The sequence below is a fragment of the Primulina eburnea genome, chromosome 10, assembly GCF_022965805.1.
Source record: "Primulina eburnea isolate SZY01 chromosome 10, ASM2296580v1, whole genome shotgun sequence".
NCBI lineage: Eukaryota > Viridiplantae > Streptophyta > Magnoliopsida > Lamiales > Gesneriaceae > Primulina > Primulina eburnea.
The window spans coordinates 32,817,240-32,881,789 of record NC_133110.1 but is presented as its reverse complement, the minus strand read 5'-3'; the positions used below and the strand labels follow the sequence as shown (position 1 = coordinate 32,881,789).

The following is a 64,550-nucleotide window of genomic DNA, read 5'->3' as shown; positions in this document are numbered from 1 at the left end:
AAAAAAAATTGATTTTCTTCACACTTGGTGACCTAACAACTTTCTAATCACAGAAGTGGTAGCTCCCACACTAGAAGAACGGTCTTCTTTAGGACTCTTCTAGGTAGCTTTTTCCAATTTCTTCTATTTTCCTTTCTGTATTAAACTCAGAAGAGGTAGCTCTCACACTAAAAGGACATTCTTCATTGAACTCTTTTAGGTAGCTTTTTTCCATCTTTTCTTCTGATATACAGAGTATTCATAATTGATTTTTTTTGTTTTTTTATTTAATCTTTTCAGTCACCTTTCGTATGGGTCATTTTCATGGAGTACATGATCATCCCTCAACTACTTTGTGATTTAATCAGATTGTTAATCATATCCAAGTGTGTTAAGTTTAAATAGAACAAGAAATTGTAAGTGTACCAGAAGATTATGCATCATTGTGATAACAAATCATATAACAGTATGCATGCAGATGTAGTACGTCTAAGTCCTAGAAATGCACATGTATTTTAGGTGTTGTCCGAGATGTTGTAACATCTGAGACAACATCTATGTATGTTTATACATAACATATGCTGAGGGATTCCTAAGGTTAGAGAATCTCTCAAAATCTAATGCTTTTGTGAATATGTCAGTCAGTTGTTTATTTGTACCAAAAAAATCAATTCGAATCAATCCTTTTTCTACTAAATCTCGAATAAAGTGATGTCTAATGTCAATGTGTTTTGTTCGAGAGTGTTTTACTGGATTTTTTTTTTAAATATCAATTGTACTAGAATTATCATAGTACACAACTAAAGTTTCACTTTTAATTCCATAGTCTTCTATCGTTTGATTCATCCACAAAAGTTAAGTGCAACCATTTCTTGCTGCCTCATATTCGGATTCAACCGTTGAAAGTGACACAAAAAGATGCCATCATGCATTTGTTTTTTTGTAAACCAAGAAAGAAACTTAACTCACCAATCATGCTCATTTCAAAAGTAGATGACATGCACTCAACAAAATCATTAGCATGATTTGAGATGAAGAACCAAAGATTATATCATCAACATAGACTTGAAAAATAAGAATCTCACCTTTGGACTTTTGAATAAAAATATTTTACCTACCTCACCTCGTTTGAAGCCAATTTCAAGTAGATATTCTGTTGATCTTCCATACCATGCACGTGGTGCTTGCTTCAAACCATAGAGTGTCTTCTTCAGTTTTTAGACATGATCCAAATGGTGTGAATCCTCAAAACCATTAGGTTGTCTAACATACACTTCTTCACTCAAAAACCCATTTAAAAACGCACTTTTGACATCCATTTGAAAAAGTTTGATTTTCATATAGCATGCAATAGCTAGTAATAGTCTGACTAACTCAATGCGGGCAACAGGAGCAAAGGTCTCATCAAAATCAACCCCATCAACCTGTGTGTACCCTTGAGCAACCAACCTTGCTTTGTTTCGAATGATGTTTCCCGACTCATCAGCTTTATTCTTGAAAATCCACTTTGTTCCAACTATATTGCCATGGTCAGAAGGTGGAAATAAATACCAAACATCATTCCGAACGAACTCTTCAAGCTCATCATGCATAGCATTAATCCAAAATTCATCTTTTAAGGCTTCCTCAACATTTTTAGGTTCAATTTCAAATACAAAACATGAAAATCTAACCTGTGAGTACATGGTACTCATGCATACTAGTCCAACCATCTTTCGGTAGTCAAATTTCTATTTCTTTCGAGTTTAAACTTCTCCTTGCACGCTTCCAATTATTTGAGATGATAGATGATTTTTCTGGATCTTGGTAGGTATATTCAGTCCATCATCTACTGTGTCATCCTCACTGTTTGCTCCGTCCTCAGCTTCAGACTTCAGGGTCACGTGTTGTAAGGACCGTGTATCGTATTATCGTAAATCCTGTGTGATTATCGATAATTTATGAAATTGTCATGTTATTATGCATTTGATGTATATTATGACAGTGAAATTGAGAAAATGAATATTGAATATGAATTGATGTTGTAAGAGCTCGAGTGGAAAATTCGGACGCCAATAAGTACAAAAATTAATATTTTGTACAGAAGGTGTGGCGCCCGGGCGGTAGAAAATGACCGCCCGAGCGCCAGGGTTGAAATTGTGAGTGTTCGGGCAGAACGTTCCGCGCCCGAGCGGTAACTTTTGACCGCCCAAGCGCGGCACAAATAATTCTCGGAGACAGAATGTCTCGAGCTCGGGCGCGAGAATTCTACCGCCCGAGCGCTGAAACGGTGAGGATAAAGATTATATTTTCTTCTTTCTTTCTTCATTTATCCTTTCATAACTTTTAGAGACACGAGAGAAATCCGAATTCTTTCGTCCGAATCGACTTTGAAACGCTGTCTAAACGCGAAACAAATTATATATTTGTGATCTTCGGGTCGAGGGCTTTTGACTGAGATAATTTTCTTCTGGTTCCAGCAGCTCTAAATATCAAAGTGCTAGAATATCATGTATTTGAAGTTGAATTTCTGATATGTAGTAGAATAACCGACAAGAAACTCATATTCAAAGTCGGAATTGAATTATGATCTGATTTTGATTTGATATGAATTTTTGAAGTTTCAAATGATATTTGAAACTCATATTAATGATTTTGGGTTATGTTATTGATTGGAATGAGTATGTTATTGATGTAGATAAAGTGTAATATCAATATCTTCAGGCTACATCAACTGGAAACGAAGAATTGAGGTATGTTGCGATCGGGTAACATACGACAGGTATCTGTATTATATGATATATGTTGGATTGATTTAATTGATTGGATTGAGAATATGTGTCTATATGCCTATTTGTTGATTTATGTGGCATACATGATATTGAGATTGAGATATCGATGTATAAAATAAATGTTTTGTTAACACACATCGTTTGATGCATAAATCGATACATGACATGCACGTTGAGCTTTGATCCTTGGATACCATGATATGATTTGATTGGATTCTGGGGTTTGTGAACACAATTTCTATGTTGGTATTATATGACCTGTAAAGCATAGACAATTGTGGCCCCGATGATTGGATATGAGATTTGGGATTTGATGGCGCTTCGTCGACGCTATCATACGAGTATCCCTTATTGAGGTCGGTGTGCCAGCTCGAGCATTGATTTGATAGCGATTCGTTTGATTCTGACATGTGGTCAGTGGATGGGCATTTGACCTGATACCTCCACGACATACATGCATTGCATACCATATATCATTGTTTAGATATCTGAGGTATATATGATTGGTTGTTCCATACGGAGCTTTGCTCACCCCCAAGGGGGGCTATTGTTGTCTTTGTGTGTGGAAAATAGCAGGTACTCCAGCATATCAGGAGACCGGAGATGGTACTTCTGGAGGAAGCCACAGCTTGGGCTGAGGTTTTATTTTTATGTCTTGTTCCCAGTATATATGTATATGTATCTATATACTAGGGCATGTCCCGAGGATATGAGATGTTTGTATGTGATTGGTTTTGATTACGTGTGGGCATGTTTATGACGTGAGATGAGATACTATTTTTAGTATGCAACTAAAAAGATTTGGGCTCGTCGTAAAGAAATTTTAAACTCGTTTTTCGCTGTAATTAGTTAACCCTGATCAAAGTGCATTGTAATAACGATTAGGAGCTAAGTGCCCCACACAGAGTGGTATCAGAGCATAGCTGGGAATGCTCGATTGAGTCTTGTGTACACTTGAATAGGCACAAATGAATTGTGCGTATGTGTTTGACTTATTTGTATTACTTGTTCTTATGTGAGTTGATTTGAGTAAGTATCTGATGAGATTGATGCTATGAGATGATGATATTATGAATTGATATGAAATTGTGAGTAGCAGTACTGAGAGAATAGTTGGACAATTTGAAGGGTTGTCCATGGATGTTGTGATGGCTCGATTCCAGGATCTGAAACCACCGAGGTTATTTGGCATTGAGAGTGCGGAAAGAGCTGAAGCTTGGTTGAAGGATATCGAGCACTTGTTTAATATTGTTGAGTATTCCAAGGCTCAGAGACTGAAACTTGCTCTGTATCAGCTGAAAGACCGAGCTAAATCTTGGTGGGAAGCCGCTGAGATTGGATTGAAAGAGGCCGGGATTGAAGTCACTTGGGATGTCTTCAAGGCCCAGTTTTTGGAGCAATATTCCCCTCCTTCCTATTATACTGCTCAGGAGAATGAATTCAATAATCTGCAGCAGAGAACGATGTCTGTTGCAGAGTATGCTTCGAAGATTTCTACTTTGCCGAAGTATGCACCTCACGTAGCTGGAAATGCGAGGGCAAAATATAACAGGTTTGTAAATGGTTTACATCATGTTTTGTATACATATGTTGTTTCTGGATTGCCTACCAGCTACGCAGAGGCAGTGGAACAAGCTAAGGCAGCTGAGGCTGTGTGAGAACCCGAATTTCCAGCATTTCAGCAGCTATGCTGTAGTAGCCCGAATTCCAAATTGGGTAATTAACGGAGTAATGGTGATTAAGAAGGTTTAAGGTGTAATTTTGACCGAGTCATGATCGGACGGACCGAAGATGGTTCAGAAGCACCGAAGAGTTCGGAAGGTCCGAAGTGAGTTCGGTGGATCCGATCATTAGGTGTCAAGAGTAGCTGGACACGTGCATGTTCGGACGGTCCGAAGTGTATGATCGGAGGATCCGATCATGAGCTGTCAAGAGCCAATGGACACGTAGCGTTCGGACGTTCCGAAGTGGTGTTCGGAGGATCCGAACATGGCCTATAAATAGTGCTCGGATTTCTCATTTGTGACTTGCCATTCCTTGAGTTAAGTCTCCTCTTTGAGAGTTTTGGAAGGATTCTAGGGTTAGTTGTTGTTCGAGCGATAGCCAAGAGCTGCCGGGATTGGTAGCATAGCAGCGCCGGAGTTTCGAGGCAATCGACATCAAAGGGCTGTCGACGGACGAAGGTAAACCCTAAACCTTTGGTAGTAATAGGGAGTACTGGTTTTGCTAGCCGAGCATGGTAGTATTGTTCATTGGGTATGCTCTTGATGAATAGGCTTGGATTAGACCTGTTGTCTGGTTGTTCCAGTGGATTAGGATTGCTGTGATAGAGGTACGAAAGTACTATCCGAGATATCCTGGTTGAGTATACATTCTTATATGTGTTGCATGATTATGTGGTGCATTGATATATGTCATTTGATGCATGCTATTATGTCACGTTTATTACTGCACGTTGCATTTCATGTTGAGCCGTATTCTCCTTCGAGATAGCCTTTGCTGTTGAGCTGTATCTCTTTCGAGATAAGCTATATCTTGGGGCCGCTCAGCCCTGTCTTGTGGACGCATGGACACCGAGAGTACACAGTGGCCGACGGGTCGGGAGGGCTTCGGTGGTCCGGGACATTTTAGGTCCACGTCTGTCTTGTAGTGGATGCAGTGACCCAGAGGTTGGACCGCGCGGCACTATCCACTTGGCGCCTCTAGACTGAGCATTGTTGAGATCCTTTTGTGATTCCTGTTTCTTGACTACCCCGGTATCATGATCATAGCATGTGCATTTCATATAGGTCTGTATACTCATACTTTTGTACTGGGCGTTCTTATCGCTCACGTCCTCGGTTTTGTTTATTCTTGGACACCCCATTCCCTCGGGGCAGGTCTCAGGTTGGATGGTTCCGGAGGAGCAGGTGGAGGACGTTGAGTAGCCGGTTGGTTTAGTTTCGGTATCATTTGATTCGATATGGTTGTACCAGATATTCTTTACCTTATTTTGAGTTGTTCTAGAGTTCGTTTGGGTTGTATAACTATCATTTGTTAGTTGTTTCCGCTATTATCTCTGATTAGTAATTATTAAGTTAATTGCATGCTTAGTTTTCAATTAGTAGGTGATCCTGGAACGGGTCACTACATATGCAAAACTCCAGCAGAAGTTAATATTTCCAGCAGCTAGAAAAATTCAGTAGCAAGAGAAAATTCCAGCAGAAGCTAAAAATTCCAGAAGCTGATACTTTTCCAGCAGATTAGAATCCAGCAGCAGCAGCACAAAATTCCAGCAGACAGTTACCAATTCAGCCATGACTTGTAACTGAAGCATTTAACACGGAATAAAGATTGTTAATGGCAGATTATGGTCACTAATTGGGAGGCTAACAGTCAGAATTTTGACTATATATAACACTCTCAAATCTCTGAAATGGGTTACACAAATCTTGAGATTATCACTTGAATATTTGAGCTAAGAGAGTGCTGATTTTCGAGCAGCAGAAACCAGTAGCAAGAACAAGCAGATTTCAGACGTCAACCGAAACACTTTTAGCAAATTACGGTAAGTGGGCTTATGTATAAATATCTTGAAACTCGTTTGATGATTTCTGATTTAAAGCAAAGTACTCTTGATTTCTGATATCTGATTTTGAAGCACTGAAACTTAGTGAACTAATGGTAGGAATATATATTCTGAACATTACTGATTACTGATTACTGATTTCTGGCCACACCCCTTAGAGGAGAGAACATATAGGGGACTGATATCAGTTTAGCCATGAAATTCACGAACGTGCTCAGTGCTTATTTGATAAACTTCTGATTTCCGATTACTGAATACTGATTACTGATTTCTGAACACTGAACACTGATTTCTGTTATGAAAACAAGAGTTTCTGTATATTTTCGTATTACTGTTCTGTACGAAAATGATTTCGAAAACTGGGAGTTATTCCCGCCCCCGCTTACTGAGTGACAACCATATCACTCACCCACCAAAACATCTCAGATAAGAACGATGAAGAAAGGCTAGAAGAAGAGGAGTAGATCCAGTTCTGGGGCTGGTGAAGAAGATTGTTAATTCTCAATTTTATTTATATTGTTTTCCGCTGCGTCTGTAAGACATTGTGATGTCTGGTTTGTTTTACATTTCCGCTGTAAAACATTAATTATTCGAATTTGTATCAGACATTGAAATATTCAGTATTTATGAATAAAAGACTGGTTTCTGAATTTCGTACTTCTGAGGCTTGTTGTTTTCGAATGAAAATTTGAGAGCAACGTCGGTGTCAACCAACCCCCGTCCCGGTGCGTGACAGGCTGGACTCAGGCGGGGAGCTCCACAGTATACTCCTCTACCACCAGTGTCAGCTCAGCAGCCTACTTTGAGGCCGAGAGGTAAGAAGTTTAAGAAGATTGGTTCTGTTTCTTCGTCTTCTTCGAGTTCCAGTGGATCCCAGAGAGGGAGTCCTGTGATTGCCCCTTACTGTAGCCATTGTGGGGATAAACATATTCTCGAGCAGTGTCGAGGTATGTTTGGTACTTGTTATCAGTGTGGGCAGGAAGGCCATTTCTCTCGAGTATGTCCGAATAGGGGTACGACTTCTGCTCAACCCCAGCCAGGATTTAGAGGTGGCATTGGTATGATGAGACCTGATGTCCCTGTTCCTTCTTTTCAGCAGTCAAGTATCCCACGATATCGAGGATCGGTGGTCAGGGTGCTCAAGTTCCTCCTCAAGTGAGAATATACGCCATGACTGAGGATCAAGCGAGAGAAGCTCCTGGTGGCGTGATTGCAGGTATTTGCACGCTTTGCGATTATCCTGCACGTGTTTTATTTGATACAGGAGCATCTTATTTATTCATATCTCATGCATTTGTTGCATCTCACGATATTGAGTGTACCCCGTTGTATGATACTTTGTCAATAGCTACGCCAGCAGGGAAGATTATTTTGTCCGAGAAAGTTGTGCATAATTGTGTATTGATATATGAGGATAATGTGGTATTTCTGAATTTGATTGTCCTCCCAATGCACGACTTTGATTGTATTGTTGGCATGGATATCTTGATGACAAATCGAGCTACTGTGGATTGTTGTCATGGAGTGGTTCGATTTCGACCGATTGATGGACCCAAGTGGAATTTTTATGGCAAGGGTTCCCAACCCAAATTTCCATTGGTATCTTCCTTGGAAATGTCCCGATTGTTGACTAACAGAGATGAAGGTTATCTTATCTACACTATTGATATTTCGAATAAGGAGCCTTCTTTATCTGAGATTCCTGTTGCGAAAGAATTCCCATATGTATTTCCCGATGAGATTCCTGATTTTCCTCCTCATCGAGAAGTTGAGTTTAGTATTGATCTTGTGCCGGGGACTGCACCTATTTCGAAAGCTCCCTATCGCATGGCACCATTGGAATTGAAAGAATTGAAAGAACAATTACAGGATCTTCTCGATAAGGGATATATTCGACCGAGTGTATCACCTTGGGGAGCTCCAGTTTTATTTGTTCGGAAGAAAGATGGTACTATGCGAATGTGTATCGATTATAGGCAATTGAATCGGGCTACTATGAAAAATAAGTATTCACTTCTTCGTATTGATGATTTATTTGATCAGCTTCAGGGTACTTCTGTATACTCAAAGATTGATCTTCGTTCTGGGTATCATCAAGTACGTGTTTGAGACGAAGATGTGCCCAAAACTGCTTTTCGTACGAGGTATGGCCACTATGAATAATTGGTTATGCCTTTTGGTCTTACGAATGCTCCTGCTATCTTTATGGATCTAATGAATCGTGTCTTCCGAGATTATCTAGACCGATTCGTTATTATTTTTATTGATGATATTCTTGTGTATTCGAAATCGAAGAAGGAGCATGCTGAACATCTGAGACTGGTACTTCAAACTCTTCGTACTAGTCCTTTATATGCTAAATTGTCCAAATGTGAATTCTGGATGGACAAAGTGATATTTTTGGGCCACGTCATTTCGAGACATGGCATATCTGTTGATCCTGTGAAGGTCGAAGCTGTATTGAATTGGCCAAGACCTGCGAATGTTCCTGAGATCCGTAGCTTCATGGGTTTAGCTGGCTATTATCGTCGTTTTATTGAAGGATTTTTGAAAATAGCTAAACCTATTACTCAACTGACACAGAAGAATCAGCGATTCATTTGGTCAGACGAATGTGAAGCTAGTTTTCTTGAATTGAAGACGAGATTGACCACAGCACTTGTGCTTACTATTCCCTCAGGTATCGGAGGATTTGTGGTATGTACAGATGCGTCTGGTAAAGGCTTGAGCTGTGTTCTGATGCAACATGGCAAAGTGGTTGCTTATGCGTCTCGTCAATTGAAATCTCATGAAACACGTATCATGTTCATGATCTTGAATTGGCCGCCATTGTGTTTGCTTTGAAGATTTGGCGCCATTATTTGTACGGAGAAAAGTTTGTTATTTATTTGGACCATAAAAGTCTGAAATATCTCTTTTCTCAATCTGATTTGAATATGAGGCAACGCAGGTGGATGGATCTCCTGAAGGACTTTGATTGTGAGATTCAATATCACCCTGGATCGGTGAATGTTACTGCGGATGCCCTGAGCCGTAAAGTTCATGATTCTGTGTTAGCTTCTGTTTGTGTCGCCAAAGTACACGATGATATATGTACTTCTGGTTGGACTTTTCACTCAAATTGGAATTCTGTCACTGTCTCAGCATTGCAAATTGAGCCGAACTTGATATCGAAAATACGAAAGGCCCAACGAAGCGATGCTCAGATCCAAAAGTCGAAAGAACTTGTATTTGCTGGACATCAGTCTGGATTCCAGATTTCTTCTGATGGTTCTTTACGACTTAATGGTTGGCTGGTAGTTCCTGACGACTCTGATTTGAAATCTGCCCTTCTTCGAGAAGCACATTGTAGCAAATACAGTATTCACCCTGAGGTCGGAAGATGTATTTGACATTGAGACCTCAATTCTGGTGGAAACGTATGAAGAAGGACATTGCTGAGTTTATTTCGAAATGTCTTGTCTACCAGCAAGTGAAAGCCGAGAGAATGAAATCGGGAGGATTACTCCATAGTCTCGAAATCCCAAAATGGAATTGGGAACATATTGCTATAGATTTTGTGACTCATTTACCTCGTTCGCCCAAGGGATGTGATGCTATTTGGGTCATTATTGATCGGCTTTCGAAATCTGCACATTTTATTCCGTATGAACGGACTTATCCTTATAAGAAAATGACCCGTTTATACATTGAGAATGTTGTGAGACTGCATGGTGTGTCAGTCTCAATTGTATCTTATCGTGATCCCAGGTTTGCTTCTAAATTCTGGGGTAGTTTTCAGGAAGCGATGGGTACGCGTTTGGCTATGAGTAGTACATATCATCCTCAAACTGATGGCCAGACTGAGCGTACGATTCAAACGTTAGAGGATATGTTACGTGCGATTGTGATGGACTTCAGAATGGGATGGCAAGATTCCTTACCATTAGTTGAATTTTCTTATAATAATAGCTTTCAGACGAGTATCGGTATGGCACCTTTTGAAGCTCTTTATGGGAGAAGATGTAGATCACCGTTATTCTGGGATGAAATTGGTGAGAGACAATTGACTGGACCTGAAATGATACAGGAAATGAACAATAAGTTTCAGTTGATTCGGCAGCGGATGAAAGCTGCTCAGGATCGTCAAACAAGTTATGCGAACAAACGAAGACGACCTTTGGAATTCCAGAAAGGTGACAGAGTGTTTTTGAAAATATCTCTCTTTAGAGGCACTGTTCGCTTTGGCATGCGGGGGAAATTGTCTCCTCGTTATGTTGGGCCATACGAGATTCTTGATCGAGTTGGTGATCTTGTGTATCGATTGGCATTGCCACCAGCTCTATCTGCCATTCACGATGTGTTTCATGTTTCTATGCTGAGGAAATATGAACAGGATGCATCACATGTACTTGCACCTGATGAGGTAGAACTTGATCCTTCTCTTTCCTATGTCGAACAACATGTTCGTATTATGGATCGAAAGGAAAATATATTGCGAAACAAATCGATTCCTCTAGTTCGAGTGCAATGGACACGACATGGTGTTGAAGAATCAACGTGAGAATTGGAAAGCAAAATGCGAGATTCGTATCCGCATTTATTTGATGCTAGTCTGTTCCATTGTATTCAATGTATTCTCATCCCTTTACTGTAGTTTTGATATGTATTATAACTGATGACATATATATGTTTGCCAATGTTATGTATATAGAGATGTTTGAGATTTCGAGGACGAAATCTTTTAAGAGGGGGAGAAATGTAAGGAACATGTATCGTATTATCGTAAATCCTGTGTGATTATCGATAATTTATGAAATTGTCATGTGATTATGTATTTGATGTATATTATGACAGTGAAATTGAGAAAATGAATATTGAATATGAATTGACGTTGTTAGAGCTCGAGTGGAAAAGCCGGACGCCAATAAGTACAAAAATTAATATTTTGTACAGAAGGTGTGGCGCCCGGGCGGTAGAAAATGACCGCCCGAGCGCCAGGGTTGAAATTGTGAGTGTTCGGGCAGAACGTTCCGCACCCGAGCGGTAACTTTTGACCGCCCGAGCGCGGCACAAATAATTCTCGGGGACAGAATGTCTCGCGCTCGGGCGCGAGAATTCTACCGCCCGAGCACTGAAACAGTGAGGATAAATATTAGATTTTATTCTTTCTTTCTTCATTTATCCTTTCATAACTTTTAGAGACACGAGAGAAATCCGAATTCTTTCGTCCGAATCGACTTTGAAACGCTGTCTAAACGCGAAACAAATTATATATTTGTGATCTTCGCGTCGAGGGCTTCTGACTGAGGTAATTTCTTCTGGTTCCAGCAGCTCTAAATATCAAAGTGCTGGAATTAGCATGTATTTGAAGTTGAATTTCTGATATGTAGTAGAATAACCGACAAGAAACTCATATTCGAAGTCGGAAATGAATTATGATCTGATTTTGATTTGATATGAATTTTTGAATTTTCAAATAATATTTGAAACTCATATTAATGATTTTGGGTTATGTTATTGATTGGAATGAGTATGTTATTGATGTAGATAAAGTGTAATATCAATATCTTCAGGCTATATCAACTGGAAACAAAGAATTGAGGTATATTCCGACCGGGTAACATAGGACAGGTATCTGTATTATATGATATATGTTGGATTGATTTGATTGATTGGGTTGAGAATATGTGTCTATATGCCTATTTGTTGATTTATGTGGCATACATGACTAGGGGTGTAAACGAACCGAACACGTTCACGAACTTTTCGAGCCGGTTCGAATAATATTGGTTCGAATTCGAAATTATCGAATTCGAGCCGAACTCGAACATGTTCGAATATTTTTCGAATCGAATTCGAGCTAAAATTATATTGTTCGATTGTTCGTGAACTGTTCGCGAACTTTAGCATTATATTTAAAAAATAAATAAAATATTATTAAATATATATATAATATTATAACGTATATATATATATATATATATATATTTATATATATAATATTATAACGTATATATATATATTATATATAATATATATAATATTATTCGAGTTCGAATTCGATTCGAACTCGAGCTTCAGTTCGAATCGAGTTCGAATCGAAAATAATAAAAGTTCGAGTTTCGAATCGAGCTTCGAATATGTTTATTTGAATTCGAGCTCGAACTCGAATACTGAAAATTTCATAAAATTCGATTCGATTCGATTCGTTTACAGGCCTATACATGACATTGAGATTGAGATATCGATGTATAAAATAAATGTTTTGTTAACACACATCGTTTGATGCATACATCGATACTTGACATGCACGTTGAGCTATGATCCTTGGATACCCTGATATGATTTGATTGGATTCTGGGGTTTGTGAACACAATTGCTATGTTGGTATTATATGACTCGTAAAGCATAGACAATTGTGGCCCCGATGATTGGATATGAGATTTGGATTTGATGGCGCTTCGTCGACGCTATCATACGAGTATCCCTTATTGAGGGCGGTGTGCCAGCTCGAGAATTGATTTGATAGCGATTCGTTTGATTCTGACATGTGTTCAGTGGATGGGCATTTGACCTGATACCTCCACGAAATACATGCATTGCATACCATATATCATTGTTTAGATATCTGTGGTATATATGATTGGTTGTTCCATACGGAGCTTTGCTCACCCCCAAGGGGGGATGTTGTTGTCTTTGTGTGTGGACAATGGCAAGTACTCCAAGATATCAGGAGACCGGAGAGGGTACTTCTAAAAGGAGCCACAGATTTGGCTGAGGTTTTATGTTTATGTCTTGTTCCCAGTATATATGTATATGCATCTATATACCGGGACATGTCCCGAGGATATGAGATGTTTGTATGTGATTGGTTTTGATTACATGTGGGCATGTTTATGACGTTAGATTAGATACTATTTTTAGTATGCAACTAAAAAGATTTGGGCTCGTCGTAAAGAAATTTTAAACTCGTTTTCCGCTGTAATTAGTTAACCCTAATCACAGTGCATTGTAATAATGATTAGGAGCTAAGGGCCCCACACGTGTTGTGCGAGATGTTGAAACATCTGGGGCAACACCTTCATTTTCCAGTATGCTTGGGTTTTCCAAAAGATCATCAACGTCATCTTCAGCAGTTTTCTTTTTGAAATCTGCACAATCATCAAAGACAACATTAATAGACTCCATAATAGTCTTCGTTCTTATATTAAACATACGATAGGCTCGACTATTAGTAGCATATCCTAAAAACAGACACTTATCACTCTTTGAATCAAATTTAGCAAGCGGATCCCTGTCATTTAAAGTATAACAAATACATCCAAAAATATGAAAGTATTTGAGATTAGGCTTCTTTCCCATGATTATCTCATAAGATGTCATGGTTGAGCCGCTTCTCAAATATACTCTATTTGAGATACGACAAGTCGTATTTAAGGCCTTTGCCCAAAATCGCTTTGAGATATTCTTTGAGGTCAGCATCACCCTTGCCATTTCTTGAAGTGTTCTGTTTTTGCGTTCGGATATTCCATTCTGTTGTGGAGTTTTTGGTGCCGAAAACTCGTGTGAGATACCTTTCATCTCACAAAATGATGATAATGAAGAATTCTCAAATTCCTTACCATGGTCAGTCCTGATTCTTCTTACCTTCAAACCATGAAAGTTTGTGATTCTCGTGACCAATTGTTTAAACACACTAAAGGTATCTGATTTCTCCTTAATAAAACTAAATCATGAAAACCGTGAGAAATCATCAACACATACGAAATAATATTTTTTACCTCCAAAGCTTTCGACTTCCATAGAACCCATAAGATCCATGTGAAGTAACTCCAGACAGCGTGTTGTCCCAGATGTTGGCAACACTGGGTGCGACACGCGAGTCTGTTTCCCTTTTTGACAATCTCCGCACACAAATGGTATTCCAGATGAAAGATTAGACATACCTCTTACTGCATTGTACTTACTCAAGTTCTTCAAGGAATTTGCATGTATGAGTTTTTAATGCCAAAGGTCAAGTTCGGTGATTTGCACATGCTTGCATGAAATTTCTTTACCTATTTGATAGCAATTATCTGAAGACCTTGTACCTGTCATAATGCACATGTTAGTTTCATCAAAAACTTCACAAGTACGTTTATCAAACTTAACAAGCAAATTATCATCACACAATTGGCTTGTGCTTATAAGATTCGAATTTAATCCTTCAACATGAAGCACATTGTGGAGCTTTGGTAGTCCTTCAACATTCAAAGTAGCCTTTCCAACCATTTTTCCTTTAGCTCCCCCTCCATAGGTGACTCTACCAAAATTTTGTTCAACATAATCGATGAGATGTTCTCTTGAACCTGTCATGTGGCGTGAGCTTCCACTATCGAAGTACCAATGACCTGCAGTGTTAGTTCTCAATGAAGTATAGACAACATTACAGTGAGTTTTTACCTTTGGTACCCAAATTTGTTTTACTGTACGTCGATGGTGAGAGGTGTTGCAGGAAATGTTGGACAACATTCAGGGCAACATCCGACTCGACCTTTGGTTTATGCAGTCATCCTTGAGTTTAAAACAGTAGGGCCTGATATGACCAGACTTAAAGCAGTAATGACATACGTACCTTCATTTTCTTCTCTTAGGGACATGTGTCGTATGTTGTCTTTTGGTGGAGAGATTTTGATCGGCGGTTTGGATTGTGGTTGTGTGGATGTATCATCCTTTCCTTTCACAAAGATAGTCGACTTGGAAGATTCACCAATCTCAAACACACTGTCTTTGAAGCCTAAGCCTTTCTTGTCATCTCTTCTCATTAAAAGTATGTAATCAAGCTTGGATGTGCTTGAATTAAACTTGGACAAAGTTTCAGTTGTCTTTTGAAGTTCTTCTTTGGTTTTACCAAGTTCCAAATCCTTTTTGCTCAAAATTACCTCAATTTTGGCAACTACGGCTTTTAGATCAATGTTCTCCTTCATAAGACTTGAGTTCAACTTGTTTTTTTTGGTCCAATCTTCAAAGAACTCTTCATAAAGCTTTTGCACACTCTCAAGAGTGATTTCTTCATCATCAGCTTCTGATTCATCATCAGCTTCTGATTCATCATCTCCACTCAAATTTCCAGAAGTTGTGGATTTCAAACACACTGTCTTTTTGCAGATGTTGCGGCTAGGTGTGGCAACACCTAAAGGATTCACCTGCAACCGGCGATTTTCTATTAATAGTGCAGTCAGGGAGGTTTGATTATCTTCATCAGTAGATTTCTTTTCAAGATCAGATTTTTCATCAATTAAACACATTATAGCCTTTATTTTTTCGCAATCTGTTAGCACATTTGTTTTCAAGTGATGTGTATTAGATATTTCTGTCAAACAAAACAAAAACTAGAATCAGCACTTAGTTTATCAAGAGTAGGCTCTGATACCACTTGTTAGAACTCGTGTTGTTCGACAGATATTAGTAAATATATGAACATCAATAAAAATAGTGAATTTGTGTTTTATCAGAATTAAATTTTGTGCCAAATGTTACAACATCTCAGACAACATGCAACGGAAAATTAAAGTTTGTAACACAAATTCGCTTAAAATATATGTGATAGACAAGATTAAATACTTGTGCGGTGCCTTATGACAAAAAATTAATCACTAGAAAACTTAACCGTTTACAAAAACGAATGACTAGTGATTTTCACAAAAATCAATTTCCTCAACATGTTGAGAAAATAAACGGCTTTCTAAAACAACCAATAAATTAAAACTTAAACAAGAAAGCAAAAACTAAATGCCAAAAGTTTGGAGCAACAAAACCCGATCTTCAGCCAACACTTGCACGCGTGTTGTCTGAAATGTCTCCAACAATTACGGCAACACTTGATATCAGCAATCTTCAATGCAGTACGTCCTTTATAGAAATACTTATCTGAAATTCCAGGGAGTGCGAAATTGAGCGTATGATTGATCCAAGAGTCCCCACGAACATCACCTCACGTAAATCACCTAGCCGTAAATCACCTCCACAAAAACTCTTCACGAAAAATACTTTCACGAAAAACTCTCCTACGAAAACTTCACTGAAAATCTCCATGAAAAATTCCTCATGTAAGAAAACTCCTCATCAAGACAGCAACAACTTTTTAAGTCTTTCTCTGAAATTTGTGTTGCGTCAAAAACCCCCTCTTCGTGACTTAAAGCCTTTAATTTATAAACGTAGGGTTTATCAATAAAGAATCTTGCACAATAAGGAAACAAGGATTCTATCAGGAATAAGATATCATAAATATCATAATAAAATAGAGCTTATCATATTTATCACTTTACTTAGAAAGACAAAATCTTATTAAATATTATACACAATCAAATCAACAAAGAAAGATAATATTAGGGAAATTATTTAAGATAAGAAATTATATCAATTAAATAAAGAAAATATATTTCTCTTCATGCTCTAATTAGTTCTGTTCAAGTTCGATACAATATTTAAAACTTTTGGCTCGAATTAAAGTTCGACTTCAGCTCAAAAGCTTCAAACATGTTCATGAACTATTTGAATTAGTACTCGAAAATAAGTACTCGAAAGACTCGAAATTTATTTAATAGATAATTATATTATATTAATAAGATTGTAAATCTCTTGAGCGGCTCGTGAACTATCAAAAAAAATAATTTGGGTTCGAGTTCGACTCGAAAAAGAATTCGAATATGTTTGAGTTCGGTTCGAATTTGATAATCTCGAATACGAATAAAATATTTTTCTAGCCAGCTCAAAAATTTCACGAACCGGTTCGTTTTTTTTACACCTCTGGTGGTGATCAACTGAGTTGGTGAAAAATCCGGTGGTGTGTTTTAATACTCCTATATTAAAAATGTGAGTAGCTTTATTTTATTATCAGAAGTACTAAAACACAGTACTACAAGGCTTTAGACCAATTTAGCTGCCGCCCAAAGATACCTTGTGCGCTAGTGTGCATGGTCAACAGAATTATTAACATATATATAATGATATAGTTGGATATTGTATTTTTTTTTGTTTGAGAATTAATTTGAAAATTATTATTATATTTGAATTATTAAATTTGTGGATATTGATCAAGAGGAAAAATTTTAATTTTTAAATTTAGTGTGAAATATAACATGTTAGTCATGTCTGCTACTATTATTAAAGTTAAACCCCTTGAGACATGATCGATATGAATCAATAGAATAGAGTAGGTCTCTTGACGATCTCACAAATCTTTATCTGTGAGACGGATCAACTCTACAGATATTCACAATAAAAAGTAATAATTTTTCATGGATGACCCAAATAAGATATATGTCTCACCAAATACGACTCGTGAGACCGTCTCACACAAGTTTTTGCCAACAAAACACTACGTCTTTTGTGAGACAGTCTCACGAATTTTTATCTGTGAGACGGGTCAAACCTACCGATATTCACAATAAAAAGTAATATTCTTAGCATAAAAAGTAATAAATTTTCATGGATGACTCAAATAAGATATTTGTCTCACAAAATACGACCTGTGAGACCGTCTCACACATGTTTTTCCCAATAAAAGAGTAGGTCTCTCTTGTGACACGGTGTCACGAATCTCTATCTTTGAGACGGGTCAACCCTAGCGATATTCACAATAAAAAGTAGAGTAGGTCTCTTGCGAGACGGGCTCACGATCTTTATCTAGTGAGACGGCCTCACGAATCTATATCCGTGAGAATGGTTAACTCTAACGATATTCACAATAAAAAGTAATACTCTGAGCATAAAAAGTAATAATTTTTCATGGATGACCCAAATAAGATATATATCTCACAAAATATGACGCATGAGACCGTCTCACACAAGTTTTTGCCAATAAAATAACACATAAATGGAATTTATCTAAGAATGAAGATGGAAATGAAATGATAGTTATATTTCATTCCAATTATTGACATCGAAATAAATGAAAAAATGTAATGAAATATTATTAATAATTAAATATTTTTTAACTAAAAATTTAAAATAATAGTTGCAAGAAAGATTATTATAATGTTATTATTATTGCTAAAATAATAATAAAATAATTATTGATGCTCAATTAATTATTTTAAAATTAAAGTTATCACATAACTATAAAAATATTGTTTTGTTTGATAAAATAAATATCATTCAATAAAATAAAATGATAATTAGTTAAAATAAATAAGGTAAAAAATTTATTAAATAAATAAGAATTAGAGTGAGAATAAGTATGAATATGGGAATAACCATTTGATAGAATAGGTTAAGGGTGAACGAGTGTTTAGAAAAGGGTTGAATAAACGCTCACAATTTTCAAAACATTTTCGATAGATGAGTCGGTTTAGTGATAAAGATACTCGGGAATCTTGTAAGTCATTATCAATCAGTTAACAAATAGTTTTGTGAAAATAAACTGACTGATAGAAAAAAAATGAAATAATAGGACACATGATTTTATGGATGTTTGGATATTTCAAATACTCCTACGTCACCCCTTCTATCTCAATGATAGGCTATACAATAAACGACTTTGATCGATACAAACACTTGTACAAACTCATTTCAGTTTTGAACTTAACAATGTCAAACTGAAACTCTTATTTACAAACTATTTTTCAGAACAAAATAGAACTGAATAAATCTAACACAACCGATCTCTTCTAGATCGAGTAATACAGTTTGTGTTGAAAGATCGAATTATAGCCTAGCAGCTATGAATGTATACAATAAGCGTGAGCTTTTCTGTTTACAAAAATTTCAGCAGAGTAACTGAATAGATTTCTGGTGCTCAAGAATTCAGATGTTCAATGATTCAGTAGTTCGAGAGTTTCAAAAGTTCAAGAGCGTTTCTTCAGTTGCTCTTCTCTGCTATTTATAGGCTTCCCTTCAACGGTAATATTAAATACAATTTGAACATTTCTATCTGTTACATGCCATGTCAACATTCTTCTGACAGTCGTACACTGCAGCTTTTCTGTAATGCGGCGATCTGACTACTTGTTGCAGTCAGCTTTTTTCGGTTGAATCTCTTAACTGATGACGTGTATAGTTGAGGGATCAGCAGATAAAATGTAGTTGAAAAGCTCACAACTGTTTGTAGTAACTGATCAGTCAGTTGTCTGCGTTGTTCAGTTGCCTTCGAAAGTCTGCGAGTTTTTCTTCAGTTAATGACAACATGTTTTAGATCAGTTATCATTCTTTTTAGATCAGTTAGACGCTCAGTTTGTCAAACATTCGAAATTTAGTTTCCAACACCATTCACATTGGAATGTACATTGTCTTACCAAACATGAGCAGATCCGATGGTCAACTATATTTATATTTATAATAAAAAGTAGTATTTTTATTATAAAAAATAATATTTTTTCATGGGTGCACCAAATAAAAGATATGTGTCACAAAGTTGACTCATTAAACCGTTTCACAAGAGTTTTTGTAGCATGACTATAAAAAATAAGATGAGAATGCTCATTTTATTCATGTCTCATTCACTCATACCAAACACGCCATTAGTTGTATGTTACTGAAGTTTTTTAAAAACTCCACAAATATCCATTTAGCTTTTTCTACTTTACACTCTCTTTAATTTTAGACATGTCAATTCGGGTCGGGCCGGTCCACCCCCACCATAGGTCGTGGCCTACAGGTTAGGTGGGTCAATCTGCCAAAAAATAAAAAAATTCAAATTAAAAAAAAAAAAAATTAAAACAAAAGAAGCACACATAAACAATTATAAATGATTTACTTGTTTAAAAATTCTATAACCAAACATAAACCATTATAAGTAATATTATTTTCAAAATTAATAAATTGTTGTAAATCATATAAATATTTTAAATCTTATCAATCGTACATAAATCATTCAAAATTTATCGATCATATATAAACTATTAAAAATCATAATTATAATATAATTTAAAATAATATAAAAAATAGTTGTCCAGCCCGTGACCCAAACGGATCTATCGGCCCGCGACCCAAACAGACCGTCAAAAGCACAACCCAACCTACACTTTGAGTGACGGGCAAACCCGAATTGATAAATCTAATTAATTTTCTCTTACCTTACATTTGATTCTCTAATTGTTTCAACAATTATTGAAATAATATAAACTATTTAATAATTAAAATAGTTACACATATTACTAAGTTTATGTTATTTTATTCAAATTAAAGTCATTTTATATTGTTAAAAATATAAAATGTTCATCGGTCGGTTCATTTCGGTTTTCGGTTTTACAAATATATAATCCGATATCCGAACCATTTTTCTTCGGGTCGGTTCGGTTTCTACCGAAATGGTTCGGTTATTTCGGTTTTGATACAATTATTTAAATTAACAATATAAAGATATTATAAAATATAATATGTTATCTTTTTAAATGATTTCTTAGTAAAATATTTAAATATAAAGTACAAATGAATTACATAAACAATAATCAACTAAGTATTATTCAAAATAATTCTTCATTCACTAATATCATCTCAATAAATAATATAAAATAAAAATAACATTATTAATTTAATTAAATTTCGGTTTTTTCGGTCGGTTCGGTTTTGACATTTATAATCCGAAACCGAACCAAATTAATTTCGGTTTTAACATTTATATCCGAATTATAAAATTCGGTTTTCGATTCGGTTTAGTGTTCGGTTTTTTCGGTTTGGATTTTCGGTTTTTTCGATTTTATCCGAAGTTTGAACACCCCTACTTTGAGTGACGGACCAAACCCGAGTTGATAAATCTAATTAATTTTCTCTTACCTTACATTTGATTCTCTAATTGTTTCAACAATTACTGAAATAATATAAACTATTTAATAATTAAAATAGTTACACATAATTACTAAGTTTATGTTATTTTATTCAAATTAAAGTAATTTTATATTGTTAAAAATATAAAAATATTCAAATTAAAGTAATTATATATTGTTAAAAATATAAAAATAATATATATATACACACACATTATGCTTACGCTAAGCGTGAACATTGACGGTTAATTAATGTTAAAATATGAAATAAGAATCAGTGACATGAGTCACATGATGCAGATTTTGAAAATGTATAAATAATAAAAAAGAACCATCTATTACTTGAAATCGAATATACTGTTAAAATATTGAGTATGCAAAATTATTAGGAATAAAATATTTCGATAGTGCACAAAAAAAAAAAAAGAATTTGATGGTTGAGAAAAAAAACGTATATAAATAATAAAAAAATATGGTTCTTTTTGTTACATTTGAATAAGAACGTCATATTGACATTGTTTTATATCAAGTAAAATTTATTATTAAATAGTTTCTTTTAGAAATGTACAACAAATATGTCGTACATCGATATTTATAAAAATTATATTGCATTAAATTTATCGCAAGCTTTTGATAAGTGAAATTTTTTATTGAATTTTTTGAGTTGTAAGATTTTTTTGTACGAATCTCGTTATACCTACAGCACCACTCCTTTTTATCAAATATTATATATTTTTTTCAATATATTTTATAATATGCTAATACTATAATATTTCATCTGTCTCGTATGCATAAACTTATACTTCATTCGTTCTATATGTTTAAGGCCGTGTTTGTTTTTACATAGATTATATGTTTAAGGCCGAGTTTGTTTTGACATAGATTAATCAGAAATTTATTGAAAAAGTAAAATTTACAAAAAAAAAAAGTCTCATTTTAACTTGATTTATGAATGTTTAATAGGATAAAAATTTTGTTGGATCGAGTTAGAGATGAGAAAGAGTGAATAAACTCTTTTATTATTTTATTGATTACGAATCATTCTTGATATTTTTCATGTTGTAAAAAGTATTTTTGAATGACTAGACTTGTTGGATCACTAAAAAATATAAGTGCAGAAACAGTTTGACTTGAGTAGTAATAAATTATACTTGGTAATTTAACAATAAACAATTTGAAATGGACTTTGCAGCAATTTAAATGTGTATTGCAATGACATAAATATTTTTACGGATGTTCGGAGATAAAACTCATATGTCACATCTTCTTTCACTTAGGAAGATTTTCACTAAAACACTTTAGTTTTACAATGTCTTATAATAACTCACTTAAGTTAAGACTTATCACTGTTTAATTGAAACTTTTCGTAAACACTTTACAATTCTGGATATTTAAGAATCTTTAATTTACCAGACAACGAACACAAAATCCAATGCTCAGACTTGACGAGTTGAGTTGTTGGTGTAGCACAAATTTATCTTTGATGATCTGATATAATTCTGATAAGTGTGTGCTTGAATGAGAAGCTAGAAATCGAAAGATTAAGTTTGCCTGAGATCTTTGAAATATGTAGGCTTAAGAATAATTGTAGTTGATCGAGAGAATTTTTCGTGTTTGAAATCTGCATATTTATAGTTGAAAAACTTCAACGGTCATATATTTTTTTCAACGATCATATGTATTGTTTTCCGACAGAATGGAGATGTTATTTTCATATCATTAAATGCTTATTAATGATACTTGTGCTTTACGATTTCAAGACCTTTACTTTTCATAAAACTGACACAACATGTCCGAATTAGGTAACTTTCTGTCATTCGGGAGTTGGTAAGATACTGTGTAATCTTTCTAAATGAGGCAACCGATTGAACGGCTTGACTCTAGTACCCTTTTAAATTAAACTCTTTTATGATCGGTGACAGTGCGACTTTGTTTTCAACAATTTGAACACTTTAGACTGTCGTTTTTTTATTAGATGAGAAATTTGCAACTTCAGTTCACATACTTCTGTGTCTTGACTTCTTAGTCTGAACGACTTGATCTTCTTAAGCACCGTGTGAATGGCTTGATCTGGTCCAGCTATCCAAAACATGAAATGTATTTAAAAGCGACTGGACCTAAAAAAGCTCGATGTTGTTATTTTTCAATCATCAAACTTAAGGGTACTTAAAATATTCTAACATTTTTTTGTTTTTTTTGTGATGACAAAATCAAGCTGCAAGGCTATACAAGAAGTTACATATAGCAAAATTTACAAGATGAATTTTATTAAGGAGATGAAATGTCATTTTACAAGTGCATAAATTAAAAACCTTTCATATTACACATACACAAAAAAAAATATCTTCTATGACTTGAACTGTGATCCTGCAACACTTGCTGTAAGGTCCAAAATACGATAACGCAATTCAACTGCATGCAAATATAAGAAAAGTGAAAAACACCTAATTAAATTATTTTAATTGCATTAATTAAATGTGTAGACATTTTTTACGTGTTTAAAATATGAATTTATGCTAAAATGCATATATCAGTATTTCTAGGTTTATTCGAGACGCGATCGAGGAACGGAGATCAGGGAATATAAAAGAAAAATATTTTTTTAAATGATTATTTTTAATTATTTAACATATGGTATATTTAATGCATAAATTTAAAAATAGGATCTTTTGAGATGTTTTTACACGTCGAGTCCTATTTTAAACCGAGGTATCGATTTTTGACAAAAACAAGGACTTTTTGGAGACTCGGTAATATTTTCGAAAACTTTCCTAAACGAGATAATTTTCCTAAGTTATAATGGGCCTAATAAGCCTATCATACTAAGGTTATTGGGCCTAGTTTCCTATCCAATTATTTATATCCGAAGTTTGGCTCCCAAGCCCTAAATATCCACACAACACTAAAGAAACCTAGGGTTCTCCTCCCTAGCAACACGCACACATGCTTGTACATGTAGGGTTTTGAAGGAAAAATCACAGCAAAGGTCTTCCTCGTCGCTTTGGCAACGTTCCTTTTGTCTAGACTTGAATTTTCGTGCGTGAATCACGCAAATGCACGCCTTATTCCTTCGTTTCTCATTGTTCATACCATATTATGTGTGAATGTATTTATTTGCATGAAAAAATATGATATCCTTTTTATTATTTTCGTTTTTGTGATGGATACATGGAAAAACTTGAATTTCTTGACATGAAACTCATGATATTGATGTTGTACAAGGGGCTGTCAGGTTAGGGATGGTATGGCATGATTTAGGGACTGTGTAGGAGTACTAGATGGGGCTGTACAGGGCTGGAAAGGGAGGGCCAAGGGGCTGAACGAAAGTGGGTTATAAAGGAACTACGGTTTCTTTGGTTCTTGAAGGGAGCAGGTGTGAACGAGGGTTGGGCTGCATCCAGAGGACATATGAGGGGTGTGGAGTTGTCCTAGATGGGTTGAATAGTGGCTGGTGCAAGGGCAAAGTTGGGAGTCGCACGGTTGGGAAGCGCGACCTTGGTGCATGCGCGATCAAGAAGAATCATGCACGTCCTCATGCATGGCTCTCTAGGGCTGGTCCAGAATGGTGCTAGGGGGTTTGTTCATGGTCCTAGGATGGTTGGTGAGGGTCAAATCTCGTTGGTTAGGGGCTAGGATAGAAGGAACGTGTGGCCTGTAGGGCCTATGGTTTTGTTCGATCAAGTGCAGAAAGTCCAGCAGGTTCCTAGGCGTCCCTATGGTTCTAAATGGCCCGATTTAGATTGTAAAGAGGCTGGTTAGGTGTTAGTAAGCCATGGATAAAGTTTGACAAAGTTTGGTTAAGTTTCGGGATGATCCAGGTTAAAACCGAGACTTTGGTCCAAGCTTTAAAACGAATTATGAAATCTAATCAAGGGGCTTAAGTTACATCCGAGAAATGTTTGTGGATGTGTTTCAAGGTGTAATGGTAAATTTGGATGGATTCAGGTCGAAGTGTTAAGGTCCAGGGGTAAAATGGAAAAGTTAGTGTTGCAGAGGCAAAACGGTCATTTTACACCTAAAAAATGTTAAGGGCCCTTGCAATATCTCAATAAATATAATGAATGTTAAAATGTTTATTTTGGAAATTTAAGGAATTTTATGATGGAAAATGATAAATGCTAAAAGACGTGTTGCATGCTTGGTTTAAAAGAAAATGATATTTACGCATGTATTTTTATAAAATGATGGAAATGCTGAAAATATTTTGAATGAAGTGACTTGATTGTGACGGTAAGAAAATGGGGATTCATGAGGGACAAAGCCCCAGTGGAACCCGCTTATGGGACAAAGCCTGTGGGAACCCAACACCGAATTTCCATAGGCCAAGGCCCAGTAACGGAAAAGTGGTTGCTGCTGTCTCCGTCAACTGTAGGCCAAGGCACAAAACGGAAAAGTGGTTACTGTTGACTCACAACCTGATACCATGTTTACAGTTGAGATTGATCAATCGGTCGAAGGATTAAAAGATGGTCACATTTAATGGACCGAGTTCATCTCAAAGTTAATGTATATGTATATGATGAAAGGAAAAATATATGATGACAGAAAAGGATTTAAGTTTATGCATGTTCATGCTAAAGCTATTTTATTACAAGTAATTTTCACTGTTGCGTGTGGATGCATACGTATTACTTGTTACCGTGGTTAAGACTTGTTGAGTCATTACATTCGCTAGGTGTGAATGATTCAGGTAAGAATATTTCTGTTGAGACAAGTGGGTTGGATGATTGAACTGGCTGGACTGATGGTGCACTGGCTCGAGGACCTTGCTAGTTTACGCAATGTTAATGCTTTTACAGTACTTTAAATATTTTCATTACTTTTATGTGAATGAGTGGTTTTTGAGAGGATTTATGACGTTCGTGCTACTTTTGAAAATCGCTAGTTTTAAGTTTGGTTTAACGTTTACGATTTCATGTTTTTCACTGCACTTATGGATTTTTAAATAATTAGTGGGTTGAATTATCTTAATGGAGCAAAATTTAGTGAAGGTATATATATACATATATATAGGTCGGCCGAAACCTTAAGGTTATTTTTTAAAAAAAAGGGAAAAAATGAGTAAGGGACATTTCACTTGCACTATGAAATCCTCTGTAAAAATTAAATAAAATTCAAGCTCGATATAATTGTAAGTGTACGGTGTCAAGTAATAATATAGTGTACATGAGTACGAGTATCGTTCCTACAGAGACCATATTTCACTGATATTGTTTTCAACTATATTTTCTTTTGCAAATGATAATCAATTTGAATCATTAACTACAAATAATTAAATAAATAAATAGTTGAACACAAAGAAACAATATGAAATAAATATTTAAACATCAAATGGGAAATTAATTTGTTGGAAAATTAGGTTCACCTACCATAGTTATTTTCACTAATTAATCTCGACTATTGTTTGCTTTCTTCGAAAAAATTCCCAAAATGATTAACACACTTTCTCGAGCTATGTTAAACTTATTCGTCGCAGTGAAATAATTAAACATCTTTAATTATTTATCAACGGTGAATTGCATGCACGATTTATGGAATCTCCTAGCTTTCGACCTGTTGGACTATCACTATCGACTTGTATTCAATTTCATATGTCTGTGTAAATTGCAAATCCACAGATTATATTACTAGATCCTATATGCAAAATATTCTATCGAATTCACTCGCAATATGCAATATTATTAAAGTTAGCTAGAATTCAATAATTCAAGCAAAAAAAATAATATAATCAAGAACGAAGCAAAAGTCGAGTATTAAATTACGTCAACAACTATTTGGGGTTGGAACCCCTTCGAATCCCAACAAACAAGAAGTTTAGCTAATAAAAGTCATGAAAATAAATGCAATATCAGATTTGAATAAAATTATTAAACTAGAAATATTAGATTAGATGAAGAACGATAGCCCTTCTGCTCGAAATTCTGGCAAATCAGAGTTTCCTCGACTCCCGCTTTTTCTCCGCGTGTAGCTGTTGCTTTTTTCCTCCAAAAATGTGATAAAAACTCCCAAAGCTGCGTGTGTTAGGGTTCTTTAGACTGCCCAAACACCTTCCAATTTAGGAATAATTTGAATAAGGAAATTTCATTCTTTATTCGCGCCGGGGCGGTCGAGAAATCTCGTCCTAGCCTGATGTCCTCTGCTTGAGTTAAATTATTAAATTCATCGCGCTAGGCGATCGAGAATTATCACCCCGGCGCAATGTCCTCTATCCAGACATCTTCCTTGCTTGTGCTCGAGCTGTGGCGGTCGAGATTTCTCGCCCAGCGCGAGATGCTCTGCCCTCAAACTTCAGTTCCAGTTTAATTTTCAACTTTTCCGCCATTTTCTTCCATGTTCGTAAAACTTGGTGAGCGGTGATCATATGGAAAAATTTAAGATAAATAAACAAAATGCTTACTTCATGCACACAACAAAAGCAAGAAGTGGCTTGTCGGTACATTCACGTTGACTCAACGAATGTCAACATACATTTCATCAAATAACGAACAATGCTAGTTTTCGCACATCACCTCAAAGTTTATACACTACAATCTTTCATGGATTTAACACGTGTCTGTGTGCAATGTTGGTTCGAACATTTTGCATTTCCACAGTAAAATTTTCAAAGCTGGAAGAGACTTCAATCAACATGTCGGTGTAAATATCCCTCTCTCACGTCTGTTTTCATTAATTACGGATTCGCAACATAGATAATTAGGACTTGTGAGGGTGGGTTGAGCCATAGTACGATTCAAAAATTTCTCAACCCGAACCCGAGCCAACCCGAAAACTCCCAACCCGAACCCGAACCCGAACCCGAATCAACCCGATCAATCCGATTTTGAATTTTTTTAAATTTTTTAAAGAAAATTAAATAAAAATACAAAAATATTTTAATTTAAACACATAATAACAAAATCTCCCTCATATATATGATTTAAATTTGAAAGTATAATTGTACAAAAATAAAATATATTTACTAAATCAAATAAACAATTGTTAAAAAAGAAAAAAAATGTGCAAAATAATTATTATATTATGAAAATTTATGATATAAATATACAATGAATATTTTTCAGGCATACGATATATAAAAATGTAGGCAATATTTATTAATTATATTTTTTTGTAAAATTTTCGGGTCAACACGAACCCAACCCAACCCGATCATTTTTTTCATGCCAGCTATCAGGTCCAACGCGATTTAAGCCGAACTCGAAAACCTCAAAACCAAACATGATTTTTTTTTCTAGTTGAACTGTGTCGGATTGGTGAGTCATGTCTGATTTTGACATCCTGGACTTATCAGTCATAAATCAACGTTGGATAGGGGGTAAGTACCTTGAATAAGCTGAAATGAGTTTTCATTTGATTTTCTTCAACTCCATACATCTCCATCTTTTTAGTCTAGGAGCTCCAGTCCAATCTCAAGGGTGCATAAATAAGGCTAGATACAAAGGTGACAAGCATTGCAAAACAAATATTATTGGTAACCTCAGTACACTACATTGGTCTAACAGAAATGTGCCTAACTCACTCTCGTGCTGTTGGGCATTGTTCGTGTCAAGAAACGTGTTCAAGTTCAAGTCACCAAATGAATCTCAAATTCCCCACAAGCAATTTCAAATTTTTGTTATGTCATGCATTCTTCTACGGCCAACATACATACAAAAATTTCATTATCCAATAAAGATTTTCATGCGTCAACAACACAACTAATGCTGAGACAACAATGGACGTGTTATATATGTGATCAATTCAACATCATCATTGACTACCACGTATCAATCTAGCACCAATTATTGACCACTGCTCATGTGACAAACATATAACACGAGGCAAACACGAAAAGATAAACAAAATAACAAACTGAACACACAACCCCCAAATGAAAACCATGCAATGTCCCCATTGCAAAAGACCACTAAAACAAATAGATAAAAAGCGGATGAAACTAACACAGATACTAGACAGAATGCAGAAGAAATGAAAATAGATAAAAAAAATAATAATGCAAAGAAAAAGAACACGAAGACTCCCCTGATCACTGCTCATCCTCATCGTCATCGGGTGGAAAAACATTGGGCTCCTGATCGTTCGGCACGGGGTAAGCATATCGGAATAGGAATAGAGGCGGCTATTCCAGTGGTGATGCATAGACCGAGGTGTCAAGAACCATGTGCGAGGCTATACCGCGTACTAAAGACTCCATCGACAACATGTGCACGTTGTTGAAGGCATTGTAATGATCCCGATTAACTGCAAAAGAACACAGCTCATCGACTTTATCGTAGATAGTCCATCGTCTGGGCTGTGGTGGCAGTGGTGGTCGGCTAGCTGCGGCTTCATCCTCAGCCACCTCTAGGAAGTGCAAAGCACGCTTTCCCCCATTTTGTTTTCATCCAAGTTTCATTAATGGGTTTCATCGGCTGCATCCACATATCATACAAATTGATGACAACCCCTACTCCGGAACACAACTCCATAATGATAGTATGGAAAAGAGGGCAATGATGGGGCTATGTATGGACTGTTGAATCTGAGAGAAAATCACCATGTCCACATTTATTGGAATTCCCACCATTAGTGCATATATCATCGTGGCTCGGTCCTTTTGAACATCGCTGGTGTGGGACACCGGCATCAAACGCTTTAACAGAAAGAGTACCACAACGCAGGCCTAAATTGCAAATATTTCTTAAGGAAACAACTAGGAGGCTTCCAAATAGCCTTCGGGTAACAAATGGTTTGCAGAATTAATTCATAGTCTGGTTTGGATATTAACTCCTCCAATGCCGATTCATCAGTATGGTCCCAACAATTTACTCAAAATGGCGGAGTCAAAAGAAATTAACTTACCCAAACCATAGCCTTCCCATCGGTCCGCTCGACGGCGTTGGCATAGAATTCGCGCAATATCGGAACCACCGTAGCCTTAGGTATAGCACAAAAAGATTCTCATCCTCGTTCCACAATATTGTTTTGAAGATTTATCGATTTAACAGAAAAAACCAAAACCTCACTCAGAAATAAGACGCTTATGCAACTTGGCATGGTCATACCGCTTCCGAGCTTCGTCATTACAAATTTCCCCTATTATCGGATGAATATGAAGAAGTATGTGTTACCTTGGATTTCTTTGGAGCCATGGATGAACTTGGTTGTGGGAGGGACAAGATAGCCACCACAAGTGCCTTGCAAATTTTGAAGGAAAAGTAGAGTTGCCGGAGTGCTTAAGTAGTGAGGGACGTAGGAAATCAAGGAGTGTACCTGCAAGTCGAGCTTGAGAGGCTGAAAATCGAAGGGGAGGGGTGATATTTTTTTGTTTAGGAGGAGAGGGTTTCGTGCAAAATGGAGGAAAGAAATGAGAAAATCTTTTATAGCACGACGCGCTAGGCCGGTCAAAAATGACCGCTCTAACCTGACCAAAATTCATGTCTCTTCTCCCCATGGGGAGATAAGCACAATGCCGACCCCTCTTCCTATCTTACAAGAAGATCCATCTACGAAAATCTTACATTGTTCCTCTTCTTCTAGCTGCAATGTTTCTGCCAAGAAATCGGTCAGGCTTGCGCTTTTATTGTTGCTCGGGGTTCATATGTCTGTTCTAGGTTGATTATGAAGTGCTCAGCTACCCTTGTTTTGATGAGGATTTCGTCCACATGTACTTCAACATTTTTCCCTATCTGCTCTTTGAACACCCGATCCATGAGCCTTTAGTAGCCCCGACATTTTTAAGTCCAAAAAACATAACGACATAGCAATAGGTTCCCATGGATGTGACAAAACTCACTTTGTTCTGATCTTCTCCTGCCAGTGAAATTTGATTGTATACCTGATAGGCATCTAAGAAACTGAGCAATTAATGGCCTGTTGTGGAATCCACTAACTAATATATCATTGGTAGAGGATAACAATCCTTGGGGCATGCTTTGTTTAGGTCACGAAAGTGGACGCACATCCGCCATTTTCCCGAGGCCTTGGGTACAGGACAACATTTGACAACCAGGTCGAGAAATGCACTTCCTGGATGTGCCCGGCTTTTAACATGTCTTTCACTTGTTCTTGAATGATGTCATCTTTTTCTGGCCTGAAATGACGTTTCTTTTGGATGACAGGTCGGATTTCCTTTGAGATGTGCAGTTTATGCTCCATTACCTCTATTCAGACCCATGTGAGGTCGGCCACAGAGCAAGCAAAGATATCCTTGTTTTTCTGCAAGCATGATATTACCTGACTCACTAAGGGTTCTTATAGTGTTTTTGCTATTTTAACCATCCAGATGAGTAGGAGATGATAGTTTCTTCACATTCTTCCTCCGAGATCATCTAGACAATGTATTCTATCAAGTTCAAATATCCGTGCTCCCCGGGGGCCTGGTCGGCTTGGGTGCTCGGTTTCGGTGGCCTTCTGTGCAACTTGCTCTTCCTCCACAGCATTTTCTTGCTACTTTCTGATCCCCTCTCACTTCGCCGACTTCACTGCCAACCGGGAACTTGATTTTCTGATGTAGAGCTGAGGCGACTGCCAAGAAGGCGGTCATGGCTGGTCGGCCTAAGATAGAGTTATACGACGAGGGGCGTCCACAATTATGAAACTGATAATCTTGGTTTTTCTTGTGTGAGATCCCCCGAGTGTGAGAGGAAAATTTATCATGCCTATCGGTCAAATGGCATGTTCAATAAATTCGAATAGTGAGGTTAATACTGGCTCAACTTTGGACTCCCCCAAATCCATCTGATCCATAGTTTCTTGGAATAGCACGTTGACCGAGCTTCCAGAATCCACGAATATCCGAGCTACTTCATAATTATCCATCATGGTTCGATGACTAACACATCATATGAGGGTCGGTCAATCCAGCCAGGTCCCCTGGTCCGACCGATATAAAAGTTCTTGTCCAGACCTTTGTTCCCAGTGATTTCCATATTCGCCAACCTTCTACGATTCGTATTTTTGGTTCGGTTGGAGTTTCCATCAGTGGGTCCCCCTGATATCATGTTTATGACTCCCCCAGGAGGGATGACGCTGTCGCTCCTTTAGCCCAGGCTGATTTTGCTCCAGTGAAGGGTACTGTTCATTCTAGATTTGTCTTCCTCTTCTTCAGTCTCTAGGGTCGGGACTTTCCCTCGCCCACTTCGGGGGTCAGTAGGCTGACCCTTGATGGGTGAGAATATCTTTTATTTGTCTGTCCTGCTGAACGATGCGTTCTATCTCATGGCCCAAGTGTTTGCATTCGCAGGTAGTGCGCCCATAATCTTTGTGGAAGTCGCAATATATGTCCGACCTGGATCTCTAAGGCCCATGATCGTTTCCCCATGTGTTAATTTTCACATATTTGGAGGGCCCTGAACCTACTAACTTTAAGTGGGTTGTAAGCAGCGAATTGGCCCAGGGGCTCTGCCCGAGCAGATCAGTCCGACCGAGGAGCCGAGCTGATAGGCTTGGATTTTCTAGGGCTGGCGCTTGGTTCTTCCTGTTGATGAGCTCGGGCGAGTTGGACTTCTTCAAGGTTGACGTATTTATCTGCTCCGGCCACAAGTTCATCATATGTGCTTACGGGCTTTTTTTATCAATGATTTCACGAAGTCATCCATCGTGAGCCCATGAACAAACACACTTATTAATAAATCGGATGTGGCATATGGAACTTCATTGACCACATCACTAAATTGTTGTATGTATGCTCATAAGCCCTAGTGCTCCTGTTGTCTCATAGCAAAAAGACTGAAAAGAGTGACTAGGTGTTTCTTGCTGCTGGCGAAATGGTGAAGGAAATCACGACTAAAATCCGAGAAGGTCTTGATGTCACCGGACTGTAGCAAGTTGAACCACTGCTGTGCCGATCCTATCAGAGCTGGAAGGAAGACTCGGCATTTGATGGGGTCCGAGTATTAGTGGAGGAGTGAGGAATTTTTGAACCGTGACAGGTGGTCTTTGGGATCCCCCTTCCCATCACATTCTACGATGTTTGGGAACTTGAAGTTTTTAGGGAGTTCTTCTGTAACGTTTACTCGTTTTAAAAGTGCGAAAATATTATTATTATTTTTAAAAAAGCTCGCAATTACAAAAATAACATTTAAATAATCTCATTTATTTGCCAATAAAAGTAGCGCAATTTAAAAATAACTAACAACATCCAAAATCAACGAAAACGTAAACATGTAAAAAAAATCATAATATCATCAACATATATAGATGTTTATCTCCTCTCAAATCTCATAAATAAATATGCGGAAAATCGTGCGATCCTCGGGTCGTGTCACCGCACCAGTGCTGCATGCTCAGAGTCCAGCACCTCCAGTCTCCTCAGTAACTAGCTCACCCGCATCACACATGCCTAATGAGTCTAAAGACTCAACACACCTGTACCAGTAATAACAAGTACATATACGTGGCACACAACAGTGAAAAATAGCATAATCAACATACATTTCATGTCTGTAGTAAAATCGTATACGTAATCGTGTTCTGTCAAAACATGGTAAAATCATAGCATGTATCATCATATCAGCATATACGTGTTAAATTTTTTAATTTGAATTCCGTTTATTAGCTGTGACTTTCGTATCATCATGTCAATCGATGGATCCATCTACGTGTAACCGTGGTACTCGACGGCGAGGATCATCAGCGACAACACTACCCGCCCACTGAGTCTGGCCTTACATGTCATCGTGTCATCGTGTTAGTCACAACTAAATCACTTCTTTGAAAAACGTGTCATTATATTCATCACTTAAATAAAAGCATACATATACATAATTTTTCTTTTAAACCAAGCATGCACCATAATTATCATAATTTCATAAAAATCATAAATGTGATGCATAAACATTTAAAATATCATAAATTTTTGCTCAGGGCGCTGCCAGTACCAAAATCTCGCCCCGGGAGCAAAATGGCCATTTTGCCATGGGAACCCAAAAATTACCGTTTTTCCCCTGGACCTCTAAAATTGACTTGAAGCTTACCAAACTCCTTAAAATGTCCCAAAACATATTTAAAATCATTCCTAGACGTAAACTCCCGGTTTAAACCCGAATCGACTCGAAACCTAACAGATGAGAGTAGCGTTAAGGGGCACCAGTGAGCAAACTTAAAAGTGAAATATAATAATGCCAGTTGAATAAGAAAACTTGAATTTGTAGAACCGTAGCATATACATTGTATTTAAAGAGAGGGTTCAGTTACCTTGATGGAGTATGAATTTTGCTCAGATAGAGTCCTACTTGAGATAGTAGACTCCAAACAATAGGATTCTATCCCGATGGTGATTAGGACTCAAGCCTTATCCTGACCAGATTTACCTGAATCCGGGATTTACCGGGACCCTTGTCTACCTGTGAGCATATCTCCAAATCCTTTAAAAACGTCGGGCTCAAGACTCTCGGTCCTTTCGATGGGCTCGGGTCCTTGATAGTGGACTTGGAATTATGGGCTTGGACTCCTGATAGTGGGCTCGTAATTATGGGCTAGGGATTGCCTTGGTGTGGCTCGGATCCGCCCAATTGTACCAAATTTAAGAGCAACAAAATCGATAAAAGATATGGAGAAAAGAAACTTCTCTCTCTCAATACGAATAATATGTGAAAAAGCGGAAGTCCAAAGGAATGCTCGTCGGCTATTGAAGGCTACTCTGGTGTTCTCCTCTACTGCAACGAAAGTTATGATTATTGAGAACGAATAGAGAGAAACGAGAAACAGACTTTGATTCTTCGAACAATGAGAGAGGAGAGGAGCAGATAACCTTTTGATAGTTAATTAGTACAAAAGGCCCGATAAAAGCCTATGTAATTGTATATTAGTCAAATTATTATTTAAAACAACAACAATAATAATAATTTTAAGAGTGGGTTTCATGGATCCTTATCTGTGAGACGTGTCAACCCTACAGATATTAACAATAAAAAGTAATATTCTTTTCATGAATGACCCAAATAAAAACCCGTCTAATAAAATACGACCCGTAAAATCGTATCATATAAATTTTTGCCTAAAGCAAATATTTTATTTCCGTTGGAGGACTATTTATTTGATAGAAATTTTGTGCGGGTCTATATATCTACCTAACGTCGGCACTTATATCTCCTCCCCGCTCTCTTTTTGAAAAATGGAAGAAAAAATGGAAGAAATTACGGAAGAACAAAGAAAACGTGCCGAGGCCAATCGGGCCGTAGCTCTCTCCAAGCGCAAGGCCCTTCTCTCAATCGCCGAACAATCCTCCCACCATAAACCGTGGAAACTATTCAGATGCCGTAAACCTTCTCCCAAGCCCGCCACCGATCTTCACGCTCCCAAACAGTCGGTCCCAAACACACTCGGTCCGACCGAGAAATTCCGGGCCCGGATCGAAATCTGCTCCCTCGATTCGTTTTCCGTGACCCCTGTTGCTGTTAAGGGTTTCGCTTTTCCTGGTGAAGCCCTTTGCTTCGAGAAACTCAGGGATTGTCTCTCGAATGTAAGATGCTTGTCGTAGAGTAACGTTGTTGGATTTTATTGGTTTATCTATTTATTTAGTGGAAATTTAAAGAAAAGGGATGGTTGGTTTTAGGTTGTGGTCGAAATAATTGGTGGGTTTTGGATACCTTGAACAACCCTCAATTCAAATTTGAGTAGTAAATTTTGGTGTGGTTATCAATATAGCAAGTGGTTCTTGGATTCCTTGAGCGCTCCTTGATTCGAAGTTGAATAACAAAGTTTCATGTGGTTATCGATGTAGCTGGTGGTTCTTGGATTTCTTGAACAATTATTAGTTCAAATTTGATTTGTGATGTTTTGCATGGTTGGTGGTTGTTGGTTTATGCTTGGAATTCGATGTCAAGTGTTTGAATATTCCTTATTTTAAATATTATTTGCGTTGTTGATTAGGTTATGTTATCACACTACACCCAAAATACTGGTGGAGGAAAAGCTTGTGTTTATAGGGTTCAGGATTATCTGTTGGTTTTGAAGTCTCTAAAGAGTTGTAAAGGCATTGAATGTGAGGAGATACCTTGGGGAACGTTCAATGTCATTGAGAGGCTTTCACATTCATTTGCCGCTGGGAAATGGATACCTTGCAGGCCAGAACACATACCTGATGAGAAGGTTGATGAATTGATTTCTGAGCTTCCAAAAACATTGTTAAGTGCTTTGCTACCTTTTCAACTAGATGGTGTTCGTTTTGGACTGAGGAGGGGCGGTCGGTGTCTTATTGCGGATGAAATGGGTCTTGGAAAGACTCTGCAGGTAATCGTTGAATTCAATTCTCATTGAACTGATTTCTTAATTATCATTTATGCGAACCACTTTAATATATGTTCCTTCTTATACTCTTATTCTAGGTATCTTCATTTATGCCATTTATGCAATAGTTGTTGATAATGAACTGGAGGGTTTTTGGGCACTATAAAGTACATTGCATTATTTTCCCTCATCTTTATATTTTTTCTTCAAAGAGTACTAACATCTGCAAACATAAGGAGTACTATAGGTTCACAGACACCCCTCAGCTTCACTGTTATCGGAATATTTAGTTCTCTGTTATCGAAATATAAGTGTTCTAAAAATCGGCTTAGGCGGCCACTTAGGCGTCGTGCGCTGACCGACCGCACTGTAAAAGTGCTAGTCAACCAGCCTAGGTGTCGCCTAGGTGCCGAGGAACTATAGGGCATTCAGTTTGGGCTTTCAATTTTAAAAAAAAATTGAATGATGCTTTTTTTTTTATTTTTCAAACCTGATATTTTTTTGTGTCGGGCTTCAAACAACACCCAGTTTTATAGGCCCTAAACCAGCGTACAACAAGAAAACCAATTTTTTGGCTTGCCCTAACACCAAACTCCATTTTCTTCTTTCAATTTTCAATTTTATGTTGCCCTAACTTTCGAAGCAAGGGAGAGAAATCAATTTGTATGGACATATGGTGTGTGTCTGTTAACTGGATAATACAATTGATAATGTCATATTAATCTTCAATTTCTGCTTAATCCGTGGAATCCGCCTAGCGACGCCTAGTCGGGCTAGTCTCCGCTTGTCACCAGGCGGCAGGCGCCCGACTAGCGCGTAACAAATTTTAGAACCTCGCGAATATTCAACCTCAAGATTCGGAAATTGGTTTGCAAAAGCTTTTTTAGTGTTTAGGATGTAACAACTTACAGTTCTTTGGAAGTTGTTGATTGACCATTATATACTTAGTTGTTAGGATAAATAAGTTTGTATTTTAAATTTTTTATCAGATTATGTTCACTAGATTAGGTTCTAGATTGGCAGACTAGATTTTTAAAAGATGTATTGTGTACTTTTTTTTTTGATAAGAAACTTAGATTTAATATAATAGATTTAAAGTTTACAAAACAAGTGGATGAGCGATCCACAAAACATAACCGTGATCAAAACAGCCTTAGCGCTAGGAACAAATAAATTTTCAATCCCTAACTAGGTCTGATATTCGCATATTTTGAAAATGCGTGATGTTGAGCGTCCAAGTCGCCACTCTGAACTTGATCTTCTCCCATAATTCTTCATCCGAATCCTCTTTGTCGCTGAAAATTCTGTTATTGCGTTCCAACCAGACTGACCAGAAAATGCACTGAATCTACATACCAGAATTCCGTTAGACACTTCCCCTTGAGGAATGACTGATCCATTAGCAACATGTCCCTCGATCTGCAAGGGAAACTCCATTGGAAGCCCAAATGCTGCATGACTTTGATCCATATTGCCGTCGTGAAAGCACAACGCGGTAGAAGATGGTCCTGCCTCGTCTATTTTATGCGAGATGGTATCAGAGAGCATAAGTGGACGATGACAAAATAAGACATGGCCACAGCACCGGCTGATTCATCTTCTCCATCGATGTATCCTCCTTAAACCCTACCCAACGTTGTACCAGAATTTCAAATCACACTGCCATCCCCATCGCATATCATAAACTGAATGGACACAACACAATTACTTGCAATGGTCCCAATCAATGATGATGTTCATTTGCGGAAAAGGCAAATATGCTTTGCTATCCAGTGCATCACGTTGTCTAGAGAAAGATGATAAAGGGTTTTAAAATCTGTAAATCCGAGAACAACATGGTTATTTCTTGGCTTATTACCTCCATGATTCCCGAAATTGACGAAAATATCCTCTATCCCACTGCCAAAGAGATTTGGGAGGCTGCCCGAGGTACCTATTCGTGCAAGGAAAATATTCTGAACTATTCGAGACAGAGAGCCTCCTTCATGATCTGAAACAAGGTGATTCTTATGTTACACAATACTTTTCAACCCTTAATCGCTATTGACAACAAATGAATTTATTTGAAACTTATGAATGGAAGTTCGGATGATGACGGACGCTACAAATCCATTATCGAACAAAAGCGTGTCTTCAAATTTTTGTTGGGGCTTAATCATCAATTGGATGATGTGTGTGGGAGGATTCTTGCAATCAAACCATTTCCTAAACTCAGGGAAGTCTTTTCGGCATTCTACCATGAGGAGAGTAGGCGGAAATTGATGCCGGGCTCGTCCTCTACATCCCTATTATTGGAAGGCTCTGCACTTGCTTCTCATCGACCTATACATTCTTCCTTCTCGAATGCTGATATTGCAGATATTCCTGCTGGACAATTTTCACATATTTTAACCCCAAGTCAGACTATGCGTTCAGGAAGAACCTGGTGTGGAAAATGCAAGAAAAACACCCATTCCTTGGAGACATGCTTGAAAATTCACGGGAAGCCTGGTAACTGGAAAGCTGCCCGCAACAAACGTGCAAACTGTGTCATGACAGAACCTCCCACAGTCCTACACAAGACCCACCATCCTTCAACAAATAACTACTTGAGATGCTTCATAAGTTGTTGAGCTAGGCAATTCCCAACTCAAATCCATCAATTATTGGCGCTGGCAGTGTTGCACACAGAGGTAATTCCCCAGTTGCACTACTTTCACAGCATGCCTTGACCAAATTTTGGATTATTGACTCTGGGGATTCGGAGCACATGACTGGAAATTTGAGGATTTTGTAGTCTTACAGCCCATGTGTCACATCTTCCTCAGTTCGCATTGCCAACGGAGCTTGTGCTAAAGTTCTCGGCTTTGGGACGATACATATATCAAATGATTTGACCTTACATTTTGTGTCATTTGTTCCAGATCTTGGTTGTAACCTTTTATCAGTCAGATGTCTCAATAGGGATTTGAAGTGCAGCATTAAATTTTCCCAAAATTCTTGTATTTTTCAGAAATTGGACTCGGTGAAGATGATTGACAATGCTGAAAATTGTGCAGGATTGTATCTCCTCAAGATGTCTTTGCCACCACCACCCACGACCTGGACCAACATCTGTTCTTTAATTTCTTATTCTGACACTATCGATTAGGACATCCCAATTTTGTGTATCTCAAAAAAAATTGTTTCCTCAGTTGTTTCGTAATAAAAGCTCTAGGTTTATTCAATGTGATGTGTGCCAATTTTCTAAACATACACGTGCTAATTTCAAACCATAACCTTATAAGCCATCTGAACCTTTTGCACTAATGATAGTGACATCTGGGGGAGCATCTCGTCTGAAAAATATCACTGGTTCTCGTTGGTTTTTATTATTCGTAGATGACCATACCAGTCTCTCTTGGTTGTTTATCATGACAGACAAAACTGAGACGTCCCAACTATTTAAACAATTCAATGTTGTGAAACAAACACAATATTCGACCTACATAAGAGTCTTAAAAACCTACCGTGCCAAAGATGGCCTCAATTCTGTCTTAGGGTCATATCTCTAGTGGAGTGGGGATTCTTCGGGTATTTTCTCGGTCAGCTCATTCTATGAGTCTTTTTTCCCAAACAATCTTTATCCTCCTTTCCAAAGTTTCCAGGCCATTTGGAAAGTTCCGGTTCCAAGCAAGATCCAGATTTTTTCTTGGACAGTTACTCTGGGTAAGCTACCTACCTCGGAGATAATTCAAAAAAGATGTCTGGGAAGTGCTTTATCTCCCGACTAGTGTGTGCTGTGCAAAAATGAATTAGAGACTCAGGATCATATGCTTATCCTTGTCCATTTTCGATATCATTGTGGGAGTGAGCATTGCAAGAACTACAGTTGATTTGGATTATACCTAAGTCGACCAATGATTTATTAGCATGGATTTGGGATGCCTTACAGGTAATAGAGGAAGAATATTTTGGCAAGTCGTTGTCCATTGTATCTGTTGGACGGTTTGGTTGGAAAGAAACAGAAGAATTTTTGAAGATATTGAAGCAAATTCAGAGATGTGCTGGGACAAAATCAAGACTACCATTGCGATGTGGATCGGAACTCATAAAGATTTCGAGAATGTTGAAGTTTTTGATTTGATGAGACAGTGGGATTATGTGTATCACTAATTTAGTTTCAATATCAGTTACAAACTTAACTAAGTGAACTTCTAGTCCACTTATGTAACCTCTTATGTAATCACTTTATCATTAATAAAATATCGTTTCCCATAAAAAAAAAGATACTCCTCAACACAATAGAGTTTCAGAAAGCAAAAACCGTCATCTTCTTGAGGTAGCTCGCTTTTTACTTTTTACACACAATGTCCCAAAGCATTTTTGGGCCCATGTGGTCCTAACTGCGACATATGTCATTAATCGTGCACCATCTCGTGTCCTCCACTATAACCCACCGGTTGATACTTTCTTTGCTTATTTTCCAACTTCTAACCTCGTTCATAATATATCCTTCAAAGTTTTTGGTGGTTCTGCTTTTGTGCACATCCACCAGCATAATCGTGGGAAGTTGGAACCTAGGGCAATCAAGTGCATCTTCCTTGGGTACTCTCCGAACCCAAAAGGGAACAAGTGTTACTCTCCTATCACAAAGAAGTTTTACACTTCCATGAACGTGATCCCTTTTTTCACAAATCTTCAATTCTGATGAAGACAAAATTGAGTGAATCTCATAATTGGGAACTATAACCCAGCCTTGCCACAATTGGAACCACTCGAAACAACAATCCATACGCCTGCACTTGAACCAACTCGTCACCTTACACCAAATCAGCCGCTTAAAAGTGTATACTCGGAGAAAACAACACCCTGAATAGATTCAACATACCCATGACTCTCCCTCAGAGCCAATATCTGTTGAAAATATACAAGGTACGGCTGCTCTTGATTGTAATTCTCATGTAATTGAACATATTGATCATGATACTAGGCCTATAGCACTAAGGAAAGGCACGGAATCTTGTACACTTCACCCTACGTGTAATTTTGTTTCTCTTGACCATTTATAGCCTGCATATTGAGTCTTTGTTTCCAGATTAGACCAGGTTCAGATTCCATCGACCCTAGAAGTTGCTCTCCACGATCCAAATTGGAAAGCTGCTGCCTTTGATGAAATAAAGGCTCTTGAGAAGTATGATACTTGGATCATAGTCGATGTTCCATCTGGGAAGCGTACTCTTGGATGCAAGTCGATCTTTTCATTTAAGCACAAAGCTGATGGAAGCATAGAAAGGTTCAAAGCTCGATTGGTAGCAAAATAATACACACAATCATATTGCATTGACTACCAAAAAAACCTTTGCCCCTGTGGTCAGACTAAACACCATCCTACTCCTCTTGTCAATTGGTGCAAAATTGGATTGGCCTTTGCATCAGTTAGATGTCAAAATGTCTTCTTTATTGGAGTCCTCGAGGCAGAAGTTTATATGGATATCACAACTGGATTTGAGGCAGAGTCGACTGTCAACAAAGTTAGTAAATTAAGGAAATCTTTGTATGGCCTTAAGCAGTCACCTCGTGCTTGGTTCCATCGATTTTCGAGTGATTGAAAGGAAATAGCAACACATAGGGTCAATCTTATCACACCTTGTTTGTCACACACTCGTAAGGAGACATAATCATTGTTCTTATCATTTATGTGACGACATTGTTCTCACTGGAAATTGCAACGAAAAGATGCTTCATGTCAAATCATTACTCTCAAAAGAATTTGAAATGAAGGATCTAGGACACCTCAAATATTTCTTTGGTATGGAAGCTGTTAGATCATCATTGGGGATTTCAATTTCTCAAGGAAAATGTGTGATGGACCATTCGAAGGAATCAGAAATGTTGGGTACAAACCAATAGATACACCAATGGATGCTACATCAAACTTGGAACAAACATGACGGCCCTTAGTGGATAAAGGCAGGTATCGAAGGCTAGTTGGCAAACTGATTTACCTTTCACATACTCGCCCTGATGTTGGATTTGCTGTTAGTGTCATCAGTCAATTTATGAACAACCCCACCAAAGATCATATGGAAACTGTGTATCGAGTCTTGAGATATCACAAAAGAAACGCGAGAAAAGGTTCCCATGTTGATAGAAGCTCTACATCAACTTATTGCACATTTGTGTGGGGAAATTTGGTGACTCGGAGAAGTAAGAAACAGTTTGTGGTACCACGCAACAGTGGTATATGTGAAGGAATTTGGCTGAAAAGGGTACTTAATGAACTGAAACTTGAAGGTTGTCAACCTTTAGAGGTACTATGCGACAATCAAGTAGCTAGGTGTATAGCGAAGAATCCGGTTCACCATGATAGGACAAAGCACATTGAAGTGGATAGACATTTTATAAGTGAAAAGATTGATGAGAAGATCATTGACCTCAACTTACAAGTGCAAGTATCGGACATATTAACTAAAGCTCTTCATCGACCTGTGTTTGAAGATTTAAGTTCCAAGCTGGGCATGATCAACTTGTATGACCAATCTTGAGGGGGAGCGTCGATTGACCATTATCTATTTAGTTGTTAGGATAAATACTTTGTATTTTAAATTCCTTATTAGATTTTGTTCACTAGATTAGGTTCTAGATTTGGCAGACTAGATCTGTAAAAGATGTATCATGTACTTCTTTTCTTTTTCATAGATCGATAATATTATTCAGATTCTCCCATCCCATGGCTTGTTTATTTTCTGCGACATAAGTCATCTATATTTGGCAATATAATTAAGGATGTAGCTGAACTTGGGTAGAGATGATGTATCTTCAAGAAATGATTTGTAGCAATGTGAGATGTAGATTCTGGTGATTGGAGGGGGCTTGCTTTGTCCACCATTGCGCAGACCTCCAAGATTGCTTTTGGTTTTTAGGTTCACGGAAGTATCTATAGTAGCTTATAGTTCAGCGTTGGCTTAAGCTACTGAGTTTACCGAAACCAATATTTTTCTGTTGTCAAATATCTGTTGACAAGGTTACATAGAAGTTTGATTAAGATTGAAAGTTATGAAGATTAGATTTCTAAGATATGAAGCCTTCTATTAAGGGTAATTTTTTTCTCGAGAGTGTTTTTATTTATTCTTACCTTTTCCGTTTTGTGCTATGGTTAAATTTCCAGATAACATTTACCATTGCTGGTGCCTGACTTATCGTGCTATCTTGTATTTTCCACTCTTGTTTGTGTGGTTGCTAGATTTTCATGTTAGTTCATATGTACATTTTAACTAAGCTTATGGTTCCAACTTAGGCTCAGAGAAACTTTCCTTGTTAATTGTTATTAATCACGGCTCTTGTTTTTTCGTAGGCCATTGCAATTGCAGGTTGTTTCTTGAAGGAAGGTTCCATCCTTGTTGTTTGCCCAGCAATTTTGAGACATTCATGGGCAGAAGAGTTGGAGCGCTGGTTTCCTTTTTGTACGCCTACTGATGTACACCTAGGTAACTTCTTCAGATTCATCATTTTATTTCGTCTTTTTTCTTTATTCGGTGATGCTGCTCGTGGTCTTCGAAATTGTTCTCATTTTTGTTTTCGTTTTGCATTCTTCACTTTTTCTTATTGAAATACATCTATGGCATAAGCTATTTGTCTTGATTGCATCCATGTATATTTAATGTAATTTATTTATTGTTTTTAACCATTTTTGTCTCATGCCTCCTCTCCCTCCCTCCCTCCCCCTCTCTCTCTCTCTCTCCCTCCCTCCCCCTCTCTCTCTCTCTCCCTCCCTCCCTCTCTCTCTCAAGAACTTGATTTTGTCGCTATGACAGGTAAGATTTCGTTATTTCTATGAAAATTATATTTTGTTTAATTGGTAAATTATACTATGGAAGTTTTAAAAGAAATCTGGATAAGAGAACATATGAGCAAACAACAATAGTATAACAAAATATAGAAGTGCAGAAAAAGACGAGATTTATTGAGGTCCAAAGGCAGTTTATGTTCCAACGTCTTCTTTTTCTCCACACCAAAAGAACTCACTAGAAGATTTGATTCTTCTGAATCATTTATAATCATTTCACAGCTTAAATTAATTGCAGACACTCAGACACCACATAGTAATTTTCTAAGCTCGAAATGCTCTAGATCCAATCAGATTAAGTAGAGTATTCCGTACAACAATTGAGTACTAGACCAAATTAATCACTTGAATAAATACAATGTATTTAATATCTATTGAGTTTTTATGTTCTTATGAACAAATTGTTCTTAAGCTGAGAGCGAGCTTGATTTCTTTGATGTACATTGTTTGGAAAACTTTGTATGCTCTTAGTATTGAAAGCTTTGTGAATTTTCTCATGATTAATATCATCTATCTTCAATCTCTTTACATAAATGTACCCTCCAACAGTAACAATTTAGACTGGGTAACATAATAATAATCTTTAGCCTAAATACTAGTTCATCAAATCTTTTGGTTGTTTTTGGATTTTGAGTGTTGGAGCAAGATTTGATCATGTTGCTTTGATGGGTCATGGATACTTGCTGGTGTATTATATTTGTAGTCTGATTCACTTCTTTTTTGAGTTAGCTGATCCAGTCGAGCTGTTACACTTGGCAGGCTTTTGTCTTGAATGATAACCTATTTCTTGCTTGGTCCATCCTTTGCCTTTGGCCTTTGCCATGAAAATAAATAGCTAATCGACTCACTTGGCACTACTGTTGTCACATCCAAATTTCTTAATACTTTTTAACTTTCTGCTTTTCTGGTCTCATTTGTCTTAGCCAGAGTACTTAATAAAATAACTCACTTTGCTTGAACTTCTTTATTGACTTGTTATGAGATTGTCTTAGCCGGATATTGTGAATTTAACTGATGTATGTTTCTCTTAGTCAGTTGAATTCATAATTGATATTGTCATCATTCCAAAACCTTTAAGATAATATCCAGCAGTTGTTTTACATGCAACTTGATATAAATATTTATGTATGCGGAAAATTGCACATTTTACAGTTTTTCATTTTTAAAAACTATGTTTTAGGCTAAGTTATTTTGTACTAATGGTTTAAAGTTGTTCATGACAATATTGTACTACTTTTTGCCTTCTCAAATTTGTTCTGTAAAGTTTGTTCAAGTCATGTTGCTTCCGTTTTCCCTGACAGTGTGTGGTCATCGAGACAACCCTGCACGTTTAGCTGAGCAACCAAGAGTTGTAGTGATTTCATACACAATGCTCCGCCGTCTGCAGAAAAGCATGTTGGAACAGGAATGGGCCACCTTGATAATCGATGAATCACATCATTTACGCTGCAGCAAAAAATCATTAGAAAAGGATGAGGTAAACTACATTCCAATTATGTTCTGTCTAATGATATATGTGAAGATTGAAGCGGGCTTGTATTGTGGTGGTGCTTTTTTCCACTTAAAATGTGGAAAACATGGAAACTCATTCTCAACCTTTAGCCATCTTGTATTCATGGCTGCCAACTTGAAGTATGTTGAATCTATGGGGTTTCTATTTATTCACATGTTTACTTCTGTTGTTTATGCGCTCTATGAGTTTTGCACATGTTCTTTACGAAATTGATATTCCAAAGGACATCTGTCTCTCCTCCTCCGACCTCTACTCGAGGAAGGAGGTCAATGAAATTTGATTTGTTAAATTCAGCATCATTCCTTCAATATGGGGTAGCTAGGTGTTGCATAGTGGGTAAGCATTGACTTCTACAGGGTCTGAGGGGAAGCAGTATAACAACTTGAAATGAGAGAGCTCCAGTACAAATAGATGGCATCTGCTTTAAAGATAATTTTATGTGAGAAGGATTGGCATAAAACAAATGCATATCGACTCCTATATAGTTGGATATGGCTTTTTTTTTTAAAACTTTTTCCTCAAAACATGTTTGTTTGGGTTAAACTTAATGTCGAAAAGCCTTTTGATGGATATAGAGAATAAGGTGTTTCATTTTGTACAAGATTGCAAAGCCATACTCTGTTATGGACTTAGGCTTGGGTGTTCTAGTGAATTTAGCAAGATGGCCCAAGTATTTCGAAGGCTCCTATGCTAAAGGTTTACAATAGAAGGATCCAAACAGGGGAAAATAATGAGTGCTCATGCAGTGGGGAGAGTAGGATAAATAAAGGGGAGTTTGTCATTGTTAGGGAGGATTTGAGTTGTGAAAACATTTCTAGCCCTGCTAGGGTAAGAGAGAGAAAATATATTCAGTTAGGATATTTTCCCTTCTCCTGGGGCCATCTTCTTGAGAAGGAATTTGGTCATTATCTTGTAAAAACTTACTGTTTGATTGATATAAAATTCCTTAATTTGTTTGCTGCAGTCGATTTTTCCTTTTTTTTTTACTGATATTATTTGGAAGCAAGTCTGGTTTTCCTATCATACCCATTCAAGTGTTTGTAAGTATAGTGGCATGTATACTGGATTGATTCGTTAAGTTTCTAGAAGGATTTGTTCATTTTATGGTCTTTGAGAACTGAGATGCATAATGAAGATAGCCAAGCTGAAGTTGGTTGAGACGGATAATCGTTTACTTGTTGGTTAGGTTAAATGAGGAAGAACTCAAGAATGAAGTTGGTTGAGACGGATAATCGTTTACTTGTTGGTTAGGTTAAATGAGGAAGAACTCAAGAAGGTGCATAATTAAGAATTATCTTCAGTGCATTAGTTTTTTTGTGTAATTAGATTTCTAGTGCATGTTTGTTTATAGAGGTTTAAAGGCGAATCTCATCTTCTTGGCAAAGTGACAATATCAGGAATCATAACCGATTTAAAAAAAGATGACAATTTTGCTACTTTAACTTGCAGCTTATTAGCCTAATTTTCTTTTGGCGAATCTTTCTGGTCTTTATATCCATTCCTTAAAAGATAGTTCTTTCTCAGGATTTTGCATTGTCAAATAACATTTACATTATTTTATTGAGTCAACACTCTTATTTCCCCTATTTTTCCAGCTAAAAGCTGTGCTTGATGTGGCTAAGAAGGTGAAGCACCTGATTCTACTATCTGGAACTCCTTCATTGTCAAGGTTGTTGAAATCATCTTTGCTTTTAATCAAATGTCTTAGTTATGTCAAACTTCTTATCTGATTTCTTTTGTGCTTATGGGATTTTATAATTTCATTCTCCTGGGTTGTGTGACTTTGAATGAGCACTAATATCTCAAATCTAAATGAAATCTCATTTCGTATTATTGTTTTCCTAGGTGATAATAGGCCTTATGACATTTTTCATCAGGTAAACATGTTATGGTAAGTTCTGAAGCATTTCTTATGCAGTGGATAGTTTTTGACGTTTCTAGCCTGTTGGTAATGCTTTATAATTACTGCAGGCCAGGTTTGCTTGGGCAGACCAAATATGAGTTTGCAAAAACTTACTGTTCTGTTAAATTTGTCAAGGGTAGCCAAGGAAATGTTTTTCAGGTAACTTTTGGGCTTGCTGTTACAACTGTTTATTTTTCTTTCAAGTGGCAGTCTAATTTTGCCTTCACCTAGCTTTTATCTGGCTATGATGTTGTTCGAGGCAAAATTGTATTCACTATTTTTACTCATTTGTATCACATTTTTAAGTACATTTTTGAGATCAATATATTTTTTGTAGGATTTTTCAAAGGGGATACGTTTGGAGGAATTGAATGTTTTACTGAAGGAAAGTGTCATGGTAATGCAATATGACTTCTCTTTTGGAAATTGATTTTTTCATTTTCAAGTTTTCAAAACTATTTTTTTTATAAGTTCACTGTACCACTATATAGATTATAGTTGATGGTGGTTGTTGCAAGAATTGTTTTAAAAAAATGACTATTCAACTCCGTAAGCAGATGCTACTTTTATGAAAGTTTTAAACACCAAAAAGAATCCAAATACCCATGCCAATCACTCAACCAAAGAGAAAGTGGGGTTTCTAGAATGCGCCATTTGTGTCACATTTAGATTACTTGGCTACTTGTTTTCTAGTCTTTGTAAGTTTCTTTTAACTAGAAAACTCAAACTAACAACTTTTATCGTAATAATCTAATTCCACTTTTGATTCAACAGTATGGCCTCAACAATGAAATTGTGTCGAATTGTCTAGTGCGTGAAAATGTGTATTTGTATCTATGGTGTGAATATGTGTAGATTTATTTTTTTGGTGTCAAATTGTTTATATATCTGAAATTGCTCAAACACTCTACCATAAGGTGAAGAGATGTCTAGTAACCCCTGGTTAAGAAGTTGTGGTGGTGGTGGGAATCAATATTAAATTGAAATTGTGACTAGTAGGAGAAACATGAAGAAGGTGAAGGATCTTGATAGGATCGGTTATCGTAACAAGAGTGTTTAGAAGGGGGGGTTGAATAAACACTTACAATTAAAATTGGTCTTTTCGAATATTTGAGTTCAGTTTGGTGACAAACTGAATCTCGGAATCTTGTTGGTCAATAACAATCAGTTAAGCTAGGTTAAACTAGAGTAGTTGCGGAAAATAACTGAATGAAAGATAGAATACGAAACTGAAAGAAATATGCAAGAGTTGTTTCTGGATGTTCGGAGAATTAAATTACTCCTACGTCACCCCTTCTATCACAAGGATAGGATATTCACTAAAAGGCTTTGATCAAGTACAACACTTGTACAGACCCACTTCAGTTTGGACTTACAACTGCCAAAACTGAAACTCTTAGTTCTACACAATATTCTTAATACGTAACTGATATTAGCACAGTTGAATTTAACAACTTTTAAAGAGTGCTAATAAGCTCAGATTGTAGCCTTGATTGCTACGAGTAATTCAAATGAAAGTGAGCTGAGATTTTGACAGAGTAACAGCAAGCTTAAGATTGAATGATCGTCTATCTGTCTTCTGCTGTTCTTCAGTTATATTTATACTTTCCTTTCAACGGTATCTTTGATATGTATTTGAATTCTAGTATCCGTTGAATGCCACTTCATCATTTGTTGGGCAATGTTCTCTTCATTGATTGTAATACGGCGTCTTAATTGCAGTAGCCGAAATACGTTGTTCTATGCTGTAATGATTGAAGTGCGGCTTTCCATATTCACTTGCTTTTTACTATGTTATTTTGTCGGTTGAATGTTCTTTCCCGAGAACCATTCAGTTGAGATCAGTTTTGACTGAAACTTATGCGGCTGAGTATATTAACTGATCGGTTTCCAACTGATCAGTTTTCTTCATTTGTTCAGCTGGTTCTAATTATTCAGTTGTCTTCATAATTCAGTTAGTTTCTTCAGTTTGTCAAACTCCGAAATTTGGTTTCCAACATATTAGATACTGAATTGGCAAATGATTACAAGAGAATATAGTGTAGTTGACGAATTAATAACGCTGCCCAAAAACAATTCATTGGCTTGATATAAGAAAAATGTTAGTCTCAAAGCATATGATAAAAAGCTTTAATGTTGTCCATGAGGTCTACAAACCATACTGTGTATGGTAGGTGTTAAAATTATTATTAGAGCCAATCTATGCTCGATGAGTTTCAAGGTGATAAGATTATGGACTTAGACCCAACTCAACCTCAAAACTAGTTTAAGGAGGTATGATTGTCAAAGTCCATATATAGTAACACACTTTCCTCACACTCAGGAATGAACTTCTGGAACATGAAGTTTGCAATACGTTAACAAATGACCTATTAGGGAAGTCTAACACATAACGATGCGTCTGAGCTTTAATACCATATATAAGTGAAAAAAACATATTTTTCATAAAATATGAGGGCACAATACACCTTTTAAATAGACTACAAGGCTTACAACAAACTCCGAAGAATCAGAAATCAAATATTACCCTATCTAATTTAAAAATGTTAAATTATCTTATCAAATCAAAACTGAATTATATAAGATCTTGGATTGTGGCTTTGGGCAGATTGCAAACATGTGACAGTTTACTGAAGAGACAACCAAGTAATGTTCTATGCCCACAGTGGTGCAGCTTATGCAAGCAAAGTGAGGAAAATCAAGACCATCTGCTGATACATTGTTCTTTCACGAGACACATTTGGATCAAGGTTATGCGACACCTGGGATTCGAGTGGATTTTTCCAGAATCTTCTAGAGATATGTTTGTCATGGAGAACGGAATCCTCACTGAAAGGGGAAATAGACTTTTCTGGTACATCATTGTACATTGCACCTTTTGGACGACATGGATAGAGCGCAACAACAGAATTTTCAGCGACAAAGAAGACTCGGTGGAGGAATTATGGGAGAAGCTAAGATTCAGAGTAGCAAAATGGACGACTAGTGTGTCGGTGTTTCAACATTTACTTTTATCCGACCTAGTTAGGGATTGATGTTTTATTTACTTATGAACTTGTTCTAGTTAGTTAATCAGTGGATGGACTGTGGATTGCTCATCCACTGGCTTTGCAATTTCAATCATTATTACTATAATAAGTTTCTAGTTTCCGATAAAAACAATGATATAAGATAATATTAAATATTACTATAATATCTAATTATCTTATTCTACACTGCAATTATTTTGAGTAGTAGTGCTGGGAAGCAACAATTATTCCTGTATCTACACGTCTCTGTCTATGTGGCACAAAGATAAAAAATTTATTCACATTTTTTTTTGCGTTGGAAAGACTAGAATTGCAATTTTTTTATTTGTTTTAGTTTTTAGTAAAATAACTAGCGCTTGATCTAATAAATCTATATCATATGGGGCCTTCAGCATCGTGGTTTCTGTAGCTAGCTGAAGTTACTTTTATGTACAATAAATATTACCACCAGTTTCACGGGGTTAAATTAAATTTATAATCGGTCTTTTGACTCTTTTTTTTTGTCAAATCAAGAATAGGTAATATGAGACTTTCAGTTGGTTAAAGTTTTCTTCGTTTTTCATACGTTAGAAGTAGATAATATATGGAGAAATAGTTTTATTGTTTATGTGTAATAAATTGGAGGTGAAAATCTTACTATGATTGAAATGCGGAATGCTGGAAGGAAATAATCATATTAAAATCCAAGCATTATGGAATCCTAAAAAACCGATAAGTCTCCCTCCAACACGGAAGAGTTAGCATATGGATTCTAGCTATATGAAACAATATTAATTTTTGGTATTTTTCCTATTTGTGCAATAGAATTTACACACAACGCTAAAGAATATCCAGTTTTTTGGTGTTTTCAAAGTATAGATGACTGACTTAAATTTACAAATTTAATCGATAAAATGGGCAATCAAATTTAGTGATGGGTAATTTGGATTTTGGATACAATCTATTCATACAAATTTTAATATTTTTTCTGCTATTCTTTGCAATATAACATACTCTTCTAATATTTGTTTCTTTTGCGACTACGCTACAGATAAGGCGCTTAAAGGAGCATGTTTTGCTGCAGTTACCTCCCAAACGCCGACAAATTATAAAATTAATTTTGAAAAGATCAGATATTAGTTTGGCAATGGCAACTTTAGGGCTGGAAGATGTTAATGTTTCTGCAGATAGTGTTGTTGAAAATGCACTGCCTGACATATCTGATGAAGATCAAGGTATTGATTGATGCCTTTTCAATTTAAATTTTTTTTGGTCAGAACCTGGCTAATGAGATTGGCTGTCGAATTGTAGGTGATTAAATCAATGTTGAAAATTAAGATAATATTTTGCTTATAGTTTGTTCTTTCCTGCAATCAACAATTATTGGGTTGTGTTATTGACCCTAGGCAAAATATTCTGTTTTTGGAAGTTAATTTGAACTTGTCTTCTCATCTGATATCTGTGTTTGTCTTGGTCCAATTATGTGGGTCCATTAACCATAATGTCAACATGAATTTTTGTGAACTAGTGTTCCTGCTCAGCTATTTTGGATTTACTTTGTTGTTTTATTCATTTTTCTTATTTGAGTTAGTATGCCGAGCTCTATATTTCTGATAATCTTTTGAGAGATTTCAGGCATGACTGTGATAAATTTTATAGTTTCGACATGATATATGAGTCCACAATCATGAAAAATGTTCTTCAAACTGTGTAACTGAGTATTTATTTTTGCCAACCTCGGTGGCTTTATGGTGCTTTTCTCTCCTGAACTGGAAATGAAGCTCGGGTACACTAATTTATTTAGTTTGTTGGTACGATTTTTGAAGAAAAAATCTAATTTCAAATAATCCGTGTAAGATTCCTTAATCAGAGCTTTGTGATTTTAAATTTAACTAGCTTCTGACATGCTGATATCATGATATCAGTATGACAGTCGACAAGATTATAATGAATTTTGTTGCCCCACAGTCACAACTTAAAATTTCAACAATCCAAGACAGGAGTGGTTGTAAATCGGCAGAATACTCTAGATGCTTCATTATGCTCCTAATCTCTCATGAATGACTTAACAGTGGAATATGCTGAAACTTGTCAAGCTTTTGTGATCTCCACTCTCAGTCTCGTTCGGATATTTTATGGATAGCAAAAATGAAAACACTGATAACGAACTGAGTTCTGGGAATGTGTTGAATTATATTTCACTTCAGATATGTTTCAGTAGTTTATGCATTTAAATGAAACCCATGTCTACGCAGATAGTGAAATGAATAAAATTTTGTCTACGAAGCTCTCAGCACTAGGTATTGCCAAACTACCTGGATTCTTTGAGTGGCTGTCTCTACATCCAATCATGACTGAGTTAGATGAAGTGGAAAATAATGAAGGAAGTTCGAGTTCTCACAAAATGATAATATTTGCTTTTCATCATAAGGTGCTCGATGGAGTGCAGGTGAGATTTCTTACTTTCTAATTTTGAGAAGTTGTGCCTGTGAGTTTTTTGCTCGATACGTCAGCTATGCTTTTGTACTTGAAAAATAATTTGTTATTATCTGCTTCCTGTAATTCATGTCGCTTTTGATACTTGTGGAGTATGTTACGTTTTTCCTTTTTATATGCTTCTTGTAAGTTGGAATTTTTACCCAGTTCGAGTCTTTTGTGTCATTCTATTAGTGGCTGAGACAATTTTAAATTATTCTCTAGTTTTCTGTCTATTTTGCTATTTCTTAAAATTTTTTAGTTGGTACCCTGGTGGTTTAAGACTGCTTCTGATCATTAAGTAGAGGAGGACCTTTTGCACCCACCAAACCCTCATGGTCTCCTCTATATCTGCAAAGCTCGAAAGCATCCTTAGTTTCATATATGAAAATATTTGATTCATTATCAGTATTTTGGCACTTATTTTACAATAACACAAATGTTGGATAGGTTTTACTAGTATTTGGACACGTGAGTGAATACTTTAGGATACGCGGATTAGTTTTGCATGTATGGACTACGAATTTTTATAGTATCACCATAATAAGTCAGTGTTGAGATGGTCTTGGGTTGTTTTACATTTAATATTGTAAATTGTCTAAGTGTTGCGTTTATTATGTTAAAAAATGTTTCTGGTTGTAGTATGATACATACGCATTTCATTATTTTGATTGTTTTTTTGATCATTTATCAAGCCTGAAAGTTGGTGGCTTTATGAATTGTCTAACATGCAGGTTCTCTCTCTCATTGATTCTCAATCTTCATGTGAACAGCACAGTAGAACAATTTTTCTGTGTTTGTTCCATTGGGTTCCGCATTTGCCATTACCTGGTGGTTTTACAATAAATATACTTTATTTGCTGGCTTATTTGTATGATATTTTATTTGAATATATAATATGGATGTTCTTTCTGATGTCTGATACACAGGCGTTTATATGCGAGAAAGGAATTCAATTTGTTCGCATTGATTGCACAATAACTGGTGGCGACAGGCAGGCAGCTATTCACTCCTTTCAGTTGTCAAAAGAGGTTTTTTTGTTCTCTTCAACACTGCTCCTTCCATATCTTAGATTCCAGTTTTATGCTTGTGATACACTTCCTAAATTTGGTTTTGCTTTCCTGATGATTATTAAAACTGAATTGTGCTTTAGAAATTTTGATGTTATATTCCTGTTGAATTTAAACTGTAATCCCATTATCAATGGCATAACTTTTGGCCAAATTTTAAATAAAGTATAAGAGAGTTGTACGAAAAGATTTTGAGATTTATATATGAGGCACAGAATTATGAACAAATGTCCAAAATGGGTGGAAGAAATCTCTCACATGCAGCACAATAAATTTAAATTCAAAGCTATATGCCTATATCTAATATAGATACTACAAAATATCGATTACAATAAATGTAAATAAAAAATTATATCCATTGGACTAAATTGAATTGAAGACATGCATATGAATTGAAGTGTTCAGCTTGAAACCAAAAGGTCTCTAGCCTTCATCACATGGAAGGCTAATCAACAATTCATAAAGTAGGAACTATGAATGACATATCTGAGTATCTGATCTATACTTCTATACGCATGTATATGCTTTGCATATAATTTCAATGCTTAAACTTATGCGAATGATCATTGTTCATACACAAAATGGAAATTTAAGTACATAAATATAAGGAATACACGAATGACTCATGCTATTTTAAGCATACGAAATTTACCTTCCTGATACCAATCTCAAAGTAAGCGTGTGGAATCAAACTTCCTGATGCCAATCTCAAAAGCCTAGTCCATTTAATCTGTGAACTTAAAATGAATGAAGTATTTGAACATGGTGAGTTTGGACTGAGGGATAAGTAACTGCTGCAAGGCTCCGATGGCATGGGTGGTATAATGTTGGCATCATTGGAATTCATTCCAATGAACTCAATCATACTGTTTGGATATCTGGCTTTGACCTGCAAAGATGACAGCAAGAGGGAACAAAATAGATGTGCCTTAAAATAAGAATTAAAAGACTTATTGGAATATTTCTTGAAATCATGGGACCGTATCCCATAATATATGCCGAATAGAATTTAGATCCGAAAGTAAAATAGCAACTTATCTGATCCCTAACCAACTTTGATGTGATATTTTTATGGTTTCCTAGTTCATTCACTTCTTTGCTGACTTGGCTGAAGGACTAATGAAGTGAATTCATGAAAGAGCCAGTAAAATATATGCTGCAACTCCCGTTCTATAGATTGAGTTCTTTCAGTTCACCTAGTGACAACAAATTTGCTTGAATTTTGATAGGTTAAAATTGCATTAGTTGGCATTCGTGCTGGAGGCTCCGGACTTAACCTAACATCAGCTGACAATGTCGTGTTCTTGGAATTGCCGACAAGACCCGGTGAAATTCAACAGGTGCCTTCGACTGTCTAATTTCTGCACCCTCCTCCTAAGAAGTCCATGAACGTTATATAAATCCAACTATGGTTATTACCAAATTTAATTGAGGAGTTATCTGTTTGTCTAGATTCATTTTTCTTTAAAGTCCTTAATTTCTTAAAAGAGCAGTGAATTATGAATTCTATTAACCATGATTTTATTCAGTAAATCATGAATTTTTTTATTTCAACATATTATTGGCACTTTATTTTAAATATTAATCTGGAACTTTTTTGTGAGACGATCAAACATCGTGTTTGGATCAATCAGTTACTCTTATGAAACATGGATCTTGAATAGCAATGATTCATATTTGATCCAACCTCCCTATGCATTCAAATAGTCATAGTTTTTTGCACAGGAAATTTTGTTCATTTTTTATCTTTTGCTGTCATTTTGGTGGAGGGGATAATATAGATGTTTCAAAATTTCTATTTCTCCTTGTGTAGGTCATTATGTTTATTGTCTATATTGCACTATACCAGTGCTTTGGTTTATTTAATGAGAAGTTTATGTTGCCTGTTTCAAGGTAGCTCCACACACAAGTTTTAAGTTGTAATATTTGAATCACATAGAGATGCATTCTACAAAAACTTAGTCAATTAGTTATTTCATGATGCTTATGGTAATCATTCAAATGTCTGAAGGCTGAAGATCGAGCTCATAGACATGGGCAAAAGAGATTGGTGAACATATACATTTTCTGTGCAAAGGTGCCTCAGAAAATTTTTTGTTTCCTCTGCTCCTGCATTTACTCCAGAATGGAATGTGCAGCTTTTAAACTATTTTCTCTATGTTTTATTCTTTTCATCCTTCAGGATACTTCTGATGAGTTACATTGGCAGCGGTTGAATACAAGTTTACTTAGAGTTTCATCTATTGTGAATGGGAAACATGATGCAATACAGGAAATAGAGGTATTATATATATATATATATATATATATATATATATATATGAAACATAATTTATACATTTGATCATTATATACAAACATAATTTATACATTTGATCATTATTTACAAGCACTCATGTATGCAGTTATGTCATAGCTGCTTTTCTGAATGTAATTTTTAAAGGGTTACTCAATTGTTTTAGTGAGATTTGACCAGAAAAGTAGACTGGTAATTCAATTTACATAATTGAATTATATCAATTAGCAGGAGGGAGTTTACCTGAATTAAACTATGATCAGTAGCTTTATGTGAAAAATCAAATTTGTTATTTCTAGATAACCCAAGCCTTTGTTTTCAGATTTTTTGTTTGTTGAGTAAGATATGCAAATCTGCAAGAGGACTGCAGAAACAATGAAACATTATCAGTTATTAAATACAAATTTGTTTTTGCTTGGAACCTGCATAGTTGTGAACTGTTTTTCTGGACTCTTACAAACTCTGTGGCGGACTTCAGTATTAATCTTGTGGATGATGCTTTACTCCAATATTTGGCTTAGATCAGGACCTTTTCTCTACTACTACTTCTTCTTCCTCTTCTTCTTCTTCTTCTTCTTCTTCTTCTTTCCATTTCATTTCTTTCTTTATTCCGTTATTTTTAATATTTACAAGGCTATTTGTTGGACATATCTGTATATGATACGGATATCATGATCTTAATTTCCTTTTGGACCTCTACATGGAAAGGCTTGTACTTAATTTTTTAAATCTGCGTTTTGCCCCCTCAGTTCTGTCTTTGAAGTTTGAGGAGCTCTATACATCCAAGCTTTATTTGTGTCCTTGTTACACAGGTTGAGAGTGTTTCTTATCTTGAGACTGCCTGTAAAACAAGTGAGAAAAGCAAGCAATTAATGCCTGGGAAGATAGAAAATGAGGATAGACCTGTAGAAAAGATCATGAAATCCCATACTGCTTGCACTGATCAAGATTCACAGTCTGAAAAGGCATCCAGTGACTTGCATGTACCCGTGGATAAGTGTGGTGGTGAACAATATCACACTGCTATTTCATCAATTAGGGACAAGCATTGTTATGAGGTAGTTCATTGTTGGCTTCTTAATTGGATTTTCTTCAAACCTAGCTCTTGACTATATGTTCCTTGTTCTCTTTTCATTGGGATCATCTATTTAACATCGTCTATTGCTTAAGAATTTTGTGATTTAATCACTTTTGTAATGATTGCTTGAGTTTATCCAACGCGGATTCTAGGTTGAAGGTTTGTTCAATGAAACCACGTTAACTAACGCTGGATGCATCAATGAAGTCGATATTGGAGCTAATAGTTCTATCCAATCAACTGCTCTCCGTTTTGAGGTAATTTACGGAGTTTTGCTTCACTGGATGTTATAGATGTGAAGATCTTTTAAGGGAAAAACTTATATTTTTATCATTCCAAAGAAGTATAATAGTATATATATGGTGGAAGTAGCTTATCTATATTCTATGTAGAAAATTTGCAACAATCTTTTCTCACTACACAGCTAAAAAAATCTCTCAACCAATAAAGAAAATCTACTTAAAACAGAATATCTGTTAGGATTCATGTTTACGATTCTCCCTCTCAAGCACGAGAATGAATCTTGTCCATTCCGAACTTGGATGTAATGATTGTTGAGTCCCTTTTGAAAGCATGTTAGCCGAATGCTCATTATTCGACAGTATGGGAATACTGAGTTCCTAACTGCTCTCTGGAGGTGAATACCATTGCATTTCACTTTTTTAGCATACATTTATGTGAGAGTTTGACTGATGACCTGTTACTAGGTAAACCTTAAACCTTCATAGTAACAATTTTTTTCCCACACACATATGGATAGCAAAGTTTGAATTTTAGGTGGACTATTAGCAGAGGTTAGTTTATTCATCGATCATGTTATTTACATGTTTCAACTTATAAGTTCCTTAGCTAGGACATTTGTTGAGGAATGCTTATTGTCCATAATAAAATGATGGCAATGTAACTTAAACTCGCACACAAACACATATTGTAGATTTATAGAAGCTTTTGTTTCTTCTTGAAGTTTTTATCTGTTCAGGTTAGCAAGTATACTGGAAGGATCCACTTGTATTCTTGCATCGCAGGAGCAGACTCTAGACCAAGGCCAATTTTTGAAAATTTCCGGCCAGAGGAAGTTGAGTGCCGCCCACTTGCAAATGATGTTGATAAAATCTCTGATAAATCTATCAAGGATGATTCACTGTACAGAGGAGCTCTTCTGGAATTCATTAACGAATGGAAGAAGCTGAGGCCTATTGAGAAGAAGAAATTGATCAACAAGCCCTTACAACTCCCACTGTCTTGTGAATTATGTTATTTAAACGAAAGCATTAATCATAATGATGAGGTATGTATGTAGATCGTAGAACTTATCTTAGATGTCTTACCATCAAGTTATTGCCATTCAATTGTGTGCGTGCTATGTGGTAATGTTTGTTTCATTATTGTTTTTCATTTCTCAGGGACTATTGAGAGGCGGAAGTAGAAGGCGTAAAACACCTATGGATGAGATCAGCCATTCGTTACCCTCAAATGCGTCCCGGAGAAAAGTTAATCTCTCTAGTGGTAATGGCCAGAAAGAGCAACTTTATACGCAGGGTTGGTCCAACATGGATGAACCACTCTGCAAGTTGTGTCAGACTCCTTGCAAGTAGGTCTGGTTCGCTTTTTCTTTTGTTGGCGAAACATGGAATGAGGTTCTGATCAGTTCTTGGTTGCAGGAATAAATACTCAAAATCGCCTCAATTCTTTGAGGACCTTTTTTGCAATTTGAATTGCTTTGAAGAATATCGCTCACGAACTAGCAGCAGATTTCTTCGCGAGGTTTGAAAAAGAACCATGTCTGATTGCTTATTATTTCTTATGTAAATCAAGTTAACATTATGAGGTTTGTAGGGTCTTTTCCAAATTGAGAATGGAATGTGCACGAATTGCCAATTAGATTGTCGTCGACTTGTTGAAAACTTAAGACTTCTATCACTTGAAAAGAGGTCAATGTATATCAAGCAAGTGGCTCCAAAAATAGCAGATCACAAAAAATTGTAAGTTATTCTTACTCGAAAAAAACACCGGTATATGTCATATCTTTTTACATTTTTATTATAGTATTCGTTACATATATATTAGCTTTATTTCCTATTTGAAATTACTTTATGTTATCCCCGTTAAAATAAAATTCGTTCTGAGAAGAATTTCAATTTCACTTCGAATTCTTTCTTCCACTTCCGGGCTTCGAGTTCTAAACCCTACAGAGTGGAGAGTTCATTCTCGGCATCCCCATCCTTTTTCTTTTCTTCCACATTTTTCCTTAAGTTTTTTCTTCAACACTATACTTGTTGATTTAAATCTTTTTTTTCCCTCTCAAAATTGAAAGCTCGGGATGACATTCTTATCAAAGAAACTAATTTCTATGTTTTAGAAGTGATGGATGAAGATATATTAGAGGTTGACTAATATGGTGGTGAAGGAGCGAGTGATGAATTGGATTAATTATTTTCTCATCTTTTTAGCCGCTGCAAGAATTTAGCCCCCCGTTGCTTGTAAAGTTCTCGTGCTGAAGAAACTGTCTTACTTGGACACCAGATTTTGTAATTTTTCCAATCTCGATAGAGTGCCCCTTAATTAATCAATATTTATCTATATTTGTTTATTTTAAAAGTGTGAGTTTGAATTGTTTATTTACTAAATTAATTATCTATACTTTTAGTTCTATACTTATACTATATAATTAAAATGGAGAACTCTATTGGTGAAGTCTAAATGAAAGTTACAATTGTGTTATCATCTAACCCCGCTCCAAAAGCTAGTAAGGTGGAAGATTGTCCAATTCTATATACAACTCTCAAAGACTTAATTCAGTCGATATGAGATAAGTAAGAACCTATGTAGCACGGATACCTTGAATTTTTTTTTTGAAGTATTGAATACTTATACGACACGGATACGGATACGGATACGACACGCAGATACGCATTTCGGATACCTCAAAATCCGTATCGTTGACTTTGTTTAGGGTTGACCAGCCGTATACGTTTTGGACACGGCGAGGACACGCCATGGATATGGCGTTGATACGTTTTTCGGATACGTTTGGGCAAAATTGCAAATATTTAAAAGTTTTAGGGGCTAATTAAAAAAATAAATTTCTAGGGACTTAAAGGAAAATAATTTTAAAAAAATTGGGCTGGGCTTTTAAATCCCTAAATACATTTGTTCATCTCTTTCATTCCATTTCTGCTCAAGCGGCTCTCAATTCAATCGATATGGATATTTGATTTCTTTTTACTTGCTTAAGATGGATTTTGTATTTAATATTTTGTACTTAAGATATTATGATTAATGAAATATTACATCTATCTCTATAATTTTTACTTTTCAATACTAAATTTATATATTATAGTTATATATATTTTAATGATTGTCGTATCCTAGCCGTATCGTGTCTTATATTTTCAAAATTTGACGCGTCGCCGTATCCGTATCGTATTCGATACGATACTCGTACCCGTATCCATGCAACATAGATAAGAACTCTCCTCGCGCCAAAGAATTCTATAAGGAAGTGGCCTTGCCAATTGTGTATAGTGGACACGAGCGGTTCGACAAGGGCCACTCAAGCAGAAAGGGGAGGACGGAAAGTCCTTCTCCACAACCATTGAAGAGGCTGTGGTGGCTTGGCTCCTTTCATTTAGAGTTGTTTAAAACGGATGGACCAGTCATCACGTGAGAGGGGAGTGTAGCGCTCTAATTCAAGCTTTAAAGCAAGAAAGACCTCTTCCCCGGGAGCGGATTCCCCACCGGGAGGGGGACAGGAGACGCCGAGACGGCCATCTCTAGGCTTCATTTTCCGACTGTCTGACTGATTAACAATAATAATAATAATAATAATAATAATAATAATAAAGTGGAAGACACTAGTGCAACACATGCACCGTATAGTTAAATTAATTAATTAAATTATTTAAGGGTTATATTTGTCATTCTCTGGGTGTTTTGCTGATTAATAATAATAATAATAAATAAATAAATAATAAAGTGGAAGGCATTAATGCATTATATGCACCACATAAAAAATAAGCCATGCACACACGTTCCATGTTTGGACATGATTATCTTGGTGGCTTGTGCTGACTTGGAGTTTTGCTGGTTTTTCTGTGCATTGTTTTAACATTTATGTAGATTTATTCTCAATCTGAGATTCTGAATGAAGTGCAAGAGTGGATTAAATGACTGGATAGTGTTGTTATGCATAAGCAAATGACTGTGAGGTTCATGATATGTTTGGTGTGCGGTGTGCCTCAAACAAAAGCTTGTAGCCCCTTCCATTTCTTTATCCATTTGTGGAGTAGATGATTTTAGGGTGCCAGGAAAACTATGTTGTTTCAATTGTTTAGAACCGGTACGAGAGCTATGCATCTGTTGTATTTCAATCTGTCTTTAGAATCAAGTTTTTGTTTGGAATTTTACAGACTGGACAAGCTTGTTCATGACCCAATAGAAGGCAACGCTTGGCATGCAGACCACATCATACCCGTGTATAAAGGGGGAGGTTCGTGCCTTATTTTGTTTTTTTCTGAAAATATCGATGCTATTTGAAGAATGAACTCAAGTTTCCAATGCATGAACAAAATAACACCTTTGATTTGATGAATTCTCTTTATTGAGTTCTCCAGGTGAATGCAAACTAGAGAACATGAGGACCCTTTGTGTTGCTTGTCATGCTGCTGTTACTACTGCACAATGTGCAGAACGGCGTATTGCTAGAAACAAGGCTAAGAAACAACTCAAAGACATCATGAATGGCCTCACAGATGCCAACAAATCTTGGCATATCAATAATGTAGTACAGGTTGTGTGCTAGTCCAACTAAAATAAGGTCTTTTTTGTTGACAAGTGTTTACTGGTCGATGATATCATAGAAACCATTTTCATGCTGTTGAAAGTTTAGCTCGACTCTCAAAAGATGTACACGATAAATCAGAAAACAGAGTATAATGTGACAAATGATCTATACTCATCTTGATGAATTTTAGGATTTGCATTTTCTTTTATTTGGTAGTTAGTTCTGCTATATCGTGATCAATCAGTATTCAGGGTAGAAAAATTGGTACCAAAATTTTGTGTTCAGTGTGTTATATTTCGTCGATCAGAGTTCAACTTTTATGATATCATAATTGCAAGCTTCATGTGTTCAACACCTTGTCATGATCTGAATGCCTGCCTTAAAAACAAGTACCAATAGTTTGTTCGTTCATTATGGTATGTTTCTCGCAGGTTTTAAATTCTCTCTTCTAATTTGCAAGCTCCATGTGCTTTATTACCTTGCCATGATCTTGAATGCCCGCCTTATTTAGAATAAAATATTTTGTGCTCATTTTGTCTACAGGACTCTGATTTAAGGTTCCAACATAACAACATAGAGCATGATCTACTTATCAATATTCCTGGAAGTGCATATTCTGGAGCAAATGTGAAAGTAACCAAGGACGAAAATCTAGTGAAAGAACTACTTGATAATCGTTGTTCACAAGTCATCTGCCCTGTGAATGGTGACTTTACTCGAGTTCTTGACAAGAAAGGACAGTGCCAAGAATCCGAAAATCCCTGTGATCCATCAGAATTCGTACAAGTTCATTGCAATGTAGAATCTGAAGTGATAACGGGTAAAAAAGGGATTGAAGAACATGAGAAACTGTCTGTTTCTGCACAACTATCTTTTCTAAAAGATGCAGCCCTGGAAGTTGCGAAAATTGAAAAAGACGACGAAAAATCTTGAACTATCAAGATTTTTTTTTACATGGTTGTGGTTAGAATTTCACTCGTTTATCTGTCATTCTGTTGTAATTTGTTTAATGTAAGAATAGAAGACACTTCCATTCTTTGAACCAACCTTGATGCTGAGTTTGGAAAAAATTAATTTTTTAATTTATTTCGGTTAAACCGAATTAACCGATCGAATCGAGCCAATTCGAAAATTCGATTCGGTTATTTCGGAAATTCGGTTTTCAAAATAAAAAAATCGGTTATATCGGTTACGGTTTTCAAAATTTTGAAATCGGTTAACCGAATTAACCGATAAAAAAATATTATTATTTAATAAAAAAATTTATTTATCAATTTTTATAAATATTTTAATTTTTTATTTTAAAATCGATATAATATGTATTAATTGTGTTCAAATAAAACTTATACATTTGTAATATGTGTGATTTTATGTTTTTATGCATTTGTGTAAACTATAGTGTTAAAAAAAATTACATATATAATTAAAGTTAAATTACAATTTTTTAAAATTAATCGGTAATTCGGTCACAGACTGAATTAATCGATTTTAATTCGGTTCGGTTTTCATCGGTTATGAAAATTAATTTGGTCGGTTCGGTTATGGCTAAATATTTCGGTTCGGTTCGGTTATGGCTAATTCGGTTCGGTCGGTAACCGAATTAACCGAATGCTCATCCCTAATGAGCGGGACATCTATTCAGGAAACAAGATGTCTTCGCATGTGGAGGCTATTGGGACTTGCTGCCTTATATTGGATAGTGGTTTTATTTTAAAATTGGAAAAGATATTTTATGTTCTTAGTTTTTCTAAGAATTTATTTTGGTTTCAAATCTTGTACCATTTGGTTATTCATTTTAGTTTTTGGATAGATCAATAAATTTATTTTATAAATCAAATATTGTTGGAAATTATACAATGATTGATGTTCTTTTCTTTATTTCTTTACAAAATAATAACATCACTATGGATGTTCAGAGATGTATTAAAATATGTGTTATAAATGAAGATTATTCTATATTGTGGCACAAGAGATTGAGACACATCTCCATAGAGAGGGTTAAAAGATTAGTGAATGATGGAGAACTTAGTACTTTAGATTTTATTGATTTGAGACCTGTGTGGACTGCATAAAGGGAAAGCGGACCAATAATTTTGAAAAGGATACCAAGAGGAGAACAGAAATATTAGAAATCATACCTTCAGATATTTGTTGTCCAGATATGGACATACAAAGTCCGAAATATTTCATTTCTTTCAATGATGATTACTAATGATACATGTATATCTACATGTTTCATAACAAAAACGAAGCACTTGAAGTCTTTAAGGTTTTTAAGGCTGAAGTGGAGAAGTAATGTGATAAACAAATTAAGATCGTGAGAACTGGTAGATGTGGAGAATATTATAGTAGATACACTGAGAAAG

At 36.3% G+C, this 64,550-nt stretch overlaps 1 protein-coding gene across 1 annotated transcript; it reads left to right on the top strand.

Moving 5' to 3' along the window:
- Nucleotides 1–35,103: 35,103 nt before the first annotated feature.
- Nucleotides 35,104–63,259, top strand: LOC140803293 (uncharacterized). The gene is made up of 23 exons (XM_073159103.1): nt 35,104–35,484; nt 35,895–36,254; nt 43,567–43,699; nt 45,360–45,535; nt 47,167–47,240; nt 47,427–47,462; nt 47,543–47,633; nt 47,812–47,871; nt 51,534–51,717; nt 52,738–52,931; nt 53,887–53,988; nt 55,257–55,367; nt 56,039–56,104; nt 56,210–56,308; nt 57,136–57,381; nt 57,554–57,658; nt 58,381–58,689; nt 58,805–58,992; nt 59,063–59,165; nt 59,238–59,383; nt 61,811–61,890; nt 62,015–62,190; nt 62,728–63,259. The coding sequence occupies exons 1-23, from the start codon at nt 35,137–35,139 to the stop codon at nt 63,115–63,117; spliced, it is 3,777 nt and encodes a 1,258-aa protein (XP_073015204.1). The 5' UTR covers nt 35,104–35,136; the 3' UTR covers nt 63,118–63,259.
- Nucleotides 63,260–64,550: the final 1,291 nt, after the last annotated feature.

Coding starts and splice junctions, on each gene's coding strand:
- LOC140803293 (XM_073159103.1), top strand. CDS start 35,137: ATGGAAGAAAAAATGGAAGAAATTACGGAAGAACAAAGAAAACGTGCC. Junction 35,485..35,894: donor TCAGGGATTGTCTCTCGAAT/GTAAGATGCTTG, acceptor GTTGTTGATTAG/GTTATGTTATCACACTACAC. Junction 47,634..47,811: donor GCCAAGGAAATGTTTTTCAG/GTAACTTTTGGG, acceptor TATTTTTTGTAG/GATTTTTCAAAGGGGATACG.